Source organism: Plecotus auritus (genome assembly GCF_963455305.1).
Source record: "Plecotus auritus genome assembly, chromosome: 13".
NCBI classification, from domain to species: domain Eukaryota; kingdom Metazoa; phylum Chordata; class Mammalia; order Chiroptera; family Vespertilionidae; genus Plecotus; species Plecotus auritus.
In genome coordinates, this window is record NC_137779.1 from 1337777 (window position 1) to 1407567 (window position 69791).

The window sequence follows — 69791 nt, forward strand, 5'->3', positions numbered from 1 at the left end:
TTATAAGGGCTTGATGACCGGGGAGCAGCAGGAAGTGCTGACGTCATGGGAGGGATGGGGACACGTGGAGAGCCAGAAATACTCAGGTGGACAAGTGCTTGGGGCTCTCCAGCTGGCCAGAAGTGCTGACGTCATCAAGGGGAGGGGCCACGTAGAGAGCCAGGTGAAGGCATTCCAGGGAGGGTCGCTAGAGGTCACAAACAACCCAACTTACATGGGTCAGTGCTCTGGAATTTTGGACATGGTACCTGTTCTCAGGGAAGGGCGTTCCCCATTATTAAGCAAAAAAGGGAACTTAGGGCTCAGGAAACTGTAAGTGAGCCTCCAGGGGCAGGCCTTTTCGCCCAGTAGTGAAAGGCTTTTCAGGGTCTCAACACTGCTTTTTCCCCGATTTCAAAACCTAAGGAAGGACTGTCAGAGTCCCAGGTCAGTCCAATGTTAGGTGCCCGCATGTTGGGGACAATGCGGGGTCTCTGGCCTGATGGACACCCAGGAAGATTTTAAAGGAGCGCTGGCAGCCGCCTGCCTGTAACCCTACCCAGCTGGGAAGAGTAAGTCTGTGAGAGAAGTTGAGCTGGAGCTGTGGTCTTAGGCCTTTAAGAGAATTTCCAGAGATTGGGAAGTCACCCTGCTTCTTAGGAGCTCAGTAGACAGCCTTGTGAGTCATCGGTCAGGCGAACAAGGGGGGTTAATGGCCGAAAACGCTCACGTGAAGAAAGGTTGGGGCCCTGTGACGAGCTTTTAGTGGTCATATCATCAGTGGAGTTTGGAATGCTGGACAGCCAGAAGGGCTCAGGTGGATAAGTCCTTGGGGTCCGGAGACCAGCAGGATATGCTGACGAGATTGACGGGAAAGGGGCACGTGGATAGCCAGAAGTGCTCAGGTGTTTCAAGTTCTTGGGGCCCTGGGGCTGGCCGGAAGTGCTGACGTCATCGAGCGGGAGTGACCACGAAAACAGCCCTAAATGCTCAGGTTTATAAGGGCTTGATGACCGGAGAGCAGCAGGAAGTGCTGACGTCATGGGAGGGATGGGGACACGTGGAGAGCCAGAAATACTCAGGTGGACAAGTGCTTGGGGCTCTCCGGCTGGCCAGAAGTGCTGACGTCATGAAGGGGAGGGGCCACGTAGAGAGCCAGGTGAAGGCATTCCAGGGAGGGTCGCTAGAGGTCACAAACAACCCAACTTCCATGGGTCAGTGCTCTGTAATTTTGGACATGGTACCTGTTCTCAGGGAAGGGCGTTCCCCATTATTAAGCAAAAAACGGGAACTTAGGGCTCAGGAAACTATAAGTGAGCCTCGAGGGGCAGGCCTTTTCGCCCAGTAGTGAAAGGCATTTCAGGGTCTCAACACTGCTTTTTCCCCGATTTCAAAACCTAAGGAAGGACTGTCAGAGTCCCAGATCAGTCCAGTGTGAGGTGCCCGCATGTTGGGGACAATGCGGGGTCTGTGGCCTGATCGACACCCAGGGAGATTTTAAAGGAGCGCTGGCAGCCGCCTGCCTGTAACCCTACCCAGCTGGGAAGAGTAAGTCTGTGAGCAGAAGTTGAGCTGGAGCTGTGGGTGTTAGGCCTTTAAGAGAACTTCCAGAGATTGGGAAGTCACCCCGCTTCTTAGGAGCTCAGTAGACAGCCTTGTGAGTCATCGGTCAGGCGAACAAGGGGGGCTAATGACCGAAAACGCTCACGTGAAGAAAGGTTGGGGCACTGTGACCAGCTTTTAGTGGTCATATCATCAGTGGAGTTTGGAATGCTGGACAGCCAGAAGGGCTCAGGTGGATAAGTCCTTGAGGTCCGGAGACCAGCAGGAAATGCTGACGTGATTGACGGGAAAGGGGCAAGTGGATAGCCAGAAGTGCTCAGGTGTTCTAAGTTCTTGGGACCCGGGGTCTGGCCGGAAGTGCTGACGTCATCGAGGGGGAGTGGCCACGAAAACAGCCCTAAATGCTCAGGTTTATAAGGGCTTGATGACCGGGGAGCAGCAGGAAGTTCTGACGTCATGGGAGGGATGGGGACACGTGGAGAGCCAGAAATACTCAGGTGGACAAGTGCTTGGGGCTCTCCGGCTGGCCAGAAGTGCTGACGTCATCAAGGGGAGGGGCCACGTAGAGAGCCAGGTGAAGGCATTCCAGGGAGGGTCGCTAGAGGTCACAAACAACCCAACTTCCATGGGTCAGTGCTCTGGAATTTTGGACATGGTACCTGTTCTCAGGGAAGGGCGTTCCCCATTATTAAGCAAAAAACTGGGACTTAGGGCTCGGGAAACTGTAAGTGAGCCTGGAGGGGCAGGCCTTTACGCCCAGTAGTGAAAGGCTTTTCTGGGTCTCAACACTGCTTTTTCCCCGATTTCAAAACCTAAGGAAGGACTGTCAGAGTCCCAGGTCAGTCCAGTGTGAGGTGCCCGCATGTTGGGGACAATGCGGGGTCTGTGGCCTGATCGACGCCCAGTGAGATTTTAAAGGAGCGCTGGCAGCCGCCTGCCTGTAACCCTATCAGCTGGGAAGAGTAAGTCTGTGAGCAGAAGTTGAGGTGGAGCTGTGGGTGTTAGGCCTATAAGAGAACTTCCAGAGATTGGGAAGTCACCCCGCTTCTTAGGAGCTCAGTAGACAGCCTTGTGAGTCATTGGTCAGGCGAACAAGGGGGGTTAATGGCCGAAAACGCTCACGTGAAGAAAGGTTGGGGCCCTGTGACCAGCTTTTAGTGGTCATATCTTCAGTGGAGTTTGGAATGCTGGACAGCCAGAAGTGCTCAGGTGGATAAGTCCTTGGGTTCCGGAGACCAGCTGGAAATGCTGACGTGATTGACGGGAAAGGGGCACGTGGATAGCCAGAAGTGCTCAGGTGTTCCAAGTTCTTGGGGCCCTGGGGCTGGCCGGAAGTGCTGACGTCATCGAGGGGGAGTGGCCACGAAAACAGCCCTAAATGCTCAGGTTTATAAGGGCTTGATGACCGGGGAGCAGCAGGAAGTGCTGACGTCATGGGAGGGATGGGGACACGTGGAGAGCCAGAAGTACTCAGGTGGACAAGTGCTTGGGGCTCTCCGGCTGGCCAGAAGTGCTGACGTCATCAAGGGGAGGGGCCACGTAAAGAGCCAGGTGAATGCATTCCAGGGAGGGTCGCTAGAGGTCACAAACAACCCAACTTCCATGGGTCAGTGCTCTGGAATTTTGGACATGGTACCTGTTCTCAGGGAAGGGCGTTCCCCATTATTAAGCAAATAAAGGGAACTTAGGGGTCAGGAAACTATAAGTGAGCCTCGAGGGGCAGGCCTTTACGCCCAGTAGTGAAAGGCTTTTCAGGGTCTCAACACTGCTTTTTCCCCGATTTCAAAACCTAAGGAAGGACTGTCAGAGTCCCAGGTCAGTCCAGTGTGAGGTGCCCTCATGTTGGGGACAATGCGGGGTCTCTGGCCTGATCGACACCAAGGGAGATTTTAAAGGAGCGCTGGCAGCCGCCTGCCTGTAACCCTACCCAGCTAGGAAGAGTAAGTCTGTGAGCAGAAGTTGAGCTGGAGCTGTGGGTGTTAGGCCTTTAAGAGAACTTCCAGAGATTGGGAACTCACCCCGCTTCTTAGGAGCTCAGTATACAGCCTTGTGAGTCATCGGTCAGGCGAACAAGGGGGGTTAATGGCCGAAAACGATCACGTGAAGAAAGGTTGGGGCCCTGTGACGAGCATTTAGTGGTCATATCATCAGTGGAGTTTGGAATGCTGGACAGCCAGAAGGGCTCAGGTGGATAAGTCCTTGGGTTCCAGAGACCAGCAGGAAATGCTGACGTGATTGACGGGAAAGGGGCACGTGGATAGCCAGAAGTGCTCAGGTGTTCCAAGTTCTTGGGGCCCTGGGGCTGGCCGGAAGTGCTGACGTCATCGAGGGGGAGTGGCCACGAAAACAGCCCTAAATGCTCAGGTTTATAAGGGCTTGATGACCGGGGAGCAGCAGGAAGTGCTGACGTCATGGGAGGGATGGGGACACGTGGAGAGCCAGAAGTACTCAGGTGGACAAGTGCTTGGGGCTCTCCGGCTGGCCAGAAGTGCTGACGTCATCAAGGGGAGGGGCCACGTAGAGAGCCAGGTGAATGCATTCCAGGGAGGGTCGCTAGAGGTCACAAACAACCCAACTTCCATGGGTCAGTGCTCTGGAATTTTGGACATGGTACCTGTTCTCAGGGAAGGGCGTTCCCCATTATTAAGCAAAAAACTGGGACTTAGGGCTCGGGAAACTGTAAGTGAGCCTGGAGGGGCAGGCCTTTACGCCCAGTAGTGAAAGGCTTTTCAGGGTCTCAACACTGCTTTTTCCCCGATTTCAAAACCTAAGGAAGGACTGTCAGAGTCCCAGGTCAGTCCAGTGTGAGGTGCCCGCATGTTGGGGACAATGCGGGGTCTCTGGCCTGATCGACACCCAGGAAGATTTTAAAGGAGCGCTGGCAGCCGCCTGCCTGTAACCCTACCCAGCTGGGAAGAGTAAGTCTGTGAGCAGAAGTTGAGCTGGAGCTGTGGGTGTTAGGCCTTTAAGAGAACTTCCAGAGATTGGGAACTCACCCCGCTTCTTAGGAGCTCAGTAGACAGCCTTGTGAGTCATCGGTCAGGCGAACAAGGGGGGTTAATGACCGAAAACGCTCACGTGAAGAAAGGTTGGGGCACTGTGACCAGCTTTTAGTGGTCATATCATCAGTGGAGTTTGGAATGCTGGACAGCCAGAAGGGCTCAGGTGGATAAGTCCTTGAGGTCCGGAGACCAGCAGGAAATGCTGACGTGATTGACGGGAAAGGGGCACGTGGATAGCCAGAAGTGCTCAGGTGTTCTAAGTTCTTGGGACACTGGGTCTGGCCGGAAGTGCTGACGTCATCGAGGGGGAGTGGCCACGAAAACAGCCCTAAATGCTCAGGTTTATAAGGGCTTGATGACCGGGGAGCAGCAGGAAGTGCTGACGTCATGGGAGGGATGGGGACACGTGGAGAGCCAGAAGTACTCAGGAGGACAAGTGCTTGGGGCTCTCCGGCTGGCCAGAAGTGCTGACGTCATCAAGGGGAGGGGCCACGTAGGGAGCCAGGTGAAGGCATTCCAGGGAGGGTCGCTAGAGGTCACAAACAACCCAACTTCCATGGGTCAGTGCTCTGGAATTTTGGACATGGTATCTGTTCTCAGGGAAGGGCGTTCCCCATTATTAAGAAAAATCGGGAACTTAGGGCTCAGGAAACTGTAAGTGAGCCTCGAGGGGCAGGCCTTTACGCCCAGTAGTGAAAGGCTTTTCAGGGTCTCAACACTGCTTTTTCCCCGATTTCAAAACCTAAGGAAGGACTGTCAGAGTCCCAGGTCAGTCCAGTGTGAGGTGCCCGCATGTTGGGGACAATGCGGGGTCTCTGGCCTGATCGACACCCAGGAAGATTTTAAAGGAGCGCTGGCAGCCGCCTGCCTGTAACCCTACCCAGCTGGGAAGAGTAAGTCTGTGAGCAGAAGTTGAGCTGGAGCTGTGGGTGTTAGACCTTTAAGAGAACTTCCAGAGATTGGGAAGTCACCCCGCTTCTTAGGAGATCAGTAGACAGCCTTGTGAGTCATCGGTCAGGCGAACAAGGGGGGTTAATGGCCGAAAACGCTCACGTGAAGAAAGGTTGGGGCCCTGTGACGAGCTTTTAGTGGTCATATCATCAGTGGAGTTTGGAATGCTGGACAGCCAGAAGGGCTCAGGTGGATAAGTCCTTGGGGTCCGGAGACCAGCAGGAAATGCTGACGTGATTGACGGGAAAGGGGCACGTGGATAGCCAGAAGTGCTCAGGTGTTCCAAGTTCTTGGGGCCCTGGGGCTGGCCGGAAGTGCTGACGTCATCGAGGGGGAGTGGCCACGAAAACAGCCCTAAATGCTCAGGTTTATAAGGGCTTGATGACCGGGGAGCAGCAGGAAGTGCTGACGTCATGGGAGGGATGGGGACACGTGGAGAGCCAGAAATACTCAGGTGGACAAGTGCTTGGGGCTCTCCGGCTGGCCAGAAGTGCTGACGTCATCAAGGGGAGGGGCCACGTAGAGAGCCAGGTGAAGGCATTCCAGGGAGGGTCGCTAGAGGTCACAAACCACCCAACTTCCATGGGTCAGTGCTCTGGAATTTTGGACATGGTACCTGTTCTCAGGGAAGGGCGTTCCCCATTATTAAGAAAAAACGGGAACTTAGGGCTCAGGAAACTGTAAGTGAGCCTCGAGGGGCAGGCCTTTACGCCCAGTAGTGAAAGGCTTTTCAGGGTCTCAACACTGCTTTTTCCCCGATTTCAAAATCTAAGGAAGGACTGTCAGAGTCCCAGGTCAGTCCAATGTGAGGTGCCCGCATGTTGGGGACAATGCGGGGTCTGTGGCCTGATCGACGCCCAGTGAGATTTTAAAGGAGCGCTGGCAGCCGCCTGCCTGTAACCCTACCCAGCTGGGAAGAGTAAGTCTGTGAGCAGAAGTTGAGGTGGAGCTGTGGGTGTTAGGCCTTTAAGAGAACTTCCAGAGATTGGGAAGTCACCCCGCTTCTTAGGAGCTCAGTAGACAGCCTTGTGAGTCATTGGTCAGGCGAACAAGGGGGGTTAATGGCCGAAAACGCTCACGTGAAGAAAGGTTGGGGCCCTGTGACCAGCTTTTAGTGGTCATATCTTCAGTGGAGTTTGGAATGCTGGACAGCCAGAAGTGCTCAGGTGGATAAGTCCTTGGGTTCCGGAGACCAGCTGGAAATGCTGACGTGATTGACGGGAAAGGGGCACGTGGATAGCCAGAAGTGCTCAGGTGTTCCAAGTTCTTGGGGCCCTGGGGCTGGCCGGAAGTGCTGACGTCATCGAGGGGGAGTGGCCACGAAAACAGCCCTAAATGCTCAGGTTTATAAGGGCTTGATGACCGGGGAGCAGCAGGAAGTGCTGACGTCATGGGAGGGATGGGGACACGTGGAGAGCCAGAAGTACTCAGGTGGACAAGTGCTTGGGGCTCTCCGGCTGGCCAGAAGTGCTGACATCATCAAGGGGAGGGGCCACGTAGAGAGCCAGGTGAATGCATTCCAGGGAGGGTCGCTAGAGGTCACAAACAACCCAACTTCCATGGGTCAGTGCTCTGGAATTTTGGACATGGTACCTGTTCTCAGGGAAGGGCGTTCCCCATTATTAAGCAAAAAACTGGGACTTAGGGCTCGGGAAACTGTAAGTGAGCCTAGAGGGGCAGGCCTTTACGCCCAGTAGTGAAAGGCTTTTCAGGGTCTCAACACTGCTTTTTCCCCGATTTCAAAACCTAAGGAAGGACTGTCAGAGTCCCAGGTCAGTCCAGTGTGAGGTGCCCACATGTTGGGGACAATGCGCGGTCTCTGGCCTGATCGACGCCCGGGGAGATTTTAAAGGAGAGCTGGCAGCCGCCTGCCTGTAACCCTACCCAGCTGGGAAGAGTAAGTCTGTGAGCAGAAGTTGAGCTGGAGCTGTGGGTGTTAGACCTTTAAGAGAACTTCCAGAGATTGGGAAGTCACCCCGCTTCTTAGGAGATCAGTAGACAGCCTTGTGAGTCATCGGTCAGGCGAACAAGGGGGGTTAATGGCCGAAAACGCTCACGTGAAGAAAGGTTGGGGCCCTGTGACGAGCTTTTAGTGGTCATATCATCAGTGGAGTTTGGAATGCTGGACAGCCAGAAGGGCTCAGGTGGATAAGTCCTTGGGGTCCGGAGACCAGCAGGAAATGCTGACGTGATTGACGGGAAAGGGGCACGTGGATAGCCAGAAGTGCTCAGGTGTTCCAAGTTCTTGGGGCCCTGGGGCTGGCCGGAAGTGCTGACGTCATCGAGGGGGAGTGGCCACGAAAACAGCCCTAAATGCTCAGGTTTATAAGGGCTTGATGACCGGGGAGCAGCAGGAAGTGCTGACGTCATGGGAGGGATGGGGACACGTGGAGAGCCAGAAATACTCAGGTGGACAAGTGCTTGGGGCTCTCCGGCTGGCCAGAAGTGCTGACGTCATCAAGGGGAGGGGCCACGTAGAGAGCCAGGTGAAGGCATTCCAGGGAGGGTCGCTAGAGGTCACAAACAACCCAACTTCCATGGGTCAGTGCTCTGGAATTTTGGACATGGTACCTGTTCTCAGGGAAGGGCGTTCCCCATTATTAAGAAAAAACGGGAACTTAGGGCTCAGGAAACTGTAAGTGAGCCTCGAGGGGCAGGCCTTTTCGCCCAGTAGTGAAAGGCTTTTCAGGGTCTCAACACTGCTTTTTCCCCGATTTCAAAATCTAAGGAAGGACTGTCAGAGTCCCAGGTCAGTCCAATGTGAGGTGCCCGCATGTTGGGGACAATGCGGGGTCTGTGGCCTGATCGACGCCCAGTGAGATTTTAAAGGAGCGCTGGCAGCCGCCTGCCTGTAACCCTACCCAGCTGGGAAGAGTAAGTCTGTGAGCAGAAGTTGAGGTGGAGCTGTGGGTGTTAGGCCTTTAAGAGAACTTCCAGAGATTGGGAAGTCACCCCGCTTCTTAGGAGCTCAGTAGACAGCCTTGTGAGTCATTGGTCAGGCGAACAAGGGGGGTTAATGGCCGAAAACGCTCACGTGAAGAAAGGTTGGGGCCCTGTGACCAGCTTTTAGTGGTCATATCTTCAGTGGAGTTTGGAATGCTGGACAGCCAGAAGTGCTCAGGTGGATAAGTCCTTGGGTTCCGGAGACCAGCTGGAAATGCTGACGTGATTGACGGGAAAGGGGCACGTGGATAGCCAGAAGTGCTCAGGTGTTCCAAGTTCTTGGGGCCCTGGGGCTGGCCGGAAGTGCTGACGTCATCGAGGGGGAGTGGCCACGAAAACAGCCCTAAATGCTCAGGTTTATAAGGGCTTGATGACCGGGGAGCAGCAGGAAGTGCTGACGTCATGGGAGGGATGGGGACACGTGGAGAGCCAGAAGTACTCAGGTGGACAAGTGCTTGGGGCTCTCCGGCTGGCCAGAAGTGCTGACGTCATCAAGGGGAGGGGCCACGTAGAGAGCCAGGTGAATGCATTCCAGGGAGGGTCGCTAGAGGTCACAAACAACCCAACTTCCATGGGTCAGTGCTCTGGAATTTTGGACATGGTACCTGTTCTCAGGGAAGGGCGTTCCCCATTATTAAGCAAAAAACTGGGACTTAGGGCTCGGGAAACTGTAAGTGAGCCTGGAGGGGCAGGCCTTTACGCCCAGTAGTGAAAGGCTTTTCAGGGTCTCAACACTGCTTTTTCCCCGATTTCAAAACCTAAGGAAGGACTGTCAGAGTCCCAGGTCAGTCCAGTGTGAGGTGCCCACATGTTGGGGACAATGCGCGGTCTCTGGCCTGATCGACGCCCGGGGAGATTTTAAAGGAGAGCTGGCAGCCGCCTGCCTGTAACCCTACCCAGCTGGGAAGAGTAAGTCTGTGAGCAGAAGTTGAGCTGGAGCTGTGGGTGTTAGACCTTTAAGAGAACTTCCAGAGATTGGGAAGTCACCCCGCTTCTTAGGAGATCAGTAGACAGCCTTGTGAGTCATCGGTCAGGCGAACAAGGGGGGTTAATGGCCGAAAACGCTCACGTTAAGAAAGGTTGGGGCCCTGTGACGAGCTTTTAGTGGTCATATCATCAGTGGAGTTTGGAATGCTGGACAGCCAGAAGGGCTCAGGTGGATAAGTCCTTGGGGTCCGGAGACCAGCAGGAAATGCTGACGTGATTGACGGGAAAGGGGCACGTGGATAGCCAGAAGTGCTCAGGTGTTCCAAGTTCTTGGGGCCCTGGGGCTGGCCGGAAGTGCTGACGTCATCGAGGGGGAGTGGCCACGAAAACAGCCCTAAATGCTCAGGTTTATAAGGGCTTGATGACCGGGGAGCAGCAGGAAGTTCTGACGTCATGGGAGGGATGGGGACACGTGGAGAGCCAGAAATACTCAGGTGGACAAGTGCTTGGGGCTCTCCGGCTGGCCAGAAGTGCTGATGTCATCAAGGGGAGGGGCCACGTAGAGAGCCAGGTGAAGGCATTCCAGGGAGGGTCGCTAGAGGTCACAAACAACCCAACTTCCATGGGTCAGTGCTCTGGAATTTTGGACATGGTACCTGTTCTCAGGGAAGGGCGTTCCCCATTATTAAGCAAAAAACTGGGACTTAGGGCTCGGGAAACTGTCAGTGAGCCTGGAGGGGCAGGCCTTTACGCCCAGTAGTGAAAGGCTTTTCAGGGTCTCAACACTGCTTTTTCCCCGATTTCAAAACCTAAGGAAGGACTGTCAGAGTCCCAGGTCAGTCCAGTGTGAGGTGCCCGCATGTTGGGGACAATGCGGGGTCTCTGGCCTGATCGACACCCAGGAAGATTTAAAGGAGCGCTGGCAGCCGCCTGCCTGTAACCCTACCCAGCTGGGAAGAGTAAGTCTGTGAGCAGAAGTTGAGCTGGAGCTGTGGGTGTTAGGCCTTTAAGAGAACTTCCAGAGATTGGGAACTCACCCCGCTTCTTAGGAGCTCAGTAGACAGCCTTGTGAGTCATCGGTCAGGCGAACAAGGGGGGTTAATGACCGAAAACGCTCACGTGAAGAAAGGTTGGGGCACTGTGACCAGCTTTTAGTGGTCATATCATCAGTGGAGTTTGGAATGCTGGACAGCCAGAAGGGCTCAGGTGGATAAGTCCTTGAGGTCCGGAGACCAGCAGGAAATGCTGACGTGATTGACGGGAAAGGGGCACGTGGATAGCCAGAAGTGCTCAGGTGTTCTAAGTTCTTGGGACACTGGGTCTGGCCGGAAGTGCTGACGTCATCGAGGGGGCGTGGCCACGAAAACAGCCCTAAATGCTCAGGTTTATAAGGGCTTGATGACCGGGGAGCAGCAGGAAGTGCTGACGTCATGGGAGGGATGGGGACACGTGGAGAGCCAGAAGTACTAAGGAGGACAAGTGCTTGGGGCTCTCCGGCTGGCCAGAAGTGCTGACGTCATCAAGGGGAGGGGCCACGTAGGGAGCCAGGTGAAGGCATTCCAGGGAGGGTCGCTAGAGGTCACAAACAACCCAACTTCCATGGGTCAGTGCTCTGGAATTTTGGACATGGTACCTGTTCTCAGGGAAGGGCGTTCCCCATTATTAAGAAAAATCGGGAACTTAGGGCTCAGGAAACTGTAAGTGAGCCTCGAGGGGCAGGCCTTTTCGCCCAGTAGTGAAAGGCTTTTCAGGGTCTCAACACTGCTTTTTCCCCGATTTCAAAATCTAAGGAAGGACTGTCAGAGTCCCAGGTCAGTCCAATGTGAGGTGCCCGCATGTTGGGGACAATGCGGGGTCTGTGGCCTGATCGACGCCCAGTGAGATTTTAAAGGAGCGCTGGCAGCCGCCTGCCTGTAACCCTATCAGCTGGGAAGAGTAAGTCTGTGAGCAGAAGTTGAGGTGGAGCTGTGGGTGTTAGGCCTATAAGAGAACTTCCAGAGATTGGGAAGTCACCCCGCTTCTTAGGAGCTCAGTAGACAGCCTTGTGAGTCATTGGTCAGGCGAACAAGGGGGGTTAATGGCCGAAAACGCTCACGTGAAGAAAGGTTGGGGCCCTGTGACCAGCTTTTAGTGGTCATATCTTCAGTGGAGTTTGGAATGCTGGACAGCCAGAAGTGCTCAGGTGGATAAGTCCTTGGGTTCCAGAGACCAGCTGGAAATGCTGACGTGATTGACGGGAAAGGGGCACGTGGATAGCCAGAAGTGCTCAGGTGTTCCAAGTTCTTGGGGCCCTGGGGCTGGCCGGAAGTGCTGACGTCATCGAGGGGGAGTGGCCACGAAAACAGCCCTAAATGCTCAGGTTTATAAGGGCTTGATGACCGGGGAGCAGCAGGAAGTGCTGACGTCATGGGAGGGATGGGGACACGTGGAGAGCCAGAAGTACTCAGGTGGACAAGTGCTTGGGGCTCTCTGGCTGGCCAGAAGTGCTGACGTCATCAAGGGGAGGGGCCACGTAAAGAGCCAGGTGAATGCATTCCAGTGAGGGTCGCTAGAGGTCACAAACAACCCAACTTCCATGGGTCAGTGCTCTGGAATTTTGGACATGGTACCTGTTCTCAGGGAAGGGCGTTCCCCATTATTAAGCAAAAAACTGGGACTTAGGGCTCGGGAAACTATAAGTGAGCCTGGAGGGGCAGGCCTTTTCGCCCAGTAGTGAAAGGCTTTTCAGGGTCTCAACACTGCTTTTTCCAAGATTTCAAAACCTAAGGAAGGACTGTCAGAGTCCCAGGTCAGTCCAGTGTGAGGTGCCCGCATGTTGGGGACAATGCGGGGTCTCTGGCCTGATCGACACCCAGGAAGATTTTAAAGGAGCGCTGGCAGCCGCCTGCCTGTAACCCTACCCAGCTGGGAAGAGTAAGTCTGTGAGCAGAAGTTGAGCTGGAGCTGTGGGTGTTAGGCCTTTAAGAGAACTTCCAGAGATTGGGAACTCACCCCGCTTCTTAGGAGCTCAGTAGACAGCCTTGTGAGTCATCGGTCAGGCGAACAAGGGGGTTAATGACCGAAAACGCTCACGTGAAGAAAGGTTGGGGCACTGTGACCAGCTTTTAGTGGTCATATCATCAGTGGAGTTTGGAATGCTGGACAGCCAGAAGGGCTCAGGTGGATAAGTCCTTGAGGTCCGGAGACCAGCAGGAAATGCTGACGTGATTGACGGGAAAGGGGCACGTGGATAGCCAGAAGTGCTCAGGTGTTCTAAGTTCTTGGGACACTGGGTCTGGCCGGAAGTGCTGACGTCATCGAGGGGGCGTGGCCACGAAAACAGCCCTAAATGCTCAGGTTTATAACGGCTTGATGACCTGGGAGCAGCAGGAAGTGCTGACGTCATGGGAGGGATGGGGACACGTGGAGAGCCAGAAGTACTCAGGAGGACAAGTGCTTGGGGCTCTCCGGCTGGCCAGAAGTGCTGACGTCATCAAGGGGAGGGGCCACGTAGGGAGCCAGGTGAAGGCATTCCAGGGAGGGTCGCTAGAGGTCACAAACAACCCAACTTCCATGGGTCAGTGCTCTGGAATTTTGGACATGGTACCTGTTCTCAGGGAAGGGCGTTCCCCATTATTAAGAAAAATCGGGAACTTAGGGCTCAGGAAACTGTAAGTGAGCCTCGAGGGGCAGGCCTTTTCGCCCAGTAGTGAAAGGCTTTTCAGGGTCTCAACACTGCTTTTTCCCCGATTTCAAAATCTAAGGAAGGACTGTCAGAGTCCCAGGTCAGTCCAATGTGAGGTGCCCGCATGTTGGGGACAATGCGGGGTCTGTGGCCTGATCGACGCCCAGTGAGATTTTAAAGGAGCGCTGGCAGCCGCCTGCCTGTAACCCTATCAGCTGGGAAGAGTAAGTCTGTGAGCAGAAGTTGAGGTGGAGCTGTGGGTGTTAGGCCTATAAGAGAACTTCCAGAGATTGGGAAGTCACCCCGCTTCTTAGGAGCTCAGTAGACAGCCTTGTGAGTCATTGGTCAGGCGAACAAGGGGGGTTAATGGCCGAAAACGCTCACGTGAAGAAAGGTTGGGGCCCTGTGACCAGCTTTTAGTGGTCATATCTTCAGTGGAGTTTGGAATGCTGGACAGCCAGAAGTGCTCAGGTGGATAAGTCCTTGGGTTCCAGAGACCAGCTGGAAATGCTGACGTGATTGACGGGAAAGGGGCACGTGGATAGCCAGAAGTGCTCAGGTGTTCCAAGTTCTTGGGGCCCTGGGGCTGGCCGGAAGTGCTGACGTCATCGAGGGGGAGTGGCCACGAAAACAGCCCTAAATGCTCAGGTTTATAAGGGCTTGATGACCGGGGAGCAGCAGGAAGTGCTGACGTCATGGGAGGGATGGGGACACGTGGAGAGCCAGAAGTACTCAGGTGGACAAGTGCTTGGGGCTCTCTGGCTGGCCAGAAGTGCTGACGTCATCAAGGGGAGGGGCCACGTAAAGAGCCAGGTGAATGCATTCCAGTGAGGGTCGCTAGAGGTCACAAACAACCCAACTTCCATGGGTCAGTGCTCTGGAATTTTGGACATGGTACCTGTTCTCAGGGAAGGGCGTTCCCCATTATTAAGCAAAAAACTGGGACTTAGGGCTCGGGAAACTATAAGTGAGCCTGGAGGGGCAGGCCTTTTCGCCCAGTAGTGAAAGGCTTTTCAGGGTCTCAACACTGCTTTTTCCAAGATTTCAAAACCTAAGGAAGGACTGTCAGAGTCCCAGGTCAGTCCAGTGTGAGGTGCCCGCATGTTGGGGACAATGCGGGGTCTCTGGCCTGATCGACACCCAGGAAGATTTTAAAGGAGCGCTGGCAGCCGCCTGCCTGTAACCCTACCCAGCTGGGAAGAGTAAGTCTGTGAGCAGAAGTTGAGCTGGAGCTGTGGGTGTTAGGCCTTTAAGAGAACTTCCAGAGATTGGGAACTCACCCCGCTTCTTAGGAGCTCAGTAGACAGCCTTGTGAGTCATCGGTCAGGCGAACAAGGGGGTTAATGACCGAAAACGCTCACGTGAAGAAAGGTTGGGGCACTGTGACCAGCTTTTAGTGGTCATATCATCAGTGGAGTTTGGAATGCTGGACAGCCAGAAGGGCTCAGGTGGATAAGTCCTTGAGGTCCGGAGACCAGCAGGAAATGCTGACGTGATTGACGGGAAAGGGGCACGTGGATAGCCAGAAGTGCTCAGGTGTTCTAAGTTCTTGGGACACTGGGTCTGGCCGGAAGTGCTGACGTCATCGAGGGGGCGTGGCCACGAAAACAGCCCTAAATGCTCAGGTTTATAACGGCTTGATGACCTGGGAGCAGCAGGAAGTGCTGACGTCATGGGAGGGATGGGGACACGTGGAGAGCCAGAAGTACTCAGGAGGACAAGTGCTTGGGGCTCTCCGGCTGGCCAGAAGTGCTGACGTCATCAAGGGGAGGGGCCACGTAGGGAGCCAGGTGAAGGCATTCCAGGGAGGGTCGCTAGAGGTCACAAACAACCCAACTTCCATGGGTCAGTGCTCTGGAATTTTGGACATGGTACCTGTTCTCAGGGAAGGGCGTTCCCCATTATTAAGAAAAATCGGGAACTTAGGGCTCAGGAAACTGTAAGTGAGCCTCGAGGGGCAGGCCTTTTCGCCCAGTAGTGAAAGGCTTTTCAGGGTCTCAACACTGCTTTTTCCCCGATTTCAAAATCTAAGGAAGGACTGTCAGAGTCCCAGGTCAGTCCAATGTGAGGTGCCCGCATGTTGGGGACAATGCGGGGTCTGTGGCCTGATCGACGCCCAGTGAGATTTTAAAGGAGCGCTGGCAGCCGCCTGCCTGTAACCCTATCAGCTGGGAAGAGTAAGTCTGTGAGCAGAAGTTGAGGTGGAGCTGTGGGTGTTAGGCCTATAAGAGAACTTCCAGAGATTGGGAAGTCACCCCGCTTCTTAGGAGCTCAGTAGACAGCCTTGTGAGTCATTGGTCAGGCGAACAAGGGGGGTTAATGGCCGAAAACGCTCACGTGAAGAAAGGTTGGGGCCCTGTGACCAGCTTTTAGTGGTCATATCTTCAGTGGAGTTTGGAATGCTGGACAGCCAGAAGTGCTCAGGTGGATAAGTCCTTGGGTTCCAGAGACCAGCTGGAAATGCTGACGTGATTGACGGGAAAGGGGCACGTGGATAGCCAGAAGTGCTCAGGTGTTCCAAGTTCTTGGGGCCCTGGGGCTGGCCGGAAGTGCTGACGTCATCGAGGGGGAGTGGCCACGAAAACAGCCCTAAATGCTCAGGTTTATAAGGGCTTGATGACCGGGGAGCAGCAGGAAGTGCTGACGTCATGGGAGGGATGGGGACACGTGGAGAGCCAGAAGTACTCAGGTGGACAAGTGCTTGGGGCTCTCTGGCTGGCCAGAAGTGCTGACGTCATCAAGGGGAGGGGCCACGTAAAGAGCCAGGTGAATGCATTCCAGTGAGGGTCGCTAGAGGTCACAAACAACCCAACTTCCATGGGTCAGTGCTCTGGAATTTTGGACATGGTACCTGTTCTCAGGGAAGGGCGTTCCCCATTATTAAGCAAAAAACTGGGACTTAGGGCTCGGGAAACTATAAGTGAGCCTCGAGGGGCAGGCCTTTTCGCCCAGTAGTGAAAGGCTTTACAGGGTCTCAACACTGCTTTTTCCCCGATTTCAAAACCTAAGGAAGGACTGTCAGAGTCCCAGATCAGTCCAGTGTGAGGTGCCCGCATGTTGGGGACAATGCGGGGTCTCTGGCCTGATCGACACCCAGGGAGATTTTAAAGGAGCGCTGGCATCCGCCTGCCTGTAACCCTAACCAGCTGGGAAGAGTAAGTCTGTGAGCAGAAGTTGAGCTGGAGCTGTGGGTGTTAGGCCTTCAAGAGAACTTCCAGAGATTGGGAACTCACCCCGCTTCTTAGGAGCTCAGTAGACAGCCTTGTGAGTCATCAGTCAGGCGAACAAGGGGGGTTAATGACCGAAAACGCTCACGTGAAGAAAGGTTGGGGCACTGTGACCAGCTTTTAGTGGTCATATCATCAGTGGAGTTTGGAATGCTGGACAGCCAGAAGGGCTCAGGTGGATAAGTCCTTGAGGTCCGGAGACCAGCAGGAAATGCTGACGTGATTGACGGGAAAGGGGCACGTGGATAGCCAGAAGTGCTCAGGTGTTCTAAGTTCTTGGGACACTGGGTCTGGCCGGAAGTGCTGACGTCATCGAGGGGGAGTGGCCACGTAAACAGCCCTAAATGCTCAGGTTTATAAGGGCTTGATGACCGGGGAGCAGCAGGAAGTGCTGACGTCATGGGAGGGATGGGGACACGTGGAGAGCCAGAAATACTCAGGAGGACAAGTGCTTGGGGCTCTCCGGCTGGCCAGAAGTGCTGACGTCATCAAGGGGAGGGGCCACGTAGGGAGCCAGGTGAAGGCATTCCAGGGAGGGTCGCTAGAGGTCACAAACAACCCAACTTCCATGGGTCAGTGCTCTGGAATTTTGGACATGGTATCTGTTCTCAGGGAAGGGCGTTCCCCATTATTAAGAAAAATCGGGAACTTAGGGCTCAGGAAACTGTAAGTGAGCCTCGAGGGGCAGGCCTTTTCGCCCAGTAGTGAAAGGCTTTTCAGGGTCTCAACACTGCTTTTTCCCCGATTTCAAAATCTAAGGAAGGACTGTCAGAGTCCCAGGTCAGTCCAATGTGAGGTGCCCACATGTTGGGGACAATGCGCGGTCTCTGGCCTGATCGACGCCCAGTGAGATTTTAAAGGAGCGCTGGCAGCCGCCTGCCTGTAACCCTACCCAGCTGGGAAGAGTAAGTCTGTGAGCAGAAGTTGAGCTGGAGCTGTGGGTGTTAGACCTTTAAGAGAACTTCCAGAGATTGGGAAGTCACCCCGCTTCTTAGGAGATCAGTAGACAGCCTTGTGAGTCATCGGTCAGGCGAACAAGGGGGGTTAATGGCCGAAAACGCTCACGTGAAGAAAGGTTGGGGCCCTGTGACGAGCTTTTAGTGGTCATATCATCAGTGGAGTTTGGAATGCTGGACAGCCAGAAGGGCTCAGGTGGATAAGTCCTTGGGGTCCGGAGACCAGCAGGAAATGCTGACGTGATTGACGGGAAAGGGGCACGTGGATAGCCAGAAGTGCTCAGGTGTTCCAAGTTCTTGGGGCCCTGGGGCTGGCCGGAAGTGCTGACGTCATCGAGGGGGAGTGGCCACGAAAACAGCCCTAAATGCTCAGGTTTATAAGGGCTTGATGACCGGGGAGCAGCAGGAAGTTCTGACATCATGGGAGGGATGGGGACACGTGGAGATCCAGAAATACTCAGGTGGACAAGTGCTTGGGGCTCTCCGGCTGGCCAGAAGTGCTGACGTCATCAAGGGGAGGGGCCACGTAGAGAGCCAGGTGAAGGCATTCCAGGGAGGGTCGCTAGAGGTCACAAACAACCCAACTTCCATGGGTCAGTGCTCTGGAATTTTGGACATGGTACCTGTTCTCAGGGAAGGGCGTTCCCCATTATTAAGCAAAAAACTGGGACTTAGGGCTCGGGAAACTGTCAGTGAGCCTGGAGGGGCAGGCCTTTACGCCCAGTAGTGAAAGGCTTTTCAGGGTCTCAACACTGCTTTTTCCCCGATTTCAAAACCTAAGGAAGGACTGTCAGAGTCCCATGTCAGTCCAGTGTGAGGTGCCCGCATGTTGGGGACAATGCGGGGTCTCTGGCCTGATCGACACCCAGGAAGATTTTAAAGGAGCGCTGGCAGCCGCCTGCCTGTAACCCTACCCAGCTGGGAAGAGTAAGTCTGTGAGCAGAAGTTGAGCTGGAGCTGTGGGTGTTAGGCCTTTAAGAGAAATTCCAGAGATTGGGAAGTCACCCCGCTTCTTAGGAGCTCAGTAGACAGCCTTGTGAGTCATCGGTCAGGCGAACAAGGGGGGTTAATGGCCGAAAACGCTCACGTGAAGAAAGGTTGGGGCCCTGTGACGAGCTTTTAGTGGTCATATCATAAGTGGAGTTTGGAATGCTGGACAGCCAGAAGGGCTCAGGTGGATAAGTCCTTGGGGTCCAGAGACCAGCAGGAAATGCTGACGTGATTGACGGGAAAGGGGCACGAGGATAGCCAGAAGTGCTCAGGTGTTCCAAGTTCTTGGGACCCTGGGGCTAGCCGGAAGTGCTGACGTCATCGAGGGAGAGTGGCCACGAAAACAGCCCTAAATACTCAGGTTTATAAGGGCTTGATGATCGGGGAGCAGCAGGAAGTGCTGACGTCATGGGAGGGATGGGGACACGTGGAGAGCCAGAAATACTCAGGTGGACAAGTGCTTGGGGCTCTCCGGCTGGCCAGAAGTGCTGACGTCATCAAGGGGAGGGGCCACGTAGAGAGCCAGGTGAAGGCATTCCAGGGAGGGTCGCTAGAGGTCACAAACAACCCAACTTCCATGGGTCAGTGCTCTGGAATTTTGGACATGGTACCTGTTCTCAGGGAAGGGCGTTCCCCATTATTAAGCAAAAATCGGGAACTTAGGGCTCAGGAAACTGTAAGTGAGCCTCGAGGGGCAGGCCTTTTCGCCCAGTAGTGAAAGGCTTTTCAGGGTCTCAACACTGCTTTTTCCCCGATTTCAAAACCTAAGGAAGGACTGTCAGAGTCCCAGGTCAGTCCAGTGTGAGGTGCCCGCATGTTGGGGACAATGCGGGGTCTCTGGCCTGATCGACACCCAGGAAGATTTTAAAGGAGCGCTGGCAGCCGCCTGCCTGTAACCCTACCCAGCTGGGAAGAGTAAGTCTGTGAGCAGAAGTTGAGCTGGAGCTGTGGGTGTTAGGCCTTTAAGAGAACTTCCAGAGATTGGGAACTCACCCCGCTTCTTAGGAGCTCAGTAGACAGCCTTGTGAGTCATCGGTCAGGCGAACAAGGGGGGTTAATGACCGAAAAAGCTCACGTGAAGAAAGGTTGGGGCACTGTGACCAGCTTTTAGTGGTCATATCATCAGTGGAGTTTGGAATGCTGGACAGCCTGAAGGGCTCAGGTGGATAAGTCCTTGGGGTCCGGAGACCAGCAGGAAATGCTGACGTGATTGACGGGAAAGGGGCACGTGGATAGCCAGAAGTGCTCAGGTGTTCTAAGTTCTTGGGACCCTGGGTCTGGCCCGAAGTGCTGACGTCATCCAGGGGGAGTGGCCACGAAAACAGCCCTAAATGCTCAGGTTTATAAGGGCTTGATGACCGGGGAGCAGCAGGAAGTGCTGACGTCATGGGAGGGATGGGGACACGTGGAGAGCCAGAAATACTCAGGTGGACAAGTGCTTGGGGCTCTCCGGCTGGCCAGAAGTGCTAACGTCATCAAGGGGAGGGGCCACGTAGAGAGCCAGGTGAAGGCATTCCAGGGAGGGTCGCTAGAGGTCACCAACAACCCAACTTCCATGGGTCAGTGCTCTGGAATTTTGGACATGGTACCTGTTCTCAGGGAAGGGCGTTCCCCATTATTAAGCAAAAAAGGGAACTTAGGGCTCAGGAAACTGTAAGTGAGCCTCGAGGGGCAGGCCTTTTCGCCCAGTAGTGAAAGGCTTTTCAGGGTCTCAACACTGCTTTTTCCCCGATTTCAAAACCTATGGAAGGACTGTCAGAGTCCCAGGTCAGTCCAATGTGAGGTGCCCGCATGTTGGGGACAATGCGGGGTCTGTGGCCTGATCGACGCCCAGTGAGATTTTAAAGGAGCGCTGGCAGCCGCCTTCCTATAACCCTACCCAGCTGGGAAGAGTAAGTCTGTGAGCAGAAGTTGAGGTAGAGCTGTGGGTGTTAGGCCTTTAATAGAACTTCCAGAGATTGGGAAGTCACCCAGCTTCTTAGGAGCTCAGTAGACAGCCTTGTGAGTCATTGGTCAGGCGAACAAGGGGGGTTAATGGCCGCAAACGCTCACGTGAAGAATGGTTGGGGCCCTGTGACCAGCTTTTAGTGGTCATATCTTCAGTGGAGTTTGGAATGCTGGACAGCCAGAAGTGCTCAGGTGGATAAGTCCTTGGGTTCCGGAGACCAGCTGGAAATGCTGACGTGATTGACGGGAAAGGGGCACGTGGATAGCCAGAAGTGCTCAGGTGTTCCAAGTTCTTGGGGCCCTGGGGCTGACCGGAAGTGCTGACGTCATCGAGGGGGAGTGGCCACGAAAACAGCCCTAAATGCTCAGGTTTATAAGGGCTTGATGACCGGAGAGCAGCAGGAAGTGCTGACGTCATGGGAGGGATGGGGACACGTGGAGAGCCAGAAATACTCAGGTGGACAAGTGCTTGGGGCTCTCCGGCTGGCCAGAAGTGCTGACGTCATCAAGGGGAGGGGCCACGTAGAGAGCCAGGTGAAGGCATTCCAGGGAGGGTCGCTAGAGTTCACAAACAACCCAACTTCCATGGGTCAGTGCTCTGGAATTTTGGACATGGTACCTGTTCTCAGGGAAGGGCATTCCCCATTATTAAGCAAAAAACGGGAACTTAGGGCTCAGGAAACTATAAGTGAGCCTCGAGGGGCAGGCCTTTTCGCCCAGTAGTGAAAGGCTTTTCAGGGTCTCAACACTGCTTTTTCCCCGATTTCAAAACCTAAGGAAGGACTGTCAGAGTCCCAGGTCAGTCCAGTGTGAGGTGCCCGAATGTTGGGGACAATGCGGGGTCTCTGGCCTGATGGACACCCAGGGAGATTTTAAAGGAGCGCTGGCAGCCAACTGCCTGTAACCCTACCCAGCTGGGAAGAGTAAGTCTGTGAGCAGAAGTTGAGCTGGAGCTGTGGGTGTTAGGCCTTTAAGAGAACTTCCAGAGATTGGGAAGTCACCCCGCTTCTTAGGAGCTCAGTAGACAGCCTTGTGAGTCATCGGTCAGGCGAACAAGGTGGGTTAATGACCGAAAACGCTCACGTGAAGAAAGGTTGGGGCACTGTGACCAGCTTTTAGTGGTCATATCATCAGTGGAGTTTGGAATGCTGGACAGCCTGAAGGGCTCAGGTGGATAAGTCCTTGGGGTCCGGAGACCAGCAGGAAATGCTGACGTGATTGACGGGAAAGGGGCACGTGGATAGCCAGAAGTGCTCAGGTGTTCTAAGTTCTTGGGACCCTGGGTCTGGCCGGAAGTGCTGACGTCATCGAGGGGGAGTGGCCACGAAAACAGCCCTAAATGCTCAGGTTTATAAGGGCTTGATGACCGGGGAGCAGCAGGAAGTGCTGACGTCATGGGAGGGATGGGGACACGTGGAGAGCCAGAAATACTCAGGTGGACAAGTGCTTGGGGCTCTCCGGCTGGCCAGAAGTGCTGACGTCATCAAGGGGAGGGGCCACGTGGAGAGCCAGGTGAAGGCATTCCAGGGAGGGTCGCTAGAGGTCACAAACAACCCAACTTCCATGGGTCAGTGCTCTGGAATTTTGGACATGGTACCTGTTCTCAGGGAAGGGCGTTCCCCATTATTAAGCAAAAAAGGGAACTTAGGGCTCAGGAAACTGTAAGTGAGCCTGGAGGGGCAGGCCTTTTCGCCCAGTAGTGAAAGGCTTTTCAGGGTCTCAACACTGCTTTTTCCCCGATTTCAAAACCTAAGTAAGGACTGTCAGAGTCCCAGGTCAGTCCAATGTGAGGTGCCCGCATGTTGGGGACAATGCGGGGTCTGTGGCCTGATCGACGCCCAGTGAGATTTTAAAGGAGCGCTGGCAGCCGCCTTCCTGTAACCCTACCCAGCTGGGAAGAGTAAGTCTGTGAGCAGAAGTTGAGGTAGAGCTGTGGGTGTTAGGCCTTTAATAGAACTTCCAGAGATTGGGAAGTCACCCCGCTTCTTAGGAGCTCAGTAGACAGCCTTGTGAGTCATTGGTCAGGCGAACAAGGGAGGTTAATGGCCGCAAACACTCACGTGAAGAAAGGTTGGGGCCCTGTGACCAGCTTTTAGTGGTCATATCTTCAGTGGAGTTTGGAATGCTGGACAGCCAGAAGTGCTCAGGTGGATAAGTCCTTGGGTTTCGGAGACCAGCTGGAAATGCTGACGTGATTGACGGGAAAGGGGCACGTGGATAGCCAGAAGTGCTCAGGTGTTCTAAGTTCTTGGGACACTGGGTCTGGCCGGAAGTGCTGACGTCATCGAGGGGGAGTGGCCACGAAAACAGCCCTAAATGCTCAGGTTTATAAGGGCTTGATGACCGGGGAGCAGCAGGAAGTGCTGACGTCATGGGAGGGATGGGGACACGTGGAGAGCCAGAAGTACTCAGGAGGACAAGTGCTTGGGGCTCTCCGGCTGGCCAGAAGTGCTGACGTCATCAAGGGGAGGGGCCACGTAGGGAGCCAGGTGAAGGCATTGCAGGGAGGGTCGCTAGAGGTCACAAACAACCCAACTTCCATGGGTCAGTGCTCTTGAATTTTGGACATGGTATCTGTTCTCAGGGAAGGGCGTTCCCCATTATTAAGAAAAATCGGGAACTTAGGGCTCAGGAAACTGTAAGTGAGCCTCGAGGGGCAGGCCTTTTCGCCCAGTAGTGAAAGGCTTTTCAGGGTCTCAACACTGTTTTTTCCCCGATTTCAAAATCTAAGGAAGGACTGTCAGAGTCCCAGGTCAGTCCAATGTGAGGTGCCCGCATGTTGGGGACAATGCGGGGTCTGTGGCCTGATCGACGCCCAGTGAGATTTTAAAGGAGCGCTGGCAGCCGCCTGCCTGTAACCCTATCAGCTGGGAAGAGTAAGTCTGTGAGCAGAAGTTGAGGTGGAGCTGTGGGTGTTAGGCCTATAAGAGAACTTCCAGAGATTGGGAAGTCACCCCGCTTCTTAGGAGCTCAGTAGACAGCCTTGTGAGTCATTGGTCAGGCGAACAAGGGGGGTTAATGGCCGAAAACGCTCACGTGAAGAAAGGTTGGGGCCCTGTGACGAGCTTTTAGTGGTCATATCATCAGTGGAGTTTGGAATGCTGGACAGCCAGAAGGGCTCAGGTGGATAAGTCCTTGGGGTCCGGAGACCAGCAGGAAATGCTGACGTGATTGACGGGAAAGGGGCACGTGGATAGCCAGAAGTGCTCAGGTGTTCCAAGTTCTTGGGGCCCTGGGGCTGGCCGGAAGTGCTGACGTCATCGAGGGGGAGTGGCCACGAAAACAGCCCTAAATGCTCAGGTTTATAAGGGCTTGATGACCGGGGAGCAGCAGGAAGTTCTGACATCATGGGAGGGATGGGGACACGTGGAGATCCAGAAATACTCAGGTGGACAAGTGCTTGGGGCTCTCCGGCTGGCCAGAAGTGCTGACGTCATCAAGGGGAGGGGCCACGTAGAGAGCCAGGTGAAGGCATTCCAGGGAGGGTCGCTAGAGGTCACAAACAACCCAACTTCCATGGGTCAGTGCTCTGGAATTTTGGACATGGTACCTGTTCTCAGGGAAGGGCGTTCCCCATTATTAAGCAAAAAACTGGGACTTAGGGCTCGGGAAACTGTCAGTGAGCCTGGAGGGGCAGGCCTTTACGCCCAGTAGTGAAAGGCTTTTCAGGGTCTCAACACTGCTTTTTCCCCGATTTCAAAACCTAAGGAAGGACTGTCAGAGTCCCATGTCAGTCCAGTGTGAGGTGCCCGCATGTTGGGGACAATGCGGGGTCTCTGGCCTGATCGACACCCAGGAAGATTTTAAAGGAGCGCTGGCAGCCGCCTGCCTGTAACCCTACCCAGCTGGGAAGAGTAAGTCTGTGAGCAGAAGTTGAGCTGGAGCTGTGGGTGTTAGGCCTTTAAGAGAAATTCCAGAGATTGGGAAGTCACCCCGCTTCTTAGGAGCTCAGTAGACAGCCTTGTGAGTCATCGGTCAGGCGAACAAGGGGGGTTAATGGCCGAAAACGCTCACGTGAAGAAAGGTTGGGGCCCTGTGACGAGCTTTTAGTGGTCATATCATAAGTGGAGTTTGGAATGCTGGACAGCCAGAAGGGCTCAGGTGGATAAGTCCTTGGGGTCCAGAGACCAGCAGGAAATGCTGACGTGATTGACGGGAAAGGGGCACGAGGATAGCCAGAAGTGCTCAGGTGTTCCAAGTTCTTGGGACCCTGGGGCTAGCCGGAAGTGCTGACGTCATCGAGGGAGAGTGGCCACGAAAACAGCCCTAAATACTCAGGTTTATAAGGGCTTGATGATCGGGGAGCAGCAGGAAGTGCTGACGTCATGGGAGGGATGGGGACACGTGGAGAGCCAGAAATACTCAGGTGGACAAGTGCTTGGGGCTCTCCGGCTGGCCAGAAGTGCTGACGTCATCAAGGGGAGGGGCCACGTAGAGAGCCAGGTGAAGGCATTCCAGGGAGGGTCGCTAGAGGTCACAAACAACCCAACTTCCATGGGTCAGTGCTCTGGAATTTTGGACATGGTACCTGTTCTCAGGGAAGGGCGTTCCCCATTATTAAGCAAAAATCGGGAACTTAGGGCTCAGGAAACTGTAAGTGAGCCTCGAGGGGCAGGCCTTTTCGCCCAGTAGTGAAAGGCTTTTCAGGGTCTCAACACTGCTTTTTCCCCGATTTCAAAACCTAAGGAAGGACTGTCAGAGTCCCAGGTCAGTCCAGTGTGAGGTGCCCGCATGTTGGGGACAATGCGGGGTCTCTGGCCTGATCGACACCCAGGAAGATTTTAAAGGAGCGCTGGCAGCCGCCTGCCTGTAACCCTACCCAGCTGGGAAGAGTAAGTCTGTGAGCAGAAGTTGAGCTGGAGCTGTGGGTGTTAGGCCTTTAAGAGAACTTCCAGAGATTGGGAACTCACCCCGCTTCTTAGGAGCTCAGTAGACAGCCTTGTGAGTCATCGGTCAGGCGAACAAGGGGGGTTAATGACCGAAAAAGCTCACGTGAAGAAAGGTTGGGGCACTGTGACCAGCTTTTAGTGGTCATATCATCAGTGGAGTTTGGAATGCTGGACAGCCTGAAGGGCTCAGGTGGATAAGTCCTTGGGGTCCGGAGACCAGCAGGAAATGCTGACGTGATTGACGGGAAAGGGGCACGTGGATAGCCAGAAGTGCTCAGGTGTTCTAAGTTCTTGGGACCCTGGGTCTGGCCCGAAGTGCTGACGTCATCCAGGGGGAGTGGCCACGAAAACAGCCCTAAATGCTCAGGTTTATAAGGGCTTGATGACCGGGGAGCAGCAGGAAGTGCTGACGTCATGGGAGGGATGGGGACACGTGGAGAGCCAGAAATACTCAGGTGGACAAGTGCTTGGGGCTCTCCGGCTGGCCAGAAGTGCTAACGTCATCAAGGGGAGGGGCCACGTAGAGAGCCAGGTGAAGGCATTCCAGGGAGGGTCGCTAGAGGTCACCAACAACCCAACTTCCATGGGTCAGTGCTCTGGAATTTTGGACATGGTACCTGTTCTCAGGGAAGGGCGTTCCCCATTATTAAGCAAAAAAGGGAACTTAGGGCTCAGGAAACTGTAAGTGAGCCTCGAGGGGCAGGCCTTTTCGCCCAGTAGTGAAAGGCTTTTCAGGGTCTCAACACTGCTTTTTCCCCGATTTCAAAACCTATGGAAGGACTGTCAGAGTCCCAGGTCAGTCCAATGTGAGGTGCCCGCATGTTGGGGACAATGCGGGGTCTGTGGCCTGATCGACGCCCAGTGAGATTTTAAAGGAGCGCTGGCAGCCGCCTTCCTATAACCCTACCCAGCTGGGAAGAGTAAGTCTGTGAGCAGAAGTTGAGGTAGAGCTGTGGGTGTTAGGCCTTTAATAGAACTTCCAGAGATTGGGAAGTCACCCAGCTTCTTAGGAGCTCAGTAGACAGCCTTGTGAGTCATTGGTCAGGCGAACAAGGGGGGTTAATGGCCGCAAACGCTCACGTGAAGAATGGTTGGGGCCCTGTGACCAGCTTTTAGTGGTCATATCTTCAGTGGAGTTTGGAATGCTGGACAGCCAGAAGTGCTCAGGTGGATAAGTCCTTGGGTTCCGGAGACCAGCTGGAAATGCTGACGTGATTGACGGGAAAGGGGCACGTGGATAGCCAGAAGTGCTCAGGTGTTCCAAGTTCTTGGGGCCCTGGGGCTGACCGGAAGTGCTGACGTCATCGAGGGGGAGTGGCCACGAAAACAGCCCTAAATGCTCAGGTTTATAAGGGCTTGATGACCGGAGAGCAGCAGGAAGTGCTGACGTCATGGGAGGGATGGGGACACGTGGAGAGCCAGAAATACTCAGGTGGACAAGTGCTTGGGGCTCTCCGGCTGGCCAGAAGTGCTGACGTCATCAAGGGGAGGGGCCACGTAGAGAGCCAGGTGAAGGCATTCCAGGGAGGGTCGCTAGAGTTCACAAACAACCCAACTTCCATGGGTCAGTGCTCTGGAATTTTGGACATGGTACCTGTTCTCAGGGAAGGGCATTCCCCATTATTAAGCAAAAAACGGGAACTTAGGGCTCAGGAAACTATAAGTGAGCCTCGAGGGGCAGGCCTTTTCGCCCAGTAGTGAAAGGCTTTTCAGGGTCTCAACACTGCTTTTTCCCCGATTTCAAAACCTAAGGAAGGACTGTCAGAGTCCCAGGTCAGTCCAGTGTGAGGTGCCCGAATGTTGGGGACAATGCGGGGTCTCTGGCCTGATGGACACCCAGGGAGATTTTAAAGGAGCGCTGGCAGCCAACTGCCTGTAACCCTACCCAGCTGGGAAGAGTAAGTCTGTGAGCAGAAGTTGAGCTGGAGCTGTGGGTGTTAGGCCTTTAAGAGAACTTCCAGAGATTGGGAAGTCACCCCGCTTCTTAGGAGCTCAGTAGACAGCCTTGTGAGTCATCGGTCAGGCGAACAAGGTGGGTTAATGACCGAAAACGCTCACGTGAAGAAAGGTTGGGGCACTGTGACCAGCTTTTAGTGGTCATATCATCAGTGGAGTTTGGAATGCTGGACAGCCTGAAGGGCTCAGGTGGATAAGTCCTTGGGGTCCGGAGACCAGCAGGAAATGCTGACGTGATTGACGGGAAAGGGGCACGTGGATAGCCAGAAGTGCTCAGGTGTTCTAAGTTCTTGGGACCCTGGGTCTGGCCGGAAGTGCTGACGTCATCGAGGGGGAGTGGCCACGAAAACAGCCCTAAATGCTCAGGTTTATAAGGGCTTGATGACCGGGGAGCAGCAGGAAGTGCTGACGTCATGGGAGGGATGGGGACACGTGGAGAGCCAGAAATACTCAGGTGGACAAGTGCTTGGGGCTCTCCGGCTGGCCAGAAGTGCTGACGTCATCAAGGGGAGGGGCCACGTGGAGAGCCAGGTGAAGGCATTCCAGGGAGGGTCGCTAGAGGTCACAAACAACCCAACTTCCATGGGTCAGTGCTCTGGAATTTTGGACATGGTACCTGTTCTCAGGGAAGGGCGTTCCCCATTATTAAGCAAAAAAGGGAACTTAGGGCTCAGGAAACTGTAAGTGAGCCTGGAGGGGCAGGCCTTTTCGCCCAGTAGTGAAAGGCTTTTCAGGGTCTCAACACTGCTTTTTCCCCGATTTCAAAACCTAAGTAAGGACTGTCAGAGTCCCAGGTCAGTCCAATGTGAGGTGCCCGCATGTTGGGGACAATGCGGGGTCTGTGGCCTGATCGACGCCCAGTGAGATTTTAAAGGAGCGCTGGCAGCCGCCTTCCTGTAACCCTACCCAGCTGGGAAGAGTAAGTCTGTGAGCAGAAGTTGAGGTAGAGCTGTGGGTGTTAGGCCTTTAATAGAACTTCCAGAGATTGGGAAGTCACCCCGCTTCTTAGGAGCTCAGTAGACAGCCTTGTGAGTCATTGGTCAGGCGAACAAGGGAGGTTAATGGCCGCAAACACTCACGTGAAGAAAGGTTGGGGCCCTGTGACCAGCTTTTAGTGGTCATATCTTCAGTGGAGTTTGGAATGCTGGACAGCCAGAAGTGCTCAGGTGGATAAGTCCTTGGGTTTCGGAGACCAGCTGGAAATGCTGACGTGATTGACGGGAAAGGGGCACGTGGATAGCCAGAAGTGCTCAGGTGTTCTAAGTTCTTGGGACACTGGGTCTGGCCGGAAGTGCTGACGTCATCGAGGGGGAGTGGCCACGAAAACAGCCCTAAATGCTCAGGTTTATAAGGGCTTGATGACCGGGGAGCAGCAGGAAGTGCTGACGTCATGGGAGGGATGGGGACACGTGGAGAGCCAGAAGTACTCAGGAGGACAAGTGCTTGGGGCTCTCCGGCTGGCCAGAAGTGCTGACGTCATCAAGGGGAGGGGCCACGTAGGGAGCCAGGTGAAGGCATTGCAGGGAGGGTCGCTAGAGGTCACAAACAACCCAACTTCCATGGGTCAGTGCTCTTGAATTTTGGACATGGTATCTGTTCTCAGGGAAGGGCGTTCCCCATTATTAAGAAAAATCGGGAACTTAGGGCTCAGGAAACTGTAAGTGAGCCTCGAGGGGCAGGCCTTTTCGCCCAGTAGTGAAAGGCTTTTCAGGGTCTCAACACTGTTTTTTCCCCGATTTCAAAATCTAAGGAAGGACTGTCAGAGTCCCAGGTCAGTCCAATGTGAGGTGCCCGCATGTTGGGGACAATGCGGGGTCTGTGGCCTGATCGACGCCCAGTGAGATTTTAAAGGAGCGCTGGCAGCCGCCTGCCTGTAACCCTATCAGCTGGGAAGAGTAAGTCTGTGAGCAGAAGTTGAGGTGGAGCTGTGGGTGTTAGGCCTATAAGAGAACTTCCAGAGATTGGGAAGTCACCCCGCTTCTTAGGAGCTCAGTAGACAGCCTTGTGAGTCATTGGTCAGGCGAACAAGGGGGGTTAATGGCCGAAAACGCTCACGTGAAGAAAGGTTGGGGCCCTGTGACCAGCTTTTAGTGGTCATATCTTCAGTGGAGTTTGGAATGCTGGACAGCCAGAAGTGCTCAGGTGGATAAGTCCTTGGGTTCCGGAGACCAGCTGGAAATGCTGACGTGATTGACGGGAAAGGGGCACGTGGATAGCCAGAAGTGCTCTGGTGTTCCAAGTTCTTGGGGCCCTGGGGCTGGCCGGAAGTGCTGACGTCATCGAGGGGGAGTGGCCACGAAAAAAGCCCTAAATGCTCAGGTTTATAAGGGCTTGATGACCGGGGAGCAGCAGGAAGTGCTGACGTCATGGGAGGGATGGGGACACGTGGAGAGCCAGAAGTACTCAGGTGGACAAGTGCTTGGGGCTCTCCGGCTGGCCAGAAGTGCTGACGTCATCAAGGGGAGGGGCCACGTAAAGAGCCAGGTGAATGCATTCCAGGGAGGGTCGCTAGAGGTCACAAACAACCCAACTTCCATGGGTCAGTGCTCTGGAATTTTGGACATGGTACCTGTTCTCAGGGAAGGGCGTTCCCCATTATTAAGCAAATAACGGGAACTTAGGGCTCAGGAAACTATAAGTGAGCCTCGAGGGGCAGGCCTTTTCGCCCAGTAGTGAAAGGCTTTTCAGGGTCTCAACACTGCTTTTTCCCCGATTTTAAAACCTAAGGAAGGACTGTCAGAGTCCCAGGTCAGTCCAGTGTGAGGTGCCCTCATGTTGGGGACAATGCGGGGTCTCTGGCCTGATCGACACCAAGGGAGATTTTAAAGGAGCGCTGGCAGCCGCCTGCCTGTAACCCTACCCAGCTAGGAAGAGTAAGTCTGTGAGCAGAAGTTGAGCTGGAGCTGTGGGTGTTAGGCCTTTAAGAGAACTTCCAGAGATTGGGAAGTCACCCCGCTTCTTAGGAGCTCAGTATACAGCCTTGTGAGTCATCGGTCAGGTGAACAAGGGGGGTTAATGGCCGAAAACGATCACGTGAAGAAAGGTTGGGGCCCTGTGACCAGCTTTTAGTGGTCATATCTTCAGTGGAGTTTGGAATGCTGGACAGCCTGAAGGGCTCAGGTGGATAAGTCCTTGGGGTCCGGAGACCAGCAGGAAATGCTGACGTGATTCACGGGAAAGGGGCACGTGGATAGCCAGAAGTGCTCAGGTGTTCTAAGTTCTTGGGACCCTGGGTCTGGCCCGAAGTGCTGACGTCATCCAGGGGGAGTGGCCACGAAAACAGCCCTAAATGCTCAGGTTTATAAGGGCTTGATGACCGGAGAGCAGCAGGAAGTGCTGACGTCATGGGAGGGATGGGGAAACGTGGAGAGCCAGAAATACTCAGGTGGACAAGTGCTTGGGGCTCTCCGGCTGGCCAGAAGTGCTGACGTCATCAAGGGGAGGGGCCACGTAGAGAGCCAGGTGAAGGCATTCCAGGGAGGGTCGCTAGAGGTCACAAACAACCCAACTTCCATGGGTCAGTGCTCTGGAATTTTGGACATGGTACCTGTTCTCAGGGAAGGGCGTTCCCCATTATTAAGCAAAAAAGGGAACTTAGGGCTCAGGAAACTGTAAGTGAGCCTGGAGGGGCAGGCCTTTTCGCCCAGTAGTGAAAGGCTTTTCAGGGTCTCAACACTGCTTTTTCCCCGATTTCAAAACCTAAGTAAGGACTGTCAGAGTCCCAGGTCAGTCCAATGTGAGGTGCCCGCATGTTGGGGACAATGCGGGGTCTGTGGACTGATCGACGCCCAGTGAGATTTTAAAGGAGCGCTGGCAGCCGCCTTCCTGTAACCCTACCCAGCTGGGAAGAGTAAGTCTGTGAGCAGAAGTTGAGGTAGAGCTGTGGGTGTTAGGCCTTTAATAGAACTTTCAGAGATTGGGAACTCACCCCGCTTCTTAGGAGCTCAGTAGACAGCCTTGTGAGTCATTGGTCAGGCGAACAAGGGAGGTTAATGGCCGCAAACGCTCACGTGAAGAAAGGTTGGGGCCCTGTGACCAGCTTTTAGTAGTCATATCTTCAGTGGAGTTTGGAATGCTGGACAGCCAGAAGTGCTCAGGTGGATAAGTCCTTGGGTTCCGGAGACCAGCTGGAAATGCTGACGTGATTGACGGGAAAGGGGCACGTGGATAGCCAGAAGTGCTCAGGTGTTCTAAGTTCTTGGGACATTGGGTCTGGCCGGAAGTGCTGACGTCATCGAGGGGGAGTGGCCACGAAAACAGCCCTAAATGCTCAGGTTTATAAGGGCTTGATGACCGGGGAGCAGCAGGAAGTGCTGACGTCATGGGAGGGATGGGGACACGTGGAGAGCCAGAAGTACTCAGGAGGACAAGTGCTTGGGGCTCTCCGGCTGGCCAGAAGTGCTGACGTCATCAAGGGGAGGGGCCACGTAGGGAGCCAGGTGAAGGCATTGCAGGGAGGGTCGCTAGAGGTCACAAACAACCCAACTTCCATGGGTCAGTGCTCTGGAATTTTGGACATGGTATCTGTTCTCAGGGAAGGGCGTTCCCCATTATTAAGAAAAATCGGGAACTTAGGGCTCAGGAAACTGTAAGTGAGCCTCGAGGGGCAGGCCTTTTCGCCCAGTAGTGAAAGGCTTTTCAGGGTCTCAACACTGCTTTTTCCCCGATTTCAAAATCTAAGGAAGGACTGTCAGAGTCCCAGGTCAGTCCAATGTGAGGTGCCCGCATGTTGGGGACAATGCGGGGTCTGTGGCCTGATCGACGCCCAGTGAGATTTTAAAGGAGCGCTGGCAGCCGCCTGCCTGTAACCCTATCAGCTGGGAAGAGTAAGTCTGTGAGCAGAAGTTGAGGTGGAGCTGTGGGTGTTAGGCCTATAAGAGAACTTCCAGAGATTGGGAAGTCACCCCGCTTCTTAGGAGCTCAGTAGACAGCCTTGTGAGTCATTGGTCAGGCGAACAAGGGGGGTTAATGGCCGAAAACGCTCACGTGAAGAAAGGTTGGGGCCCTGTGACCAGCTTTTAGTGGTCATATCTTCAGTGGAGTTTGGAATGCTGGACAGCCAGAAGTGCTCAGGTGGATAAGTCCTTGGGTTCCGGAGACCAGCTGGAAATGCTGACGTGATTGACGGGAAAGGGGCACGTGGATAGCCAGAAGTGCTCAGGTGTTCCAAGTTCTTGGGGCCCTGGGGCTGGCCGGAAGTGCTGACGTCATCGAGGGGGAGTGGCCACGAAAACAGCCCTAAATGCTCAGGTTTATAAGGGCTTGATGACCGGGGAGCAGCAGGAAGTGCTGACGTCATGGGAGGGATGGGGACACGTGGAGAGCCAGAAATACTCAGGTGGACAAGAGCTTGGGGCTCTCCGGCTGGCCAGAAGTGCTGACGTCATCAAGGGGAGGGGCCACGTAGAGAGCCAGGTGAATGCATTCCAGGGAGGGTCGCTAGAGGTCACAAACAACCCAACTTCCATGGGTCAGTGCTCTGGAATTTTGGACATGGTACCTGTTCTCAGGGAAAGGCGTTCCCCATTATTAAGCAAAAAACTGGGACTTAGGGCTCGGGAAACTGTAAGTGAGCCTGGAGGGGCAGGCCTTTACGCCCAGTAGTGAAAGGCTTTTCAGGGTCTCAACACTGCTTTTTCCCAGATTTCAAAACCTAAGGAAGGACTGTCAGAGTCCCAGGTCAGTCCAATGTTAGGTGCCCGCATGTTGGGGACAATGCGGGGTCTCTGGCCTGATCGACGCCCAGGGAGATTTTAAAGGAGCGCTGGCAGCCGCCTGCCTGTAACCCTACCCAGCTGGGAAGAGTAAGTCTGTGAGCAGAAGTTGAGCTGGAGCTGTGGTGTTAGGCCTTTAAGAGAACTTCCAGAGATTGGGAAGTCACCCCGCTTCTTAGGAGCTCAGTAGACAGCCTTGTGAGTCATTGGTCAGGCGAACAAGGGGGGTTAATGGCCGAAAACGCTCACGTGAAGAAAGGTTGGGGCCCTGTGACGAGCTTTTAGTGGTCATATCATCAGTGGAGTTTGAAATGCTGGACAGCCAGAAGGGCTCAGGTGGATAAGTCCTTGGGGTCCGGAGACCAGCAGGATATGCTGACGTGATTGACGGGAAAGGGGCACGTGGATAGCCAGAAGTGCTCAGGTGTTTCAAGTTCTTGGGGCCCTGGGGCTGGCCGGAAGTGCTGACGTCATCGAGGGGGAGTGACCACGAAAACAGCCCTAAATGCTCAGGTTTATAAGGGCTTGATGACCGGAGAGCAGCAGGAAGTGCTGACGTCATGGGAGGGATGGGGACACGTGGAGAGCCAGAAATACTCAGGTGGACAAGTGCTTGGGGCTCTCCGGCTGGCCAGAAGTGCTGACGTCATCAAGGGGAGGGGCCACGTAGAGAGCCAGGTGAAGGCATTCCAGGGAGGGTCGCTAGAGGTCACAAACAACCCAACTTACATGGGTCAGTGCTCTGGAATTTTGGACATGGTACCTGTTCTCAGGGAAGGGCGTTCCCCATTATTAAGCAAAAAACGGGAACTTAGGGCTCAGGAAACTATAAGTGAGCCTCGAGGGGCTGGCCTTTTCGCCCAGTAGTGAAAGGCTTTTCAGGGTCTCAACACTGCTTTTTCCCCGATTTCAAAACCTAAGGAAGGACTGTCAGAGTCCCAGATCAGTCCAGTGTGAGGTGCCCGCATGTTGGGGACAATGCGGGGTCTCTGGCCTGATCGACACCCAGGGAGATTTTAAAGGAGCGCTGGCAGCCGCCTGCCTGTAACCCTACCCAGCTGGGAAGAGTAAGTCTGTGAGCAGAAGTTGAGCTGGAGCTGTGGGTGTTAGGCCTTTAAGAGAACTTCCAGAGATTGGGAAGTCACCCCGCTTCTTAGGAGCTCAGTAGACAGCCTTGTGAGTCATCGGTCAGGCGAACAAGGGGGGTTAATGGCCGAAAACGCTCACGTGAAGAAAGGTTGGGGCCCTGTGACGAGCTTTTAGTGGTCATATCATCCGTGGAATTTGGAATGCTGGACAGCCAGAAGGGCTCAGGTGGATAAGTCCTTGGGGTCCAGAGACCAGCAGGAAATGCTGACGTGATTGACGGGAAAGGGGCACGTGGATAGCCAGAAGTGCTCAGGTGTTCCAAGTTCTTGGGACCCTGGGGCTGGCCGGAAGTGCTGACGTCATCGAGGGAGAGTGGCCACGAAAACAGCCCTAAATACTCAGGTTTATAGGGGCTTGATTATCGGGGAGCAGCAGGAAGTGCTGACGTCATGGGAGGGATGGGGTCACGTGGAGAGCCAGAAATACTCAGGTGGACAAGTGCTTGGGGCTCTCCGGCTGGCCAGAAGTGCTGACGTCATCAAGGGGAGGGGCCACGTAGAGAGCCAGGTGAAGGCATTCCAGGGAGGGTCGCTAGAGGTCACAAACAACCCAACTTCCATGGGTCAGTGCTCTGGAATTTTGGACATGGTACCTGTTCTCAGGGAAGGGCGTTCCCCATTATTAAGAAAAATTGGGAACTTAGGGCTCAGGAAACTGTAAGTGAGCCTCGAGGGGCAGGCCTTTTCGCCCAGTAGTGAAAGGCTTTTCAGGGTCTCAACACTGCTTTTTCCCCGATTTCAAAATCTAAGGAAGGACTGTCAGAGTCCCAGGTCAGTGCAATGTGAGGTGCCCGCATGTTGGGGACAATGCGGGGTCTGTGGCCTGATCGACGCCCAGTGAGATTTTAAAGGAGCGCTGGCAGCCGCCTGCCTGTAACCCTACCCAGCTGGGAAGAGTAAGTCTGTGAGCAGAAGTTGAGGTGGAGCTGTGGGTGTTAGGCCTTTAAGAGAACTTCCAGAGATTGGGAAGTCACCCCGCTTTTTAGGAGCTCAGTAGACAGCCTTGTGAGTCATTGGTTAGGCGAACAAGGGGGGTTAATGGCCGAAAACGCTCACGTGAAGAAAGGTTGGGGCCCTGTGACCAGCTTTTAGTGGTCATATCTTCAGTGGAGTTTGGAATGCTGGACAGCCAGAAGTGCTCAGGTGGATAAGTCCTTGGGTTCCAGAGACCAGCTGGAAATGCTGACGTGATTGACGGGAAAGGGGCACGTGGATAGCCAGAAGTGCTCAGGTGTTCCAAGTTCTTGGGGCCCTGGGGCTGGCCGGAAGTGCTGACGTCATCGAGGGGGAGTGGCCACGAAAACAGCCCTAAATGCTCAGGTTTATAAGGGCTTGATGACCGGGGAGCAGCAGGAAGTGCTGACGTCATGGGAGGGATGGGGACACGTGGAGAGCCAGAAGTAATCAGGTGGACAAGTGCTTGGGGCTCTCCGGCTGGCCAGAAGTGCTGACGTCATCAAGGGGAGGGGCCACGTAAAGAGCCAGGTGAATGCATTCCAGGGAGGGTCGCTAGAGGTCACAAACAACCCAACTTCCATGGGTCAGTGCTCTGGAATTTTGGACATGGTACCTGTTCTCAGGGAAGGGCGTTCCCCATTATTAAGCAAAAAACTGGGACTTAGGGCTCGGGAAACTGTAAGTGAGCCTGGAGGGGCAGGCCTTTACGCCCAGTAGTGAAAGGCTTTTCAGGGTCTCAACACTGCTTTTTCCCCGATTTCAAAACCTAAGGAAGGACTGTCAGAGTCCCAGGTCAGTCCAGTGTTAGGTGCCCGCATGTTGGGGACAATGCGGGGTCTCTGGCCTGATCGACACCCAGGAAGATTTTAATGGAGCGCTGGCAGCCGCCTGCCTGTAACCCTACCCAGCTGGGAAGAGTAAGTCTGTGAGCAGAAGTTGAGCTGGAGCTGTGGGTGTTAGGCCTTTAAGAGAACTTCCAGAGATTGGGAAGTCACCCCGCTTCTTAGGAGCTCAGTAGACAGCCTTGTGAGTCATCGGTCCGGCAAACAAGGGGGTTAATGACCGAAAACGCTCACGTGAAGAAAGGTTGGGGCCCTGTGACGAGCTTTTAGTGGTCATATCATCAGTGGAGTTTTGAATGCTCGACAGCCAGAAGGGCTCAGGTGGATAAGTCCTTGGTGTCCGGAGACCAGCAGGATATGCTGACGTGATTGACGGGAAAGGGGCACGTGGATAGCCAGAAGTGCTCAGGTGTTTCAAGTTCTTGGGGCCCTGGGGCTGGCCGGAAGTGCTGACGTCATCGAGGGGGAGTGACCACGAAAACAGCCCTAAATGCTCAGGTTTATAAGGGCTTGATGACCGGAGAGCAGCAGGAAGTGCTGACGTCATGGGAGGGATGGGGACACGTGGAGAGCCAGAAATACTCAGGTGGACAAGTGCTTGGGGCTCTCCGGCTGGCCAGAAGTGCTGACGTCATCAAGGGGAGGGGCCACGTAGAGAGCCAGGTGAAGGCATTCCAGGGAAGGTCGCTAGAGGTCACAAACAACCCAACTTCCATGGGTCAGTGCTCTGGAATTTTGGACATGGTACCTGTTCTCAGGGAAGGGCGTTCCCCATTATTAAGCAAAAAAGGGAACTTAGGGCTCAGGAAACTGTAAGTGAGCCTCGAGGGGCAGGCCTTTTCGCCCAGTAGTGAAAGGCTTTTCAGGGTCTCAACACTGCTTTTTCCCCGATTTCAAAACCTAAGGAAGGACTGTCAGAGTCCCAGGTCAGTCCAATGTGAGGTGCCAGCATGTTGGGGACAATTCGGGGTCTGTGGCCTGATCGACGCCCAGTGAGATTTTAAAGGAGCGCTGGCAGCCGCCTGCCTGTAACCCTACCCAGCTGTGAAGAGTAAGTCTGTGAGCAGAAGTTGAGGTGGAGCTGTGGGTGTTAGGCCTTTAAGAGAACTTCCAGAGATTGGGAAGTCACCCCGCTTCTTAGGAGATCAGTAGACAGCCTTGTGAGTCATTGGTCAGGCGAACAAGGGGGGTTAATGGCCGAAAACGCTCACGTGAAGAAAGGTTGGGGCCCTGTGACGAGCTTTTAGTGGTCATATCATCAGTGGAGTTTTGAATGCTCGACAGCCAGAAGGGCTCAGGTGGATAAGTCCTTGGGGTCCGGAGACCAGCAGGATATGCTGACGTGATTGACGGGAAAGGGGCACGTGGATAGCCAGAAGTGCTCAGGTGTTTCAAGTTCTTGGGGCCCTGGGGCTGGCCGGAAGTGCTGACGTCATCGAGGGGGAGTGACCACGAAAACAGCCCTAAATGCTCAGGTTTATAAGGGCTTGATGACCGGAGAGCAGCAGGAAGTGCTGACGTCATGGGAGGGATGGGGACACGTGGAGAGCCAGAAATACTCAGGTGGACAAGTGCTTGGGGCTCTCCGGCTGGCCAGAAGTGCTGACGTCATCAAGGGGAGGGGCCACGTAGAGAGCCAGGTGAAGGCATTCCAGGGAGGGTCGCTAGAGGTCACAAACAACCCAACTTACATGGGTCAGTGCTCTGGAATTTTGGACATGGTACCTGTTCTCAGGGAAGGGCGTTCCCCATTATTAAGCAAAAAACGGGAACTTAGGGTTCAGGAAACTATAAGTGAGCCTCGAGGGGCTGGCCTTTTCGCCCAGTAGTGAAAGGCTTTTCAGGGTCTCAACACTGCTTTTTCCCCGATTTCAAAACCTAAGGAAGGACTGTCAGAGTCCCAGATCAGTCCAGTGTGAGGTGCCCGCATGTTGGGGACAATGCGGGGTCTCTGGCCTGATCGACACCCAGGGAGATTTTAAAGGAGCGCTGGCAGCCGCCTGCCTGTAACCCTACCCAGCTGGGAAGAGTAAGTCTGTGAGCAGAAGTTGAGCTGGAGCTGTGGGTGTTAGGCCTTTAAGAGAACTTCCAGAGATTGGGAAGTCACCCCGCTTCTTAGGAGCTCAGTAGACAGCCTTGTGAGTCATCGGTCAGGCGAACAAGGGGGGTTAATGGCCGAAAACGCTCACGTGAAGAAAGGTTGGGGCCCTGTGACGAGCTTTTAGTGGTCATATCATCCGTGGAATTTGGAATGCTGGACAGCCAGAAGGGCTCAGGTGGATAAGTCCTTGGGGTCCAGAGACCAGCAGGAAATGCTGACGTGATTGACGGGAAAGGGGCACGTGGATAGCCAGAAGTGCTCAGGTGTTCCAAGTTCTTGGGACCCTGGGGCTGGCCGGAAGTGCTGATGTCATCGAGGGAGAGTGGCCACGAAAACAGCCCTAAATACTCAGGTTTATAGGGGCTTGATTATCGGGGAGCAGCAGGAAGTGCTGACGTCATGGGAGGGATGGGGTCACGTGGAGAGCCAGAAATACTCAGGTGGACAAGTGCTTGGGGCTCTCCGGCTGGCCAGAAGTGCTGACGTCATCAAGGGGAGGGGCCACGTAGAGAGCCAGGTGAAGGCATTCCAGGGAGGGTCGCTAGAGGTCACAAACAACCCAACTTCCATGGGTCAGTGCTCTGGAATTTTGGACATGGTACCTGTTCTCAGGGAAGGGCGTTCCCCATTATTAAGAAAAATTGGGAACTTAGGGCTCAGGAAACTGTAAGTGAGCCTCGAGGGGCAGGCCTTTTCGCCCAGTAGTGAAAGGCTTTTCAGGGTCTCAACACTGCTTTTTCCCCGATTTCAAAATCTAAGGAAGGACTGTCAGAGTCCCAGGTCAGTGCAATGTGAGGTGCCCGCATGTTGGGGACAATGCGGGGTCTGTGGCCTGATCGACGCCCAGTGAGATTTTAAAGGAGCGCTGGCAGCCGCCTGCCTGTAACCCTACCCAGCTGGGAAGAGTAAGTCTGTGAGCAGAAGTTGAGGTGGAGCTGTGGGTGTTAGGCCTTTAAGAGAACTTCCAGAGATTGGGAAGTCACCCCGCTTTTTAGGAGCTCAGTAGACAGCCTTGTGAGTCATTGGTTAGGCGAACAAGGGGGGTTAATGGCCGAAAACGCTCACGTGAAGAAAGGTTGGGGCCCTGTGACCAGCTTTTAGTGGTCATATCTTCAGTGGAGTTTGGAATGCTGGACAGCCAGAAGTGCTCAGGTGGATAAGTCCTTGGGTTCCAGAGACCAGCTGGAAATGCTGACGTGATTGACGGGAAAGGGGCACGTGGATAGCCAGAAGTGCTCAGGTGTTCCAAGTTCTTGGGGCCCTGGGGCTGGCCGGAAGTGCTGACGTCATCGAGGGGGAGTGGCCACGAAAACAGCCCTAAATGCTCAGGTTTATAAGGGCTTGATGACCGGGGAGCAGCAGGAAGTGCTGACGTCATGGGAGGGATGGGGACACGTGGAGAGCCAGAAGTAATCAGGTGGACAAGTGCTTGGGGCTCTCCGGCTGGCCAGAAGTGCTGACGTCATCAAGGGGAGGGGCCACGTAAAGAGCCAGGTGAATGCATTCCAGGGAGGGTCGCTAGAGGTCACAAACAACCCAACTTCCATGGGTCAGTGCTCTGGAATTTTGGACATGGTACCTGTTCTCAGGGAAGGGCGTTCCCCATTATTAAGCAAAAAACTGGGACTTAGGGCTCGGGAAACTGTAAGTGAGCCTGGAGGGGCAGGCCTTTACGCCCAGTAGTGAAAGGCTTTTCAGGGTCTCAACACTGCTTTTTCCCCGATTTCAAAACCTAAGGAAGGACTGTCAGAGTCCCAGGTCAGTCCAGTGTTAGGTGCCCGCATGTTGGGGACAATGCGGGGTCTCTGGCCTGATCGACACCCAGGAAGATTTTAATGGAGCGCTGGCAGCCGCCTGCCTGTAACCCTACCCAGCTGGGAAGAGTAAGTCTGTGAGCAGAAGTTGAGCTGGAGCTGTGGGTGTTAGGCCTTTAAGAGAACTTCCAGAGATTGGGAAGTCACCCCGCTTCTTAGGAGCTCAGTAGACAGCCTTGTGAGTCATCGGTCCGGCAAACAAGGGGGTTAATGACCGAAAACGCTCACGTGAAGAAAGGTTGGGGCCCTGTGACGAGCTTTTAGTGGTCATATCATCAGTGGAGTTTTGAATGCTCGACAGCCAGAAGGGCTCAGGTGGATAAGTCCTTGGTGTCCGGAGACCAGCAGGATATGCTGACGTGATTGACGGGAAAGGGGCACGTGGATAGCCAGAAGTGCTCAGGTGTTTCAAGTTCTTGGGGCCCTGGGGCTGGCCGGAAGTGCTGACGTCATCGAGGGGGAGTGACCACGAAAACAGCCCTAAATGCTCAGGTTTATAAGGGCTTGATGACCGGAGAGCAGCAGGAAGTGCTGACGTCATGGGAGGGATGGGGACACGTGGAGAGCCAGAAATACTCAGGTGGACAAGTGCTTGGGGCTCTCCGGCTGGCCAGAAGTGCTGACGTCATCAAGGGGAGGGGCCACGTAGAGAGCCAGGTGAAGGCATTCCAGGGAAGGTCGCTAGAGGTCACAAACAACCCAACTTCCATGGGTCAGTGCTCTGGAATTTTGGACATGGTACCTGTTCTCAGGGAAGGGCGTTCCCCATTATTAAGCAAAAAAGGGAACTTAGGGCTCAGGAAACTGTAAGTGAGCCTCGAGGGGCAGGCCTTTTCGCCCAGTAGTGAAAGGCTTTTCAGGGTCTCAACACTGCTTTTTCCCCGATTTCAAAACCTAAGGAAGGACTGTCAGAGTCCCAGGTCAGTCCAATGTGAGGTGCCAGCATGTTGGGGACAATTCGGGGTCTGTGGCCTGATCGACGCCCAGTGAGATTTTAAAGGAGCGCTGGCAGCCGCCTGCCTGTAACCCTACCCAGCTGTGAAGAGTAAGTCTGTGAGCAGAAGTTGAGGTGGAGCTTTGGGTGTTAGGCCTTTAAGAGAACTTCCAGAGATTGGGAAGTCACCCCGCTTCTTAGGAGATCAGTAGACAGCCTTGTGAGTCATTGGTCAGGCGAACAAGGGGGGTTAATGGCCGAAAACGCTCACGTGAAGAAAGGTTGGGGCCCTGTGACCAGCTTTTAGTGGTCATATCTTCAGTGGAGTTTGGAATGCTGGACAGCCAGAAGTGCTCAGGTGGATAAGTCCTTGGGTTCCAGAGACCAGCTGGAAATGCTGACGTGATTGACGGGAAAGGGGCACGTGGATAGCCAGAAGTGCTCAGGTGTTCCAAGTTCTTGGGGCCCTGGGGCTGGCCGGAAGTGCTGATGTCATCGAGGGGGAGTGGCCACGAAAACAGCCCTAAATGCTCAGGTTTATAAGGGCTTGATGACCGGGGAGCAGCAGGAAGTGCTGACGTCATGGGAGGGATGGGGACACGTGGAAAGCCAGAAGTACTCAGGTGGACAAGTGCTTGGGGCTCTCCGGCTGGCCAGAAGTGCTGATGTCATCAAGGGGAGGGGCCACGTAAAGAGCCAGGTGAATGCATTCCAGGGAGGGTCGCTAGAGGTCACAAACAACCCAACTTCCATGGGTCAGTGCTCTGGAATTTTGGACATGGTACCTGTTCTCAGGGAAGGGCGTTCCCCATTATTAAGCAAAAAACTGGGACTTAGGGCTCGGGAAACTGTAAGTGAGCCTGGAGGGGCAGGCCTTTACGCCCAGTAGTGAAAGGCTTTTCAGGGTCTCAACACTGCTTTTTCCCCGATTTCAAAACCTAAGGAAGGACTGTCAGAGTCCCAGGTCAGTCCAGTGTGAGGTGCCCGCATGTTGGGGACAATGCGGGGTCTCTGGCCTGATCGACACCCAGGAAGATTTTAAAGGAGCGCTGGCAGCCGCCTGCCTGTAACCCTACCCAGCTGGGAAGAGTAAGTCTGTGAGCAGAAGTTGAGGTGGAGCTGTGGGTGTTAGGCCTTTAAGAGAACTTCCAGAGATTGGGAAGTCACCCCGCTTCTTAGGAGCTCAGTAGACAGCCTTGTGAGTCATCGGTCAGGCAAACAAGGGGGGATAATGACCGAAAACGCTCACGTGAAGAAAGGTTGGGGCCCTGTGACGAGCTTTTAGTGGTCATATCATCAGTGGAGTTTTGAATGCTCGACAGCCAGAAGGGCTCAGGTGGATAAGTCCTTGGGGTCCGGAGACCAGCAGGATATGCTGACGTGATTGACGGGAAAGGGGCACGTGGATAGCCAGAAGTGCTCAGGTGTTTCAAGTTCTTGGGGCCCTGGGGCTGGCCGGAAGTGCTGACGTCATCGAGGGGGAGTGACCACGAAAACAGCCCTAAATGCTCAGGTTTATAAGGGCTTGATGACCGGAGAGCAGCAGGAAGTGCTGACGTCATGGGAGGGATGGGGACACGTGGAGAGCCAGAAATACTCAGGTGGACAAGTGCTTGGGGCTCTCCGGCTGGCCAGAAGTGCTGACGTCATCAAGGGGAGGGGACACGTAGAGAGCCAGGTGAATGCATTCCAGGGAGGGTCGCTAGAGGTCACAAACAACCCATCTTCCATGGGTCAGTGCTCTGGAATTTTGGACATGGTACCTGTTCTCAGGGAAGGGCGTTCCCCATTATTAAGCAAAAAACTGGGACTTAGGGCTCGGGAAACTGTAAGTGAGCCTGGAGGGGCAGGCCTTTACGCCCAGTAGTGAAAGGCTTTTCAGGGTCTCAACACTGCTTTTTCCCCGATTTCAAAACCTAAGGAAGGACTGTCAGAGTCCCAGGTCAGTCCAGTGTGAGGTGCCCGCATGTTGGGGACAATGCGGGGTCTCTGGCCTGATCGACACCCAGGGAGATTTTAAAGGAGCGCTGGCAGCCGCCTGCCTGTAACCCAACCCAACTGGGAAGAGTAAGTCTGTGAGCAGAAGTTGAGCTGGAGCTGTGGGTGTTAGGCCTTTAAGAGAACTTCCAGAGATTGGGAAGTCACCCCGCTTCTTAGGAGCTCATTAGACAGCCTTATGAGTCATTGGTCAGGCGAACAAGGGGGGTTAATGGCCGAAAACGCTCACGTGAAGAAAGGTTGGGGTTCTGTGACCAGCTTTTAGTGGTTATATCATCAGTGGAGTTTGGAATGCTGGACAGCCAGAAGTGCTCAGGTGGATAAGTCCTTGGGTTCCGGAGACCAGCAGGAAATGCTGACGTGATTGACGGGAAAGGGGCACGTGGATAGCCAGAAGTGCTCAGGTGTTCTAAGTTCTTGGGACCCTGGGTCTGGCCGGAAGTGCTGACGTCATCGAGGGGGAGTGGCCACGAAAACAGCCCTAAATGCTCAGGTTTATAAGGGCTTGATGACCGGGGAGCAGCAGGAAGTGCTGACGTCATGGGAGGGATGGGGACACGTGGAGAGCCAGAAATACTCAGGTGGACAAGTTCTTGGGGCTCTCCGGCTGCCCAGAAGTGCTGACGTCATCAAGGGAAGGGGCCACGTAGAGAGCCAGGTGAATGCATTCCAGGGAGGGTCGCAAGAGGTCACAAACAACCCAACTTCCATGGGTCAGTGCTCTGGAATTTTGGACATGGTACCTGTTCTCAGGGAAGGGCGTTCCCCATTATTAAGAAAAAACGGGAACTTAGGGCTCAGGAAACTGTAAGTGAGCCTCGAGGGGCAGGCCTTTACGCCCAGTAGTGAAAGGCTTTTCAGGGTCTCAACACTGCTTTTTCCCCGATTTCAAAACCTAAGGAAGGACTGTCAGAGTCCCAGGTCAGTCCAGTGTGAGGTGCCCACATGTTGGGGCAATGCGCGGTCTCTGGCCTGATCTACGCCCAGAAAGATTTTAAAGGAGCGCTGGCAGCCGCCTGCCTGTAACCATACCCAGCTGGGAAGAGTAAGTCTGTGAGCAGAAGTTGAGGTGGAGCTGTGGGTGTTAGGCCTTTAAGAGAACTTCCAGAGATTGGGAAGTCACCCCGCTTCTTAGGAGCTCAGTAGACACCCTTGTGAGTCATTGGTCAGGCGAACAAGGGGGGTTAATGGCCGAAAACGCTCACGTGAAGAAAGGTTGGGGCCCTGTGACCAGCTTTTAGTGGTCATATCTTCAGTGGAGTTTGGAATGCTGGACAGCCAGAAGTGCTCAGGTGGATAAGTCCTTGGGTTCCGGAGACCAGCTGGAAATGCTGACGTGATTGACGGGAAAGGGGCACGTGGATAGCCAGAAGTGCTCAGGTGTTCCAAGTTCTTGGGGCCCTGGGGCTGGCCGGAAGTGCTGACGTCATCGAGGGGGAGTGGCCACGAAAACAGCCCTAAATGCTCAGGTTTATAAGGGCTTGATGACCGGGGAGCAGCAGGAAGTGCTGACGTCATGGGAGGGATGGGGACACGTGGAGAGCCAGAAATACTCAGGTGGACAAGAGCTTGGGGCTCTCCGGCTGGCCAGAAGTGCTGACGTCATCAAGGGGAGGGGCCACGTAGAGAGCCAGGTGAATGCATTCCAGGGAGGGTCGCTAGAGGTCACAAACAACCCAACTTCCATGGGTCAGTGCTCTGGAATTTTGGACATGGTACCTGTTCTCAGGGAAGGGCGTTCCCCATTATTAAGCAAAAATCGGGAACTTAGGGCTCAGGAAACTGTAAGTGAGCCTCGAGGGGCAGGCCTTTTCGCCCAGTAGTGAAAGGCTCTTCAGGGTCTCAACACTGCTTTTTCCCCGATTTCAAAACTTAAGAAAGGACTGTCAGAGTCCCAGGTCTGTCCAATGTGAGGTGCCCGCATGTTGGGGACAATGCGGGGTCTGTGGCCTGATCGACGCCCAGTGAGATTTTAAAGGAGCGCTGGCAGCCGCCTTCCTGTAACCCTACCCAGCTGGGAAGAGTAAGTCTGTGAGCAGAAGTTGAGGTAGAGCTGTGGGTGTTAGGCCTTTAATAGAACTTCCAGAGATTGGGAAGTCACCCCGCTTCTTAGGAGCTCAGTAGACAGCCTTGTGAGTCATTGGTCAGTCGAACAAGGGGGGTTAATGGCCGCAAACGATCACGTGAAGAAAGGTTGGGGCCCTGTGACCAGCTTTTAGTGGTCATATCTTCAGTGGAGTTTGGAATGCTGGACAGCCAGAAGTGCTCAGGTGGATAAGTCCTTGGGTTCCGGAGACCAGCTGGAAATGCTGACGTGATTGACGGGAAAGGGGCACGTGGATAGCCAGAAGTGCTCAGGTGTTCCAAGTTCTTGGGGCCCTGGGGCTGGCCGGAAGTGCTGACGTCATCGAGGGGGAGTGGCCACGAAAACAGCCCTAAATGCTCAGGTTTATAAGGGCTTGATGACCGGGGAGCAGCAGGAAGTGCTGACGTCATGGGAGGGATGTGGACACGTGGAGAGCCAGAAATACTCAGGTGGACAAGTGCTTGGGGCTCTCCGGCTGGCCAGAAGTGCTGACGTCATCAAGGGGAGGGGCCACGTAGAGAGCCAGGTGAATGCATTCCAGGGAGGGTCGCTAGAGGTCACAAACAACCCAACTTCCATGGGTCAGTGCTCTGGAATTTTGGACATGGTACCTGTTCTCAGGGAAGGGCGTTCCCCATTATTAAGCAAAAATCGGGAACTTAGGGCTCAGGAAACTGTAAGTGAGCCTCGAGGGGCAGGCCTTTTCGCCCAGTAGTGAAAGGCTCTTCAGGGTCTCAACACTGCTTTTTCCCCGATTTCAAAACCTAAGGAAGGACTGTCAGAGTCCCAGGTCAGTCCAGTGTGAGGTGCCCGCATGTTGGGGACAATGCGGGGTCTCTGGCCTGATCGACACCCAGGGAGATTTTAAAGGAGCGCTGGCAGCCGCCTGCCTGTAACCCTACCCAGCTGGGAAGAGTAAGTCTGTGAGCAGAAGTTGAGGTGGAGCTGTGGGTGTTAGGCCTTTAAGAGAACTTCCAGAGATTGGGAAGTCACCCCGCTTCTTAGGAGCTCAGTAGACAGCCTTGTGAGTCATTGGTCAGGCGAACAAGGGGGGTTAATGTCCGAAAACGCTCACGTGAATAAAGGTTGGGGCCCTGTGACCAGCTTTTAGTGGTCATATCTTCAGTGGAGTTTGGAAGGCTGGACAGCCAGACGTGCTCAGGTGGATAAGTCCTTGGGTTCCGGAGACCAGCTGGAAATGCTGACGTGATTGACGGGAAAGGGGCACGTGGATAGCCAGAAGTGCTAAGGTGTTCCAAGTTCTTGGGGCCCTGGGGCTGGCCGGAAGTGCTGACGTCATCGAGGGGGAGTGGCCACGAAAACAGCCCTAAATGCTCAGGTTTATAAGGGCTTGATGACCGGGGAGCAGCAGGAAGTGCTGACGTCATGGGAGGGATGGGGACACGTGGAGAGCCAGAAATACTCAGGTGGACAAGTGCTTGGGCTCTCCGGCTGGCCAGAAGTGCTGACGTCATCAAGGGGAGGGGCCACGTAGAGAGCCAGGTGAATACATTCCAGGGAGGGTCGCTAGTGGTCACAAACAACCCAACTTCCATGGGTCAGTGCTCTGGAATTTTGGACATGGTACCTGTTCTCAGGGAAGGGCGTTCCCCATTATTAAGCAAAAAACTGGGACTTAGGGCTCGGGAAACTGTAAGTGAGCCTGGAGGGGCAGGCCTTTACGCCCAGTAGTGAAAGGCTTTTCAGGGTCTCAACACTGCTTTTTCCCCGATTTCAAAACCTAAGGAAGGACTGTCAGAGTCCCAGGTCAGTTCAGTGTGAGGTGCCCACATGTTGGGGACAATGCGCGGTCTCTGGCCTGATCGACGACCAGAAAGATTTTAAAGGAGCGCTGGCAGCCGCCTGCCTGTAACCATACCCAGCTGGGAAGAGTAAGTCTGTGAGCAGAAGTTGAGCTGGAGCTGTGGGTGTTAGGCCTTTAAGAGAACTTCCAGAGATTGGGAAGTCACCCCGCTTCTTAGGAGCTCAGTAGACACCCTTGTGAGTCATTGGTCAGGCGAACAAGGGGGGTTAATGGCCGAAAACGCTCACGTGAAGAAAGGTTGGGGCCCTGTGACCAGCTTTTAGTGGTCATATCTTCAGTGGAGTTTGGAATGCTGGACAGCCAGAAGTGCTCAGGTGGATAAGTCCTTGGGTTCCGGAGACCAGCTGGAAATGGTGACGTGATTGACGGGAAAGGGGCACGTGGATAGCCAGAAGTGCTCAGGTGTTCCAAGTTCTTGGGGCCCTGGGGCTGTCCGGAAGTGCTGACGTCATCGAGGGGGAGTGGCCACGAAAACAGCCCTAAATGCTCAGGTTTATAAGGGCTTGATGACCGGAGAGCAGCAGGAAGTGCTGACGTCATGGGAGGGATGGGGACACGTGGAGAGCCAGAAATACTCAGGTGGACAAGAGCTTGGGGCTCTCCGGCTGGCCAGAAGTGCTGACGTCATCAAGGGGAGGGGCCACGTAGAGAGCCAGGTGAATGCATTCCAGGGAGGGTCGCTAGGGGTCACAAACAACCCAACTTCCATGGGTCAGTGCTCTGGAATTTTGGACATGGTACCTGTTCTCAGGGAAGGGCGTTCCCCATTATTAAGCAAAAATCGGGAACTTAGGGCTCAGGAAACTGTAAGTGAGCCTCGAGGGGCAGGCCTTTTCGCCCAGTAGTGAAAGGCTCTTCAGGGTCTCAACACTGCTTTTTCCCCGATTTCAAAACCTAAGGAAGGACTGTCAGAGTCCCAGGTCAGTGCAGTGTGAGGTGCCCACATGTTGGGGACAATGCGCGATCTCTGGCCTGATCGTCGCCCAGGGAGATTTTAAAGGAGCGCTGGCAGCCGCCTGCCTGTAACCCTACCCAGCTGGGAAGAGTAAGTCTGTGAGCAGAAGTTGAGCTGGAGCTGTGGGTCTTAGGCCTTTAATAGAACTTCCAGAGATTGGGAAGTCACCCCGCTTCTTAGGAGCTCAGTAGACAGCCTTGTGAGTCATTGGTCAGGCGAACAAGGGGGGTTAATGGCCGAAAACGCTCACGTGAAGAAATGTTGGGGCCCTGTGACCAGCTTTTAGTGGTCATATCTTCAGTGGAGTTTGGAATGCTGGACAGCCAGAAGTGCTCAGGTGGATAAGTCCTTGGGTTCCGGAGACCAGCTGGAAATGCTGATGTGATTGACGGGAAAGGGGCACGTGGATAGCCAGAAGTGCTCAGGTGTTCCAAGTTCTTGGGGCCCTGGGGCTGGCCGGAAGTGCTGACGTCATCGAGGGGGAGTGGCCACGAAAACAGCCCTAAATGCTCAGGTTTATAAGGGCTTGATGACCGGAGAGCAGCAGGAAGTGCTGACGTCATGGGAGGGATGGGGACACGTGGAGAGCCAGAAATACTCAGGTGGACAAGAGCTTGGGGCTCTCCGGCTGGCCAGAAGTGCTGACGTCATCAAGGGGAGGGGCCACGTAGAGAGCCAGGTGAATGCATTCCAGGGAGGGTCGCTAGAGGTCACAAACAACCCAACTTCCATGGGTCAGTGCTCTGGAATTTTGGACATGGTACCTGTTCTCAGGGAAGGGCGTTCCCCATTATTAAGCAAAAATCGGGAACTTAGGGCTCAGGAAACTGTAAGTGAGCCTCGAGGGGCAGGCCTTTTCGCCCAGTAGTGAAAGGCTCTTCAGGGTCTCAACACTGCTTTTTCCCCGATTTCAAAACTTAAGAAAGGACTGTCAGAGTCCCAGGTCAGTCCAATGTGAGGTGCCCGCATGTTGGGGACAATGCGGGGTCTGTGGCCTGATCGACGCCCAGTGAGATTTTAAAGGAGCGCTGGCAGCCGCCTTCCTGTAACCCTACCCAGCTGGGAAGAGTAAGTCTGTGAGCAGAAGTTGAGGTAGAGCTGTGGGTGTTAGGCCTTTAATAGAACTTCCAGAGATTGGGAAGTCACCCCGCTTCTTAGGAGCTCAGTAGACAGCCTTGTGAGTCATTGGTCAGTCGAACAAGGGGGGTTAATGGCCGCAAACGATCACGTGAAGAAAGGTTGGGGCCCTGTGACCAGCTTTTAGTGGTCATATCTTCAGTGGAGTTTGGAATGCTGGACAGCCAGAAGTGCTCAGGTGGATAAGTCCTTGGGTTCCGGAGACCAGCTGGAAATGCTGACGTGATTGACGGGAAAGGGGCACGTGGATAGCCAGAAGTGCTCAGGTGTTCCAAGTTCTTGGGGCCCTGGGGCTGGCCGGAAGTGCTGACGTCATCGAGGGGGAGTGGCCACGAAAACAGCCCTAAATGCTCAGGTTTATAAGGGCTTGATGACCGGGGAGCAGCAGGAAGTGCTGACGTCATGGGAGGGATGTGGACACGTGGAGAGCCAGAAATACTCAGGTGGACAAGTGCTTGGGGCTCTCCGGCTGGCCAGAAGTGCTGACGTCATCAAGGGGAGGGGCCACGTAGAGAGCCAGGTGAATGCATTCCAGGGAGGGTCGCTAGAGGTCACAAACAACCCAACTTCCATGGGTCAGTGCTCTGGAATTTTGGACATGGTACCTGTTCTCAGGGAAGGGCGTTCCCCATTATTAAGCAAAAATCGGGAACTTAGGGCTCAGGAAACTGTAAGTGAGCCTCGAGGGGCAGGCCTTTTCGCCCAGTAGTGAAAGGCTCTTCAGGGTCTCAACACTGCTTTTTCCCCGATTTCAAAACCTAAGGAAGGACTGTCAGAGTCCCAGGTCAGTCCAGTGTGAGGTGCCCGCATGTTGGGGACAATGCGGGGTCTCTGGCCTGATCGACACCCAGGGAGATTTTAAAGGAGCGCTGGCAGCCGCCTGCCTGTAACCCTACCCAGCTGGGAAGAGTAAGTCTGTGAGCAGAAGTTGAGGTGGAGCTGTGGGTGTTAGGCCTTTAAGAGAACTTCCAGAGATTGGGAAGTCACCCTGCTTCTTAGGAGCTCAGTAGACAGCCTTGTGAGTCATTGGTCAGGCGAACAAGGGGGGTTAATGTCCGAAAACGCTCACGTGAATAAAGGTTGGGGCCCTGTGACCAGCTTTTAGTGGTCATATCTTCAGTGGAGTTTGGAAGGCTGGACAGCCAGACGTGCTCAGGTGGATAAGTCCTTGGGTTCCGGAGACCAGCTGGAAATGCTGACGTGATTGACGGGAAAGGGGCACGTGGATAGCCAGAAGTGCTAAGGTGTTCCAAGTTCTTGGGGCCCTGGGGCTGGCCGGAAGTGCTGACGTCATCGAGGGGGAGTGGCCACGAAAACAGCCCTAAATGCTCAGGTTTATAAGGGCTTGATGACCGGAGAGCAGCAGGAAGTGCTGACGTCATGGGAGGGATGGGGACACGTGGAGAGCCAGAAATACTCAGGTGGACAAGTGCTTGGGCTCTCCGGCTGGCCAGAAGTGCTGACGTCATCAAGGGGAGGGGCCACGTAGAGAGCCAGGTGAATACATTCCAGGGAGGGTCGCTAGTGGTCACAAACAACCCAACTTCCATGGGTCAGTGCTCTGGAATTTTGGACATGGTACCTGTTCTCAGGGAAGGGCGTTCCCCATTATTAAGCAAAAAACTGGGACTTAGGGCTCGGGAAACTGTAAGTGAGCCTGGAGGGGCAGGCCTTTACGCCCAGTAGTGAAAGGCTTTTCAGGGTCTCAACACTGCTTTTTCCCCGATTTCAAAACCTAAGGAAGGACTGTCAGAGTCCCAGGTCAGTTCAGTGTGAGGTGCCCACATGTTGGGGACAATGCGCGGTCTCTGGCCTGATCGACGCCCAGAAAGATTTTAAAGGAGCGCTGGCAGCCGCCTGCCTGTAACCATACCCAGCTGGGAAGAGTAAGTCTGTGAGCAGAAGTTGAGGTGGAGCTGTGGGTGTTAGGCCTTTAAGAGAACTTCCAGAGATTGGGAAGTCACCCCGCTTCTTAGGAGCTCAGTAGACACCCTTGTGAGTCATTGGTCAGGCGAACAAGGGGGGTTAATGGCCGAAAACGCTCACGTGAAGAAAGGTTGGGGCCCTGTGACCAGCTTTTAGTGGTCATATCTTCAGTGGAGTTTGGAATGCTGGACAGCCAGAAGTGCTCAGGTGGATAAGTCCTTGGGTTCCGGAGACCAGCTGGAAATGCTGACGTGATTGACGGGAAAGGGGCACGTGGATAGCCAGAAGTGCTCAGGTGTTCCAAGTTCTTGGGGCCCTGGGGCTGTCCGGAAGTGCTGACGTCATCGAGGGGGAGTGGCCACGAAAACAGCCCTAAATGCTCAGGTTTATAAGGGCTTGATGACCGGAGAGCAGCAGGAAGTGCTGACGTCATGGGAGGGATGGGGACACGTGGAGAGCCAGAAATACTCAGGTGGACAAGAGCTTGGGGCTCTCCGGCTGGCCAGAAGTGCTGACGTCATCAAGGGGAGGGGCCACGTAGAGAGCCAGGTGAATGCATTCCAGGGAGGGTCGCTAGAGGTCACAAACAACCCAACTTCCATGGGTCAGTGCTCTGGAATTTTGGACATGGTACCTGTTCTCAGGGAAGGGCTTTCCCCATTATTAAGCAAAAATCGGGAACTTAGGGCTCAGGAAACTGTAAGTGAGCCTCGAGGGGCAGGCCTTTTCGCCCAGTAGTGAAAGGCTCTTCAGGGTCTCAACACTGCTTTTTCCCCGATTTCAAAACCTAAGGAAGGACTGTCAGAGTCCCAGGTCAGTGCAGTGTGAGGTGCCCACATGTTGGGGACAATGCGAGATCTCTGGCCTGATCGTCGCCCAGGGAGATTTTAAAGGAGCGCTGGCAGCCGCCTGCCTGTAACCCTACCCAGCTGGGAAGAGTAAGTCTGTGAGCAGAAGTTGAGCTGGAGCTGTGGGTCTTAGGCCTTTAATAGAACTTCCAGAGATTGGGAAGTCACCCCGCTTCTTAGGAGCTCAGTAGACAGCCTTGTGAGTCATTGGTCAGGCGAACAAGGGGGGTTAATGGCCGAAAACGCTCACGTGAAGAAATGTTGGGGCCCTGTGACCAGCTTTTAGTGGTCATATCTTCAGTGGAGTTTGGAATGCTGGACAGCCAGAAGTGCTCAGGTGGATAAGTCCTTGGGTTCCGGAGACCAGCTGGAAATGCTGACGTGATTGACGGGAAAGGGGCACGTGGATAGCCAGAAGTGCTCAGGTGTTCCAAGTTCTTGGGGCCCTGGGGCTGGCCGGAAGTGCTGACGTCATCGAGGGGGAGTGGCCACGAAAACAGCCCTAAATGCTCAGGTTTATAAGGGCTTGATGACCGGGGAGCAGCAGGAAGTGCTGACGTCATGGGAGGGATGTGGACACGTGGAGAGCCAGAAATACTCAGGTGGACAAGTGCTTGGGGCTCTCCGGCTGGCCAGAAGTGCTGACGTCATCAAGGGGAGGGGCCACGTAGAGAGCCAGGTGAATGCATTCCAGGGAGGGTCGCTAGAGGTCACAAACAACCCAACTTCCATGGGTCAGTGCTCTGGAATTTTGGACATGGTACCTGTTCTCAGGGAAGGGCGTTCCCCATTATTAAGCAAAAATCGGGAACTTAGGGCTCAGGAAACTGTAAGTGAGCCTCGAGGGGCAGGCCTTTTCGCCCAGTAGTGAAAGGCTCTTCAGGGTCTCAACACTGCTTTTTCCCCGATTTCAAAACCTAAGGAAGGACTGTCAGAGTCCCAGGTCAGTCCAGTGTGAGGTGCCCGCATGTTGGGGACAATGCGGGGTCTCTGGCCTGATCGACACCCAGGGAGATTTTAAAGGAGCGCTGGCAGCCGCCTGCCTGTAACCCTACCCAGCTGGGAAGAGTAAGTCTGTGAGCAGAAGTTGAGGTGGAGCTGTGGGTGTTAGGCCTTTAAGAGAACTTCCAGAGATTGGGAAGTCACCCTGCTTCTTAGGAGCTCAGTAGACAGCCTTGTGAGTCATTGGTCAGGCGAACAAGGGGGGTTAATGTCCGAAAACGCTCACGTGAATAAAGGTTGGGGCCCTGTGACCAGCTTTTAGTGGTCATATCTTCAGTGGAGTTTGGAAGGCTGGACAGCCAGACGTGCTCAGGTGGATAAGTCCTTGGGTTCCGGAGACCAGCTGGAAATGCTGACGTGATTGACGGGAAAGGGGCACGTGGATAGCCAGAAGTGCTAAGGTGTTCCAAGTTCTTGGGGCCCTGGGGCTGGCCGGAAGTGCTGACGTCATCGAGGGGGAGTGGCCACGAAAACAGCCCTAAATGCTCAGGTTTATAAGGGCTTGATGACCGGAGAGCAGCAGGAAGTGCTGACGTCATGGGAGGGATGGGGACACGTGGAGAGCCAGAAATACTCAGGTGGACAAGTGCTTGGGCTCTCCGGCTGGCCAGAAGTGCTGACGTCATCAAGGGGAGGGGCCACGTAGAGAGCCAGGTGAATACATTCCAGGGAGGGTCGCTAGTGGTCACAAACAACCCAACTTCCATGGGTCAGTGCTCTGGAATTTTGGACATGGTACCTGTTCTCAGGGAAGGGCGTTCCCCATTATTAAGCAAAAAACTGGGACTTAGGGCTCGGGAAACTGTAAGTGAGCCTGGAGGGGCAGGCCTTTACGCCCAGTAGTGAAAGGCTTTTCAGGGTCTCAACACTGCTTTTTCCCCGATTTCAAAACCTAAGGAAGGACTGTCAGAGTCCCAGGTCAGTTCAGTGTGAGGTGCCCACATGTTGGGGACAATGCGCGGTCTCTGGCCTGATCGACGCCCAGAAAGATTTTAAAGGAGCGCTGGCAGCCGCCTGCCTGTAACCATACCCAGCTGGGAAGAGTAAGTCTGTGAGCAGAAGTTGAGGTGGAGCTGTGGGTGTTAGGCCTTTAAGAGAACTTCCAGAGATTGGGAAGTCACCCCGCTTCTTAGGAGCTCAGTAGACACCCTTGTGAGTCATTGGTCAGGCGAACAAGGGGGGTTAATGGCCGAAAAAGCTCACGTGAAGAAAGGTTGGGGCCCTGTGACCAGCTTTTAGTGGTCATATCTTCAGTGGAGTTTGGAATGCTGGACAGCCAGAAGTGCTCAGGTGGATAAGTCCTTGGGTTCCGGAGACCAGCTGGAAATGCTGACGTGATTGACGGGAAAGGGGCACGTGGATAGCCAGAAGTGCTCAGGTGTTCCAAGTTCTTGGGGCCCTGGGGCTGTCCGGAAGTGCTGACGTCATCGAGGGGGAGTGGCCACGAAAACAGCCCTAAATGCTCAGGTTTATAAGGGCTTGATGACCGGAGAGCAGCAGGAAGTGCTGACGTCATGGGAGGGATGGGGACACGTGGAGAGCCAGAAATACTCAGGTGGACAAGAGCTTGGGGCTCTCCGGCTGGCCAGAAGTGCTGACGTCATCAAGGGGAGGGGCCACGTAGAGAGCCAGGTGAATGCATTCCAGGGAGGGTCGCTAGAGGTCACAAACAACCCAACTTCCATGGGTCAGTGCTCTGGAATTTTGGACATGGTACCTGTTCTCAGGGAAGGGCGTTCCCCATTATTAAGCAAAAATCGGGAACTTAGGGCTCAGGAAACTGTAAGTGAGCCTCGAGGGGCAGGCCTTTTCGCCCAGTAGTGAAAGGCTCTTCAGGGTCTCAACACTGCTTTTTCCCCGATTTCAAAACCTAAGGAAGGACTGTCAGAGTCCCAGGTCAGTGCAGTGTGAGGTGCCCACATGTTGGGGACAATGCGCGATCTCTGGCCTGATCGTCGCCCAGGGAGATTTTAAAGGAGCGCTGGCAGCCGCCTGCCTGTAACCCTACCCAGCTGGGAAGAGTAAGTCTGTGAGCAGAAGTTGAGCTGGAGCTGTGGGTCTTAGGCCTTTAATAGAACTTCCAGAGATTGGGAAGTCACCCCGCTTCTTAGGAGCTCAGTAGACAGCCTTGTGAGTCATTGGTCAGGCGAACAAGGGGGGTTAATGGCCGAAAACGCTCACGTGAAGAAATGTTGGGGCCCTGTGACCAGCTTTTAGTGGTCATATCTTCAGTGGAGTTTGGAATGCTGGACAGCCAGAAGTGCTCAGGTGGATAAGTCCTTGGGTTCCGGAGACCAGCTGGAAATGCTGACGTGATTGACGGGAAAGGGGCACGTGGATAGCCAGAAGTGCTCAGGTGTTCCAAGTTCTTGGGGCCCTGGGGCTGGCCGGAAGTGCTGACGTCATCGAGGGGGAGTGGCCACGAAAACAGCCCTAAATGCTCAGGTTTATAAGGGCTTGATGACCGGGGAGCAGCAGGAAGTGCTGACGTCATGGGAGGGATGTGGACACGTGGAGAGCCAGAAATACTCAGGTGGACAAGTGCTTGGGGCTCTCCGGCTGGCCAGAAGTGCTGACGTCATCAAGGGGAGGGGCCACGTAGAGAGCCAGGTGAATGCATTCCAGGGAGGGTCGCTAGAGGTCACAAACAACCCAACTTCCATGGGTCAGTGCTCTGGAATTTTGGACATGGTACCTGTTCTCAGGGAAGGGCGTTCCCCATTATTAAGCAAAAATCGGGAACTTAGGGCTCAGGAAACTGTAAGTGAGCCTCGAGGGGCAGGCCTTTTCGCCCAGTAGTGAAAGGCTCTTCAGGGTCTCAACACTGCTTTTTCCCCGATTTCAAAACCTAAGGAAGGACTGTCAGAGTCCCAGGTCAGTCCAGTGTGAGGTGCCCGCATGTTGGGGACAATGCGGGGTCTCTGGCCTGATCGACACCCAGGGAGATTTTAAAGGAGCGCTGGCAGCCGCCTGCCTGTAACCCTACCCAGCTGGGAAGAGTAAGTCTGTGAGCAGAAGTTGAGGTGGAGCTGTGGGTGTTAGGCCTTTAAGAGAACTTCCAGAGATTGGGAAGTCACCCTGCTTCTTAGGAGCTCAGTAGACAGCCTTGTGAGTCATTGGTCAGGCGAACAAGGGGGGTTAATGTCCGAAAACGCTCACGTGAATAAAGGTTGGGGCCCTGTGACCAGCTTTTAGTGGTCATATCTTCAGTGGAGTTTGGAAGGCTGGACAGCCAGACGTGCTCAGGTGGATAAGTCCTTGGGTTCCGGAGACCAGCTGGAAATGCTGACGTGATTGACGGGAAAGGGGCACGTGGATAGCCAGAAGTGCTAAGGTGTTCCAAGTTCTTGGGGCCCTGGGGCTGGCCGGAAGTGCTGACGTCATCGAGGGGGAGTGGCCACGAAAACAGCCCTAAATGCTCAGGTTTATAAGGGCTTGATGACCGGAGAGCAGCAGGAAGTGCTGACGTCATGGGAGGGATGGGGACACGTGGAGAGCCAGAAATACTCAGGTGGACAAGTGCTTGGGCTCTCCGGCTGGCCAGAAGTGCTGACGTCATCAAGGGGAGGGGCCACGTAGAGAGCCAGGTGAATACATTCCAGGGAGGGTCGCTAGTGGTCACAAACAACCCAACTTCCATGGGTCAGTGCTCTGGAATTTTGGACATGGTACCTGTTCTCAGGGAAGGGCGTTCCCCATTATTAAGCAAAAAACTGGGACTTAGGGCTCGGGAAACTGTAAGTGAGCCTGGAGGGGCAGGCCTTTTCGCCCAGTAGTGAAAGGCTCTTCAGGGTCTCAACACTGCTTTTTCCCCGATTTCAAAACTTAAGAAAGGACTGTCAGAGTCCCAGGTCAGTCCAATGTGAGGTGCCCGCATGTTGGGGACAATGCGGGGTCTGTGGCCTGATCGACGCCCAGTGAGATTTTAAAGGAGCGCTGGCAGCCGCCTTCCTGTAACCCTACCCAGCTGGGAAGAGTAAGTCTGTGAGCAGAAGTTGAGGTAGAGCTGTGGGTGTTAGGCCTTTAATAGAACTTCCAGAGATTGGGAAGTCACCCCGCTTCTTAGGAGCTCAGTAGACAGCCTTGTGAGTCATTGGTCAGTCGAACAAGGGGGGTTAATGGCCGCAAACGATCACGTGAAGAAAGGTTGGGGCCCTGTGACCAGCTTTTAGTGGTCATATCTTCAGTGGAGTTTGGAATGCTGGACAGCCAGAAGTGCTCAGGTGGATAAGTCCTTGGGTTCCGGAGACCAGCTGGAAATGCTGACGTGATTGACGGGAAAGGGGCACGTGGATAGCCAGAAGTGCTCAGGTGTTCCAAGTTCTTGGGGCCCTGGGGCTGGCCGGAAGTGCTGACGTCATCGAGGGGGAGTGGCCACGAAAACAGCCCTAAATGCTCAGGTTTATAAGGGCTTGATGACCGGGGAGCAGCAGGAAGTGCTGACGTCATGGGAGGGATGTGGACACGTGGAGAGCCAGAAATACTCAGGTGGACAAGTGCTTGGGGCTCTCCCGCTGGCCAGCAGTGCTGACGTCATCAAGGGGAGGGGCCACGTAGAGAGCCAGGTGAATGCATTCCAGGGAGGGTCGCTAGAGGTCACAAACAACCCAACTTCCATGGGTCAGTGCTCTGGAATTTTGGACATGGTACCTGTTCTCAGGGAAGGGCGTTCCCCATTATTAAGCAAAAATCGGGAACTTAGGGCTCAGGAAACTGTAAGTGAGCCTCGAGGGGCAGGCCTTTTCGCCCAGTAGTGAAAGGCTCTTCAGGGTCTCAACACTGCTTTTTCCCCGATTTCAAAACCTAAGGAAGGACTGTCAGAGTCCCAGGTCAGTCCAGTGTGAGGTGCCCGCATGTTGGGGACAATGCGGGGTCTCTGGCCTGATCGACACCCAGGGAGATTTTAAAGGAGCGCTGGCAGCCGCCTGCCTGTAACCCTACCCAGCTGGGAAGAGTAAGTCTGTGAGCAGAAGTTGAGGTGGAGCTGTGGGTGTTAGGCCTTTAAGAGAACTTCCAGAGATTGGGAAGTCACCCTGCTTCTTAGGAGCTCAGTAGACAGCCTTGTGAGTCATTGGTCAGGCGAACAAGGGGGGTTAATGTCCGAAAACGCTCACGTGAATAAAGGTTGGGGCCCTGTGACCAGCTTTTAGTGGTCATATCTTCAGTGGAGTTTGGAAGGCTGGACAGCCAGACGTGCTCAGGTGGATAAGTCCTTGGGTTCCGGAGACCAGCTGGAAATGCTGACGTGATTGACGGGAAAGGGGCACGTGGATAGCCAGAAGTGCTAAGGTGTTCCAAGTTCTTGGGGCCCTGGGGCTGGCCGGAAGTGCTGACGTCATCGAGGGGGAGTGGCCACGAAAACAGCCCTAAATGCTCAGGTTTATAAGGGCTTGATGACCGGAGAGCAGCAGGAAGTGCTGACGTCATGGGAGGGATGGGGACACGTGGAGAGCCAGAAATACTCAGGTGGACAAGTGCTTGGGCTCTCCGGCTGGCCAGAAGTGCTGACGTCATCAAGGGGAGGGGCCACGTAGAGAGCCAGGTGAATACATTCCAGGGAGGGTCGCTAGTGGTCACAAACAACCCAACTTCCATGGGTCAGTGCTCTGGAATTTTGGACATGGTACCTGTTCTCAGGGAAGGGCGTTCCCCATTATTAAGCAAAAAACTGGGACTTAGGGCTCGGGAAACTGTAAGTGAGCCTGGAGGGGCAGGCCTTTTCGCCCAGTAGTGAAAGGCTCTTCAGGGTCTCAACACTGCTTTTTCCCCGATTTCAAAACTTAAGAAAGGACTGTCAGAGTCCCAGGTCAGTCCAATGTGAGGTGCCCGCATGTTGGGGACAATGCGGGGTCTGTGGCCTGATCGACGCACAGTGAGATTTTAAAGGAGCGCTGGCAGCCGCCTTCCTGTAACCCTACCCAGCTGGGAAGAGTAAGTCTGTGAGCAGAAGTTGAGGTAGAGCTGTGGGTGTTAGGCCTTTAATAGAACTTCCAGAGATTGGGAAGTCACCCCGCTTCTTAGGAGCTCAGTAGACAGCCTTGTGAGTCATTGGTCAGTCGAACAAGGGGGGTTAATGGCCGCAAACGATCACGTGAAGAAAGGTTGGGGCCCTGTGACCAGCTTTTAGTGGTCATATCTTCAGTGGAGTTTGGAATGCTGGACAGCCAGAAGTGCTCAGGTGGATAAGTCCTTGGGTTCCGGAGACCAGCTGGAAATGCTGACGTGATTGACGGGAAAGGGGCACGTGGATAGCCAGAAGTGCTCAGGTGTTCCAAGTTCTTGGGGCCCTGGGGCTGGCCGGAAGTGCTGACGTCATCGAGGGGGAGTGGCCACGAAAACAGCCCTAAATGCTCAGGTTTATAAGGGCTTGATGACCGGGGAGCAGCAGGAAGTGCTGACGTCATGGGAGGGATGTGGACACGTGGAGAGCCAGAAATACTCAGGTGGACAAGTGCTTGGGGCTCTCCCGCTGGCCAGCAGTGCTGACGTCATCAAGGGGAGGGGCCACGTAGAGAGCCAGGTGAATGCATTCCAGGGAGGGTCGCTAGAGGTCACAAACAACCCAACTTCCATGGGTCAGTGCTCTGGAATTTTGGACATGGTACCTGTTCTCAGGGAAGGGCGTTCCCCATTATTAAGCAAAAATCGGGAACTTAGGGCTCAGGAAACTGTAAGTGAGCCTCGAGGGGCAGGCCTTTTCGCCCAGTAGTGAAAGGCTCTTCAGGGTCTCAACACTGCTTTTTCCCCGATTTCAAAACCTAAGGAAGGACTGTCAGAGTCCCAGGTCAGTCCAGTGTGAGGTGCCCGCATGTTGGGGACAATGCGGGGTCTCTGGCCTGATCGACACCCAGGGAGATTTTAAAGGAGCGCTGGCAGCCGCCTGCCTGTAACCCTACCCAGCTGGGAAGAGTAAGTCTGTGAGCAGAAGTTGAGGTGGAGCTGTGGGTGTTAGGCCTTTAAGAGAACTTCCAGAGATTGGGAAGTCACCCTGCTTCTTAGGAGCTCAGTAGACAGCCTTGTGAGTCATTGGTCAGGCGAACAAGGGGGGTTAATGTCCGAAAACGCTCACGTGAATAAAGGTTGGGGCCCTGTGACCAGCTTTTAGTGGTCATATCTTCAGTGGAGTTTGGAAGGCTGGACAGCCAGACGTGCTCAGGTGGATAAGTCCTTGGGTTCCGGAGACCAGCTGGAAATGCTGACGTGATTGACGGGAAAGGGGCACGTGGATAGCCAGAAGTGCTAAGGTGTTCCAAGTTCTTGGGGCCCTGGGGCTGGCCGGAAGTGCTGACGTCATCGAGGGGGAGTGGCCACGAAAACAGCCCTAAATGCTCAGGTTTATAAGGGCTTGATGACCGGAGAGCAGCAGGAAGTGCTGACGTCATGGGAGGGATGGGGACACGTGGAGAGCCAGAAATACTCAGGTGGACAAGTGCTTGGGCTCTCCGGCTGGCCAGAAGTGCTGACGTCATCAAGGGGAGGGGCCACGTAGAGAGCCAGGTGAATACATTCCAGGGAGGGTCGCTAGTGGTCACAAACAACCCAACTTCCATGGGTCAGTGCTCTGGAATTTTGGACATGGTACCTGTTCTCAGGGAAGGGCGTTCCCCATTATTAAGCAAAAAACTGGGACTTAGGGCTCGGGAAACTGTAAGTGAGCCTGGAGGGGCAGGCCTTTACGCCCAGTAGTGAAAGGCTTTTCAGGGTCTCAACACTGCTTTTTCCCCGATTTCAAAACCTAAGGAAGGACTGTCAGAGTCCCAGGTCAGTTCAGTGTGAGGTGCCCACATGTTGGGGACAATGCGCGGTCTCTGGCCTGATCGACGCCCAGAAAGATTTTAAAGGAGCGCTGGCAGCCGCCTGCCTGTAACCATACCCAGCTGGGAAGAGTAAGTCTGTGAGCAGAAGTTGAGGTGGAGCTGTGGGTGTTAGGCCTTTAAGAGAACTTCCAGAGATTGGGAAGTCACCCCGCTTCTTAGGAGCTCAGTAGACACCCTTGTGAGTCATTGGTCAGGCGAACAAGGGGGGTTAATGGCCGAAAACGCTCACGTGAAGAAAGGTTGGGGCCCTGTGACCAGCTTTTAGTGGTCATATCTTCAGTGGAGTTTGGAATGCTGGACAGCCAGAAGTGCTCAGGTGGATAAGTCCTTGGGTTCCGGAGACCAGCTGGAAATGCTGACGTGATTGACGGGAAAGGGGCACGTGGATAGCCAGAAGTGCTCAGGTGTTCCAAGTTCTTGGGGCCCTGGGGCTGTCCGGAAGTGCTGACGTCATCGAGGGGGAGTGGCCACGAAAACAGCCCTAAATGCTCAGGTTTATAAGGGCTTGATGACCGGAGAGCAGCAGGAAGTGCTGACGTCATGGGAGGGATGGGGACACGTGGAGAGCCAGAAATACTCAGGTGGACAAGAGCTTGGGGCTCTCCGGCTGGCCAGAAGTGCTGACGTCATCAAGGGGAGGGGCCACGTAGAGAGCCAGGTGAATGCATTCCAGGGAGGGTCGCTAGAGGTCACAAACAACCCAACTTCCATGGGTCAGTGCTCTGGAATTTTGGACATGGTACCTGTTCTCAGGGAAGGGCGTTCCCCATTATTAAGCAAAAATCGGGAACTTAGGGCTCAGGAAACTGTAAGTGAGCCTCGAGGGGCAGGCCTTTTCGCCCAGTAGTGAAAGGCTCTTCAGGGTCTCAACACTGCTTTTTCCCCGATTTCAAAACCTAAGGAAGGACTGTCAGAGTCCCAGGTCAGTGCAGTGTGAGGTGCCCACATGTTGGGGACAATGCGCGATCTCTGGCCTGATCGTCGCCCAGGGAGATTTTAAAGGAGCGCTGGCAGCCGCCTGCCTGTAACCCTACCCAGCTGGGAAGAGTAAGTCTGTGAGCAGAAGTTGAGCTGGAGCTGTGGGTCTTAGGCCTTTAATAGAACTTCCAGAGATTGGGAAGTCACCCCGCTTCTTAGGAGCTCAGTAGACAGCCTTGTGAGTCATTGGTCAGGCGAACAAGGGGGGTTAATGGCCGAAAACGCTCACGTGAAGAAATGTTGGGGCCCTGTGACCAGCTTTTAGTGGTCATATCTTCAGTGGAGTTTGGAATGCTGGACAGCCAGAAGTGCTCAGGTGGATAAGTCCTTGGGTTCCGGAGACCAGCTGGAAATGCTGACGTGATTGACGGGAAAGGGGCACGTGGATAGCCAGAAGTGCTCAGGTGTTCCAAGTTCTTGGGGCCCTGGGGCTGGCCGGAAGTGCTGACGTCATCGAGGGGGAGTGGCCACGAAAACAGCCCTAAATGCTCAGGTTTATAAGGGCTTGATGACCGGAGAGCAGCAGGAAGTGCTGACGTCATGGGAGGGATGGGGACACGTGGAGAGCCAGAAATACTCAGGTGGACAAGAGCTTGGGGCTCTCCGGCTGGCCAGAAGTGCTGACGTCATCAAGGGGAGGGGCCACGTAGAGAGCCAGGTGAATGCATTCCAGGGAGGGTCGCTAGAGGTCACAAACAACACAACTTCCATGGGTCAGTGCTCTGGAATTTTGGACATGGTACCTGTTCTCAGGGAAGGGCGTACCCCATTATTAAGCAAAAAACTAGGACTTAGGGCTCGGGAAACTGTAAGTGAGCCTCTAGGGGCAGGCCTTTTCGCCCAGTAGTGAAAGGCTTTTCTGGGTCTCAACACTTCTTTTTCCCCGATTTCAAAACCTAAGGAAGGACTGTCAGAGTCCCAGGTCAGTCCAATGTGAGGTGCCCGCATGTTGGGGACAATGCGGGGTCTGTGGCCTGATCGACGCCCAGTGAGATTTTAAAGGAGCGCTGGCAGCCGCCTGCCTGTAACCCAACCCAGCTGGGAAGAGTAAGTCTGTGAGCAGAAGTTGAGCTGGAGCTGTGGGTGTTAGGCCTTTAAGAGAACTTCCAGAGATTGGGAAGTCACCCCGCTTCTTAGGAGCTCAGTAGACAGCCTTGTGAGTCATTGGTCAGGCGAACAAGGGGGGTTAATGGCCGCAAACGCTCACGTGAAGAAAGGTTGGGGCCCTGTGACCAGCTTTTAGTGGTCATATCTTCAGTGGAGTTTGGAATGCTGGACAGCAAGAAGGGCTCAGGTGGATAAGTCCTTGGGTTCCGGAGACCAGCTGGAAATGCTGACGTGATTGACGGGAAAGGGGCACGTGGATAGCCAGAAGTGCTCAGGTGTTCCAAGTTCTTGGGGCCCTGGAGCTGGCCGGAAGTGCTGACGTCATCGAGGGGGAGTGGCCACGAAAACAGCCCTAAATGCTCAGGTTTATAAGGGCTTGATGACCGGGGAGCAGCAGGAAGTGCTGACGTCATGGGAGGGATGTGGACACGTGGAGAGCCAGAAATACTCAGGTGGACAAGTGCTTGGGGCTCTCCGGCTGGCCAGAAGTGCTGACGTCATCAAGGGGAGGGGCCACGTAGAGAGCCAGGTGAATGCATTCCAGGGAGGGTCGCTAGAGGTCACAAACAACCCAACTTCCATGGGTCAGTGCTCTGGAATTTTGGACATGGTACCTGTTCTCAGGGAAGTGCGTTCCCCATTATTAAGCAAAAAACTGGGACTTAGGGCTCGGGAAACTGTAAGTGAGCCTGGAGGGGCAGGCCTTTACGCCCAGTAGTGAAAGGCTTTTCAGGGTCTCAACACTGCTTTTTCCCCGATTTCAAAACCTAAGGAAGGACTGTCAGAGTCCCAGGTCAGTCCAGTGTGAGGTGCCCACATGTTGGGGACAATGCGCGGTCTCGGGCCTGATCGATGCCCAGGGAGATTTTAAAGGAGCGCTGGCAGCCGCCTGCCTGTAACCCTACTCAGCTGGGAAGAGTAAGTCTGTGAGCAGAAGTTGAGCTGGAGCTGTGGGTGTTAGGCCTTTAAGAGAACTTCCAGAGATTGGGAAGTCACCCCGCTTCTTAGGAGCTCAGTATACAGCCTTGTGAGTCATCGGTCAGGCGAACAAGGGGGGTTAATGGCCGAAAACGCTCACGTGAAGAAAGGTTGGGGCCCTGTGACGAGCTTTTAGTGGTCATATCTTCAGTGGAGTTTGGAATGCTGGACAGCAAGAAGGGCTCAGGTGGATAAGTCCTTGGGGTCCGGAGACCAGCAGGAAATGCTGACGTGATTGACGGGAAAGGGGCATGTGGATAGCCAGAAGGGCTCAGGTGTTCCAAGTTCTTGGGGCCCTGGGGCTGGCCGGAAGTGCTGACGTCATCGAGGGGGAGTGGCCACGAAAACAGCCCTAAATGCTCAGGTTTATAAGGGCTTGATGACCGCGGAGCATCAGGAAGTGCTGACGTCATGGGAGGGATGGGGACACGTGGAGAGCCAGAAGTACTCAGGTGGACAAGTGCTTGGGGCTCTCCGGCTGGCCAGAAGTGCTGACGTCATCAAGGGGAGGGGCCACGTAGAGAGCCAGGTGAAGGCATTCCAGGGAGGGTCGCTAGAGGTCACAAACAACCCAACTTCCATGGGTCAGTGCTCTGGAATTTTGGACATGGTACCTGTTCTCAGGGAAGGGCGTTCCCCATTATTAAGCAAAAAACTGGGACTTAGGGCTCGGGAAACTGTAAGTGAGCCTGGAGAGGCAGGCCTTTACGCCCTGTAGTGAAAGGCTTTTCAGGGTCTCAACACTGCTTTTTCCCCGATTTCAAAACCTAAGGAAGGACTGTCAGAGTCCCAGGTCAGTCCTGTGTGAAGTGCCCACATGTTGGGGACAATGCGCGATCTCTGGCCTGATCGACGGCCAGGGAGATTTTAAAGGAGCGCTGGCAGCCGCCTGCCTGTAACCCTACCCAGCTGGGAAGAGTAAGTTTGTGAGCAGAAGTTGAGCTGGAGCTGTGGGTGTTAGGCCTTTAAGAGAACTTCCAGAGATTGCGAAGTCACCCCGCTTCTTAGGAGCTCAGTATACAGCCTTGTGAGTCATCGGTCAGGCGAACAACGGGGGTTAATGGCCGCAAACGCTCACGTGAAGAAAGGTTGGGGCCCTGTGACCAGCTTTTAGTGGTCATATCATCAGTGGAGTTTGGAATGCGGGACAGCCAGAAGGGCTCAGGTGGATAAGTCCTTGGGGTCCGGAGACCAGCAGGAAATGCTGACGTGATTGACGGGAAAGGGGCACGTGGATAGCCAGAAGTGCTCAGGTGTTCCAAGTTCTTGGGGCCCTGGGGCTGGCCGGAAGTGCTGATGTCATCCAGGGGGAGTGGCCACGAAAACAGCCCTAAATGCTCAGGTTTATAAGGGCTTGATGACCGGGGAGCAGCAGGAAGTGCTGACGTCATGGGAGGGATGGGGACACGTGGAGAGCCAGAAATACTCAGGTGGACAAGAGCTTGGGGCTCTCCGGCTGGCCAGAAGTGCTGACGTCATCAAGGGGAGGGGCCACGTAGAGAGCCAGGTGAATGCATTCCAGAAAGGGTCGCTAGAGGTCACAAAAAACCCAACTTCCATGGGTCAGTGCTCTGGAATTTTGGACATGGTACCTGTTCTCAGGGAAGTGCGTTCCCCATTATTAAGCAAAAAACTGGGACTTAGGGCTCGGGAAACTGTAAGTGAGCCTGGAGGGGCAGGCCTTTACGCCCAGTAGTGAAAGGCTTTTCAGGGTCTCAACACTGCTTTTTCCCCGATTTCAAAACCTAAGGAAGGACTGTCAGAGTCCCAGGTCAGTCCAGTGTGAGGTGCCCACATGTTGGGGACAATGCGCGGTCTCGGGCCTGATCGATGCCCAGGGAGATTTTAAAGGAGCGCTGGCAGCCGCCTGCCTGTAACCCTACTCAGCTGGGAAGAGTAAGTCTGTGAGCAGAAGTTGAGCTGGAGCTGTGGGTGTTAGGCCTTTAAGAGAACTTCCAGAGATTGGGAAGTCACCCCGCTTCTTAGGAGCTCAGTATACAGCCTTGTGAGTCATCGGTCAGGCGAACAAGGGGGGTTAATGGCCGAAAACGCTCACGTGAAGAAAGGTTGGGGCCCTGTGACGAGCTTTTAGTGGTCATATCTTCAGTGGAGTTTGGAATGCTGGACAGCAAGAAGGGCTCAGGTGGATAAGTCCTTGGGGTCCGGAGACCAGCAGGAAATGCTGACGTGATTGACGGGAAAGGGGCACGTGGATAGCCAGAAGTGCTCAGGTGTTCCAAGTTCTTGGGGCCCTGGGGCTGGCCGGAAGTGCTGATGTCATCCAGGGGGAGTGGCCACGAAAACAGCCCTAAATGCTCAGGTTTATAAGGGCTTGATGACCCGGGAGTAGCAGGAAGTGCTGACGTCATGGGAGGGATGGGGACACGTGGAGAGCCAGAAATACTCAGGTGGACAAGCGCTTGGGGCTCCGGCTGGCCAGAAGTGCTGACGTCATCAAGGGGAGGGGCAACGTAGAGAGCCATGTGAATGCATTCCAGGGAGGGTCGCTAGAGGTCACAAACAACCCAACTTCCATGGGTCAGTGCTCTGGAATTTTGGACATGGTACCTGTTCTCAGGGAAGGGCGTTCCCCATTATTAAGAAAAAACGGGAACTTAGGGCTCAGGAAACTGTAAGTGAGCCTCCAGGGGCAGGCCATTTCGCCCAGTAGTGAAAGGCTTTTCAGGGTCTCAACACTGCTTTTTCCCCGATTTCAAAACCTAAGAAAGGACTGTCAGAGTCCCAGGTCAGTCCAGTGTGAGGTGCCCACATGTTGGGGACAATGCGCGATCTCTGGCCTGATCGACGCCCAGGGAGATTTTAAAGGAGCGCTGGCAGCCGCCTGCCTGTAACCCTAGCCAGCTGGGAAGAGTAAGTCTGTGAGCAGAAGTTGAGCTGGAGCTGTGGGTGTTAGGCCTTTAAGAGAACTTCCAGAGATTGGGAAGTCAACCCGCTTCTTAGGAGCTCAGTAGACAGCCTTGTGAGTCATCGGTCATGCGAACAAGGGGGGTTAATGGCCGAAAACGCTCACGTGAAGAAAGGTTGGGGCCCTGTGACGAGCTTTTAGTGGTCATATCATCAGTGGAGTTTGAAATGCTGGACAGCCAGAAGGGCTCAGGTGGATAAGTCCTTGGGGTCCGGAGACCAGCAGGATATGCTGACGTGATTGACGGGAAAGGGGCACGTGGATAGCCAGAAGTGCTCAGGTGTTTCAAGTTCTTGGGGCCCTGGGGCTGGCCGGAAGTGCTGACGTCATCGAGGGGGAGTGACCACGAAAACAGCCCTAAATGCTCAGGTTTATAAGGGCTTGATGACCGGAGAGCAGCAGGAAGGTCTGACGTCATGGGAGGGATGGGGACACGTGGAGAGCCAGAAATACTCAGGTGGACAAGTGCTTGGGGCTCTCCGGCTGGCCAGAAGTGCTGATGTCATCAAGGGGAGGGGCCACGTAGAGAGCCAGGTGAAGGCATTCCAGGGAGGGTCGCTAGAGGTCACAAACAACCCAACTTACATTGGTCAGTGCTCTGGAATTTTGGACATGGTACCTGTTCTCAGGGAAGGGCGTTCCCCATTATTAAGCAAAAAACTGGGACTTAGGGCTCCGGAAACTGTAAGTGAGCCTGGAGGGGCAGGCCTTTACGCCCAGTAGTGAAAGGCTTTTCTGGGTCTCAACACTGATTTTTCCCCGATTTCAAAACCTAAGGAAGGACTTTCAGAGTCCCAGGTCAGTCCAATGTGAGGTGCCCGCATGTTGGGGACAATGCGGGGTCTGTGGCCTGATCGACGCCCAGTGAGATTTTAAAGGAGCGCTGGCAGCCGCCTGCCTGTAACCCTACCCAGCTGGGAAGAGTAAGTCTGTGAGCAGAAGTTGAGCTGGAGCTGTGGGTGTTAGGCCTTTAAGAGAACTTCCAGAGATTGGGAAGTCACCCCGCTTCTTAGGAGCTCAGTAGACAGCCTTGTGAGTCATCGGTCAGGCGAACAAGGGGGGTTAATGGCCGAAAACGCTCACGTGAAGAAAGGTTGGGGCCCTGTGACCAGCTTTTAGTGGTCATATCTTCAGTGGAGTTTGGAATGCTGGACAGCCAGAAGTGCTCAGGTGGATAAGTCCTTGGGTTCCAGAGACCAGCTGGAAATGCTGACGTGATTGACGGGAAAGGGGCACGTGGATAGCCAGAAGTGCTCAGGTGTTCCAAGTTCTTGGGGCCCTGGGGCTGGCCGGAAGTGCTGATGTCATCGAGGGGGAGTGGCCACGAAAACAGCCCTAAATGCTCAGGTTTATAAGGGCTTGATGACCGGGGAGCAGCAGGAAGTGCTGACGTCATGGGAGGGATGGGGACACGTGGAGAGCCAGAAGTACTCAGGTGGACAAGTGCTTGGGGCTCTCCGGCTGGCCAGAAGTGCTGACGTCATCAAGGGGAGGGGCCACGTAGAGAGCCAGGTGAAGGCATTCCAGGGAGGGTCGCTAGAGGTCACAAACAACCCAACTTCCATGGGTCAGTGCTCTGGAATTTTGGACATGGTACCTGTTCTCAGGGAAGGGCGTTCCCCATTATTAAGCAAAAAACTGGGACTTAGGGCTCGGGAAACTGTAAGTGAGCCTGGAGGGGCAGGCCTTTACGCCCAGTAGTGAAAGGCTTTTCAGGGTCTCAACACTGCTTTTTCCCCGATTTCAAAACCTAAGGAAGGACTGTCAGAGTCCCAGGTCAGTCCAGTGTGAGGTGCCCACATGTTGGGGACAATGCGCGGTCTCGGGCCTGATCGAAGCCCAGGGAGATTTTAAAGGAGCGCTGGCAGCCGCCTGCCTGTAACCCTACTCAGCTGGGAAGAGTAAGTCTGTGAGCAGAAGTTGAGCTGGAGCTGTGGGTGTTAGGCCTTTAAGAGAACTTCCAGAGATTGGGAAGTCACCCCGCTTCTTAGGAGCTCAGTATACAGCCTTGTGAGTCATCGGTCAGGCGAACAAGGGGGGTTAATGGCCGAAAACGCTCACGTGAAGAAAGGTTGGGGCCCTGTGACGAGCTTTTAGTGGTCATATCTTCAGTGGAGTTTGGAATGCTGGACAGCAAGAAGGGCTCAGGTGGATAAGTCCTTGGGGTCCGGAGACCAGCAGGAAATGCTGACGTGATTGACGGGAAAGGGGCACGTGGATAGCCAGAAGGGCTCAGGTGTTCCAAGTTCTTGGGGCCCTGGGGCTGGCCGGAAGTGCTGACGTCATCGAGGGGGAGTGGCCACGAAAACAGCCCTAAATGCTCAGGTTTATAACAGCTTGATGACCGGGGAGCAGCAGGAAGTGCTGACGTCATGGGAGGGATGGGGACACGTGGAGAGCCAGAAGTACTCAGGTGGACAAGTGCTTGGGGCTCTCCGGCTGGCCAGAAGTGCTGACGTCATCAAGGGGAGGGGCCACGTAGAGAGCCAGGTGAAGGCATTCCAGGGAGGGTCGCTAGAGGTCACAAACAACCCAACTTCCATGGGTCAGTGCTCTGGAATTTTGGACATGGTACCTGTTCTCAGGGAAGGGCGTTCCCCATTATTAAGCAAAAAACTGGGACTTAGGGCTCGGGAAACTGTAAGTGAGCCTGGAGAGGCAGGCCTTTACGCCCTGTAGTGAAAGGCTTTTCAGGGTCTCAACACTGCTTTTTCCCCGATTTCAAAACCTAAGGAAGGACTGTCAGAGTCCCAGGTCAGTCCAGTGTGAAGTGCCCACATGTTGGGGACAATGCGCGATCTCTGGCCTGATCGACGCCCAGGGAGATTTTAAAGGAGCGCTGGCAGCCGCCTGCCTGTAACCCTACCCAGCTGGGAAGAGTAAGTCTGTGAGCAGAAGTTGAGCTGGAGCTGTGGGTGTTAGGCCTTTAAGAGAACTTCCAGAGATTGCGAAGTCACCCCGCTTCTTAGGAGCTCAGTATACAGCCTTGTGAGTCATCGGTCAGGCGAACAACGGGGGTTAATGGCCGAAAACGCTCACGTGAAGAAAGGTTGGGGCCCTGTGACGAGCTTTTAGTGGTCATATCATCAGTGGAGTTTGGAATGCGGGACAGCCAGAAGGGCTCAGGTGGATAAGTCCTTGGGGTCCGGAGACCAGCAGGAAATGCTGACGTGATTGACGGGAAAGGGGCACGTGGATAGCCAGAAGTGCTCAGGTGTTCCAAGTTCTTGGGGCCCTGGGGCTGGCCGGAAGTGCTGATGTCATCCAGGGGGAGTGGCCACGAAAACAGCCCTAAATGCTCAGGTTTATAAGGGCTTGATGACCGGGGAGCAGCAGGAAGTGCTGACGTCATGGGAGGGATGGGGACACGTGGAGAGCCAGAAATACTCAGGTGGACAAGTGCTTGGGGCTCTCCGGCTGGCCAGAAGTGCTGACGTCATCAAGGGGAGGGGCCACGTAGAGAGCCATGTGAATGCATTCCAGGGAGGGTCGCTAGAGGTCACAAACAACCCAACCTCCATGGGTCAGTGCTCTGGAATTTTGGACATGGTACCTGTTCTCAGGGAAGGGCGTTCCCCATTATTAAGAAAAAACGGGAACTTATGGCTCAGGAAACTGTAAGTGAGCCTCGAGGGGCAGGCCTTTTCGCCCAGTAGTGAAAGGCTTTTCAGGGTCTCAACACTGCTTTTTCCCCGATTTCAAAA